Source organism: Arachis stenosperma, chromosome 9 (genome assembly GCF_014773155.1).
Source record: "Arachis stenosperma cultivar V10309 chromosome 9, arast.V10309.gnm1.PFL2, whole genome shotgun sequence".
In the NCBI taxonomy this organism is placed as follows: Eukaryota; Viridiplantae; Streptophyta; class Magnoliopsida; order Fabales; family Fabaceae; genus Arachis; species Arachis stenosperma.
The window spans coordinates 155202807-155262534 of record NC_080385.1 but is presented as its reverse complement, the minus strand read 5'-3'; the positions used below and the strand labels follow the sequence as shown (position 1 = coordinate 155262534).

Below are 59728 nucleotides of genomic sequence, written 5' to 3'. Positions count from 1 at the left end.
TGGGATATGCTCGCCAACATCAATCTCAGAGAAACCATTATAAATCTCATTATATCTATGTTTTTATATTAACAAAATAAAAAATATTATAAATATATTTATAAAATAAAAAGCACTAATCACTTAACATTTTTTTTAACTGAATATTATCGTTAATTACTTCAAATATGATCCTTGTATTTATATAAATGTTTGGCCCGATATTGTCATATTGACCTCAGCTAAATAATTTATTAATTTTCAAGTGGTACACATTCACTGGATATTCCAATAGAAAAATAGGGGAATTTACAACGAAAGAAAAACGAGAGTAAAACGAAACCTTTTTGAAAGGGAAAATAATTGTTTACTAGCTTTACCTATACGATAAATATGTCAAACAATTATAACCAAAAAAAAATGTTAAACAATAAGATGAAACGATAAGGTTGCGCCAATTTTTATTTATTTTTGATAGGGAAATTTTTTTCCTTTCGTTTCTTTACTTTCTCTTACTGGAGACTTATTTTCTTTTTAATCGAGGAGAAATTTTCTTTTAATATTTTCGCAACGTCCTTATGAAATATGAATTGCCAAATTGGTCGGTGTTACTGACTCGGACCACATGCATTGCTGCCGGTTGTGTTGACTTTCATGAGGCAGGTTAAAAAGTAGTAACAATAAATAAAAGCGCCACTTTATTAAGACCTTTTCCATTTTCGTTTACGGTCTCATTTTAGGAGTTTTTACACAGAAGTGATTAGTATTAGGTCAAATTTAAGGGGAAAAAAGTAAGCTACATTCATTTTTTTTGAGTTTATTTTTTGTTCCTTAGTGTTATCTAATAGCATATAAAATCATTTTTAGGTCATCAATTGCAACGTAAGGAAAATCTTCTTTCGGAAGCGAGAAATCCAATTTAAGACAACTCCTTTAATGTATTAAATTTGTGCAAATTCTAGAATCAAACTAGAAAAATCAATAGGAAATAGCTAGGGGAGTGCTTTTCTTGTTAAATAATAATATTCTCATTATTGTCACCAAAATATTTCACCCAAACTTTCTTTGATTCACACCCTAATGTCAACGTTTAATACAGGTAGTTGGACAAGATTACAAATGGGTAAGTCATGCAAAATTTATTATCCATTAATGTGAAATTTGTGGAGCTGAATATTAGTATTTAATAACAGATTGTTCCCCTTTGGTCAACGGGGTATTGCCTTTCAACTAGTAATATAATATTTTTGTATTAGGGTTTATTAATGAGTAATCTACTTGTTGAAAATTTAAAAGATAACACTTTTTCTTGAGTTGTAAATATATCAATGTTATGAAATTTTCAAAAGCTTGTTACTTTCATAAATATTTAATTTGGACTTTAACAAATGTTTTTAAAGTGCTAGCAAAATTCTATTTTATTTAGCACTTGATATATTTTAATTTCGCTCTAATTTGATGTAACTATTAAGAGAATGAATTTGCTTATAAACCAACTAAAAATTAGTCATAGATATCGCAGTTGCGAACCACTGAATTCTTATAATCAGTCAATGTTGATATCATAAATACCACATATATCAATCATGTAGGCTCAGGATTCATGACTCATTATGGAGTGATTGGAGTGTATGGTGAAGTATCATTATATTAAATTTCTCCACACAATAGTCCTCACATCACATGGGACTATAAACACCCACAAAATTCAAAAATATCTGTCTTCTCCCTGTGCTACTTTACTACTAAGAAACCGCAATGCTATTGATATGCGCAAAAAATTGTATCAAAATTATTATCAATTGATCTTACCCGTTGATCAGTTTTCTCTATAATATGTGATTCCTAAAATAATATTATATACTTTGAATTCAGCTCTTGTTGTATAATATTGACCAACAGGTTTAAAGACGAATACTCACAGTTAAAGAAAGCCGAGATCTGCACAACCTTCCCTGCATTTATCATTCTCTATACCCCACTTCAAATTGAGAATTTCAAGTTAGGCCCCAATAAATGAAATTAAATAGAAGTATGCTATCTAAGAAACATGTCATGTGATACAAAACTTTTAGCTTCGGTGAGAGTCAGACCATAACATGAGAGTTGATAGAAGTGCTATTGTGGCAGTTTCAACCCTTAGACGATGTGGCCCGAGACTAACACCTATGGCACCCGCTTCCATCATCATACTCTCTTCTTTCTCGGTGAAGTCTGGACAAGGCACCCAATACCAAAACAAACAAGCGTTATTTTCATTTTAAGCAACAAATTGATACCAAGAAACATGGCATTTACTAGACAATCATAATGATGAGTAGCAATTAGAAGACTTGCCATTTTTTAAGCATAATGTAACCATTCAAATAAAACAACAAAGTTAAGATTGAACAAAATTAAGCAAACTAACCGCCTTCAGGTCCAATTACGATTAAGCCACTAGTTTCCTTTTCGAATTCTGTCAACGCATTAAGAACAGGAGATGCCTTTGCTGTTGCAACAAGAGAAAGCTTTGACTGTGCAATCTGTGGCACAGAAAACAGGTAAAGTTAGCCATGAGCACTTGAGCAGAAAGGAGAAGGGAAGACTTGGAATCCCATCGGTCTATATACTACATAAATGTCACTATGTAACCATTTATAGCAAGATTAAATCCCTTGTTTAAACAAAGAATTCACAAGACCAAAAGAAAATAAGCATCCTAAAAACTATAATATTGTGACTAATAGTCTTGGCAAATAACTAAAATTGAAATGGAAAACTTACAAGATGGAGAAGGTCATTAACCTTTACAGGAGGTTTCAGGACCATTTCATGCAGCCGTTGACCTACAAAAGAGCAACAAGATTAGGTTCCTCAAACTGAAAAGCCAATTTCTAATAGGATTACAAAAACATTTAGTTTCAGAGGCAAGTAAAAATATATTTACATTGTTTTGATGCCGCTAAGATTACCCGTTCCAATCTGTCTACCCGATTTTCTGAGATTGATGGAGAACGTTCAGTAAGTAGTGGAGTTACACTATTGGCTCCAAGTTCCTAAGGCATTGTAACATGAATAAAAGAGAAACAGCCATAACATGAAGCTATAAGTCTAACCAGATAAAATCTCAACATGCTAGTGAAACATACTGTGCACTTCTCTACAAGCCAGTCAGCACGTCCACCCTTCAAAGTTCCTAAACATGCATGGTGCAACAAGTGAAAAATTGAGCGCAAAAGCTCACATCTTCAAAACACACAACACTTTGAAGTTGTTAAAGAGACAACTATAGGAACTAACCAAAACCAGCAAATACATGCAACTGCATGTTCTGTGGATGTATTAGCTTTGGATCATTCAGTGCAACAAAATCAAGTCCAGTACGATCAATGTTCTGTATGCATCCTTCTACCAGACCTCCCTTCCCGTTGAAGAGCTCTACCCTTGATGTGGATCATCAACAAATCATTGAAACCGAAGAGTTATGCTAGAGATGAATACGGAAACATAGACCACTAAATATGCACAAGAAGCGTCTCTCTTTAACTTTCAGTTCCCTGAATTAGAAATATACAAAAATAGTGGCTAACGGTACAACCGTGACATAAAATATTTGACAGACATATTGGAAATGAACTACAAGAAAGAACTCCACTTTCCACATTCAAGTCTAATGCAACTGCCTAAAATATTTCCCCCTTACTAATCAACATTAAGCATCCTAATACCCTATAACTAATTCAAATCGTTCAAAGGGTAGAATTCAGAAGAATAACCAAATTTTGCACAAGATCAATTGTCTTAAACTAAACTATCCTCTAAGTCATAGCAAGTGATCTATATGATTACCTGTCATCGGCACCCAGCCTCAATACTTTTGTCATATGCCAAAATTCATCACCTTTTACACGCACAACACTACCCTGCATTGCCACAGAAACAGAATAAACCCATCTTCAATTAAACAAGTGGCAAGGCTTTGCCAATGTGGTATCTAACACAGAACAGTAAGAATGACAAGTGCGGCGGTAATGCTAATTAGCTGAAAATCGTTGCAAAAATTGAATGTTGGAAGCAAAGCCAAACCATTATTAAAATGAAGGTGAAATAACAGAGAAATGATGTGCTGTATTAGGAAGAGTAGTTAGAAGAAGAAGGATGCCTTGGAAGAAGGAAAAGTTTCGGAGTAGAAGCGGGGGAGGCCACCGCGTGATTGGTCTCCGTAATCGTCGTCGGAGGAGGAGGAGAAAGAGAATGCACGCACTCTCGCTCTCCCTTTCAAGTTTCGTAGCCATGCCAATGATGTATTCACCATGAAACAGGGTTTTGCTGCCCTTACGGGTGCTAGGGTTTGCAACATTTGCATTTGGTTGCATTTGCCCCAATTCAATTTCGCTTTCATTTTTTGTCTCTTTCAAAACTTCTCAATTCTCATCCGCTTAATTATTTTTGGTCAGAAATATTCATTTGGGTTCTATTTTTGGTGGGTTATCCCAAATCAGCCCAATTTAAGATAGGCCCATATATGGTATGTATTTATTCACTGTTTAGCAGTTGCCTTAATTCTGAAATCTTATAGTAATATAAGGAGGATTTATTTCTCATCTGCCCATAGAAGTTAGAACACATATTAAAATTATAAAATAAGAAAATTTTTATCGAAAATATAAAAAATTTAATTTTTTAATATATTTATTTTATATTCATTAAATAAAAATATTTAAAATTTTTTTACTAGTAATAAATTTATTATGTCACATCTTAGCTAAATACTAATAATAAAACTAACTACTAATTTAGTATTCGAAAGATACACTGATAAAAAGTTTTTAAGAGATGTTATCGACAAAATAGTCTTTGAATGACTTGAAAATATGATAAAAATAATCAATAAATATTATATTTTTTATAAGTAATTATAAAACTTTCGTTTTCAGCAAATAACTTATCCATTTTATTCGAATTTTTGTGGTAATATTTGAATATATATTTAAAAAATACACAAAAAAAAATTTGAGCAAAATTTAATTCTTAAATTTTATTTTATTTTTCAAAAAAATTAGTCATTCACAATAAAAAAAATTTTAAAAAATTTTACTTGACATAAAATTGCAAAACTTTAAAGATAAAAATTATTTTTTTTAATAATACTTACAAAAAATTATATTAAAATCTAATTTCTAATTTTTAAAAAATATATATATTTAATATCTAAAGTTTTAAGTCACATGTTTAAAATATTTCGAAAATTTATTTATCATTAGCATTCTAAAGTTCTTTTTATCAACAATCTAAATTTCGGGACAACTTTTTGGTAGTTTACTCGTTAATAATATAATTTGAGGTCACAATCGAAACGTACGTGTAACGAGTAATACCAAGTTTGTAGGTCAAATTTGCAGTAATTGGTTATGGAAAATTTTCAAATTGAACAGCAAATAACTCCGTACGTAAAGAGTCACCTAGAGCCTAGAGGCATAATATAGAATTCTACATACCAAGTCCTTAAAGAAGCTTCTATATATTGTTACTTGTGAGGTCCATACGTTGTAGTTTATAGATAAAATAACAATCCAATGACTTTTTTCTGTTTAATTATGATACTCATAAATATCTTTTTATGCAAAGACGATTGTTAAGCATTATTAAATGCTTTGATAATTATTTAATGAGCAATGCTAGGAAACCAAAAATCAGTTAAATATTTTTGAGTGAATCTAAGTATTAGAATGTTTTTTTTTTCATACTAAATGGATGTTCTTTTATATATTTTTCGAATTTTTTTGTATTGCAAATGTGAATGTCTCTATTTCTTTAAAAATTTACATTTTTTTAAAATTTTATAGATATTTAATTATTTTTGCTAAATATAATTGGATGTTTCTATTGTTAAGTATTAAGATGTTTTTTTTATATTAAATGAATGTTTTTTTATAATTAATAATAAATAATAATGGTGGTTACAAAATTTAACCAACGAGTTCTTCCTCCTTGTAGGTCTCAATGACAATATCTGACTGAGGGTAAGCAACGCAAGTGAGAACGAATCCACTGTCTATTTGTTTATCATCAAGGAAGCTTTGATCAGTCTGATCCACAGTGCCACTCACAACTTTGCCAGCACAAGAAGAGCAAGAACTGGCTCTACACGAGTAGGGAAGCTCAAAGTCGAGCTCCTCGGCCTGGTCGAGAATGTAGACGTCATCGGGGCATTCAAATTCTTGTATTAGGATGTTTTTTGTTAGGTCATCGACGTGTTGGAGCTTGCAGAGGCGCGTGGTTGAGGAGGAAAGAGGAGAAGGTTTTGTCGGTGGCGAAGTCGAAGGTGGACTTCGTGTTGAAGCAGTTGTCTTGGATGCGCTTGTTGAAGGCGTCGCGGAGAACATAAAAGTCGCTAGCGCTTCTAGCAGCATTGGTGAGAGAAAGAGATCTGTGTGTGTGATTGTTGGAGGTGGATAGGTTAACGTGAGAGAGAAAATGAAGAGTTTTATAGATTTTAATTAAGTTTATTTAATTAATTTTAAATTTTTTAAATTTAAAATTAATTATTAATATAAATTAATTTGATTTTGTTTAATTTTTGATTGATAACCTTTTAATTTCATATACTTTTTCTTAATATATTTATATCTTAATTTATCGTATAACAATATTTTTAATTAATAAAAAATAAGTAAACATCAGTCTTACTATATTTAAATTTGACAAAATAAAGATTAATTTGTTACAATTTTAAATTTTATTTAAGAATTTATTATTAATTAATAAATAAAATTTAAAATCTCAACATTTATTTAAATAAACTAATAAATTATCCACTCCACGAATTCAAATTGATTTTCCTTTCGTAATTTTAATAACAATATAATGTGATGGGCCTGGAGCCGCATTATCTCGGCCGCTAAAGTTGTTGGTCGAAACATGAGTGTATGTTCAACATAATTATAGACTAGTCATTCATTCTTGCATTCATATGGCAACTCTGTAAGCCACATTAGTGGCACAAACATAATCATATACAGACAGTGCCGCCGTCATAGGGTAATTTATTTTATGTGCTTTTTGGTTAATTGTTTCATGAGGTTCAGGCATGGACACTTCATCATCATGTTCTTGTATCCTATGATGATAGAAGCTGCTCATTCACTTTTATACCGTAAAGTTAGAAAGACAAAAAAAAATGAATTTATGTTATTTAATTTTTATAAATATTAAATAAAATAAATTTTGACTAATTTTAGTCAATTTATTTTGGTTATTAAATATTTTTGATTTTTATACATATCATTAAAATTCTTTTCTCTAGCTAGCTAGCAATATTTATGTAAAACTTTACAAACCTTTCAAAAATAAATTGTAAAGTAATACGTAAGTGTTTCTCTTTCTGAGGAGGTAAACCTTGTTCTGAACTAGATTGTGATTATAAAACATGCAATTAACAATAGCTTAATTTAAATTAAACAAAGAAGAAGAAAAGTCTGGCAATCTCGTTTCTAGACGATGCTGATCGACATTGGACTGATCATGATGAGAGAACCTTCTATATAGAAAATTATTTCTCGTGAAGATGAAGTTTTCATCAGTCACCACTCACCAGAATACACGAAAGAATTTTTTATTGGTAGATTTAATTTTGAATTTAAAAGTATGGATCGGATACCTATGATAATAATATTAATAGATATAAACCAGCAAAATCATGAGGAAAACACACGTGGAATTGACCAAAACCGAGCTAATAATAATAAGCCATCAAAATTTTGGTCTTAAACCATGGTAATAATAATCGTAATTTTCAATTTATATGATGTCAAACAATAATAAATGTATTATATATATGTATAGTTCACGACAATTAAGGATTATATTACATGCATGGTTTGGCTTAGTTTAAGATTTGTGACACATACATACGCGTATGTTGGCTGACCAAACAATACAATGAACTAATTAAACATTTAAACCTATATTAATATAACTAAGATATCTGTTTTTCTTAAAAAAGGAGAGAGGGTATTTTACGAGATAGTACGTCAATTTATGGACAAATAATCTTGAATAAACTAATTTAGCTTGTCTAGAAGATCAGACAATCCAACCTGCACAATACGTAAACATGCCAACTTATTCAATAGAATAATCACATATTTGGGCAAATTTGTTGAACTAATGCAATATTATTAATTGATGAGAGGCATCAGCTATCCTTTTGTCCCAAACAAGTTTCTTTGTTACCGAGTACTTAAAGAAAAGGAAAAGAACCGGTATATTTAATTTGATGGAAAATTAGGTGCAGTCATAGGTGAAGTTGATAACTAAGAATTCTTAGATGAAAATTTAGTCAAATCATTCAAATAATTTAACAGTGGTAGAAACTCAGGTATAGTCAATTTCGCCTGAAATTGATAATTGAGAGTAATTAAATGATTTGAATGATTTGACTAAATTTTTATTTAATGACTCTCAATTATCAACTTCACATAAAGTTAATTACACCTAAATATTCACCATTTAATTTATCTTACCTTAGCTTTAAGATAGATTGCAAATTAAGAAACATTGTAAAACGTTAAAAACGATTTTTTTTTTTGTGTATCCCACTTTCCCACCCAAAAAAGTTATTGGCTATGAGAGGGAAAAAGTAAAAAGGTTGACCTTTTTGGGGTTCCATTTGAATTTTGTAGGATATATGGCAAACAAGTTGGATACTTTACAGCCCAGATTATTCTTAGCTTCATCATGCAAGGTTCCATTAAAGTGTAAAAATGAATCATGTCTGAATTCATTACACAATCTAAAATTGTTAACAAGTAATTAAAAACATTAAAAAAGTACAAACCAAAATTTATATCTACCAAACTCAATATACATCCATAGTTGGTTACAAATACTATATATTTATCAATATATCTTTCTATATCAAAACAAGAAAAGGAAAAGTGAAGTATAGTAGCTCTTCATGCATATATGATGAAAACTATAGCTTATACATAAAATTACAACAAAAGTGTGATGCAGAGATATATATCATGGATTTGCCTTCTGTGTATAGATATAATCTACGTGAGCTTCAAGTGTTCTTCTCATTAAGCATTCATCTTTATTAGCAACACCCTCACAATATTCCTCCACATTAAATGATTTCTCCACAACCTTCAATAAGAGAAGAACATGAAATTAATATTGGTTAATATTCGAAACAGAGTATATATTATATTATAAGATGTGATAGCAACTAAAAATTAAAGTAAGAGGACTACTAACCGGAGGTGGTTGGGAAGATGATTCAGGGACAGGTCTTGAAGCATATGTGAAATTGGTTAAGAATAATAAGAAGAAGAAGAACAGTGTTGCCATGCAAAGTTTGGTGCTGACCTTAGAAGACGAATGCATTTTAATTCTCTGTATGATTTGATACACAACACTCTGAGGACTCAATAATCTATTTATAGAGAGCCGGAGCAATAGGAGCCATGATCCTCTAAAAGATATTCTTTTTATATACACCATGAAAAATATTTTAAGAATAAATAAAAATTTGTATATCAAATCGCTTTACAATATTCTATTATATATATTAGATCTAGTATATATGTCTATATATTATTTTTCGGTTATTATATGAGTTGGACAAAGTCAATATTATAATAAAGAATTAGTAACAACGCATTTTAGAACACTTCTATATTTTGTATATTATTAATTTGATAAGAACAATATTCAGGTTAATATAATATAATATAATATAGTTGTTTCTATATTTAGTCTTAAAGATAAGACTTTTAATTGATAAAAACTAAAAAATGCATCTGAGCTAATTAAGCATTAATTGTTTAATAAAATAGCCCAAGTCATTCTAGTATATATTCCTTTGATATTATATAATAAGTTGAGGGTTGAAATTGGATCACGATAATATATGACTTTTGTTTGAACAAAAGCTTAGTGGTTCCGGAACTGCCTTAGAATTTAAGTTGCCTTAGACTATTCCATTATGTTCTCATTAAACCATCTAGAAGTAGGTCCTAAAGCAAAGATAAGGCATTTGTTGTGAAACGGTCCCAAAAGTAGGAGCTTTTATAATTTATAGCTTCCTATGTAAATAATAAGTCTCGGTTAATGAGTCTTTGACTTGCTTAATGTTCCTAACAATCATGAAGTGTATCAACATGCGTGAGCAAGTTCATGGTGCAAAATTGATTGCAATGTTTTCTTTGGTAGAGGGTTGCAAATGGCAATGATCTTTCATTTTCCTTTTTTCATTCATTAGATTTTATTTGTAATTGTTTTTGGATTGCAATGATTTTATGGTGCTCATGAAATATTGTTTGGCATGCTTAATGGGGAAGTTCATTGTCACAAGGTGGCTCCACCATTGGGCCTCAGGCATGGGAAGAGTTGAATATGAAACAATTGATGGGGTATGATGTTATTGTTATGTACATCATGACTATGTTTTTTCTAATAATAATAATAATAATAATCACTTAAAAAATAAGTAGTTAAATAGAATAACATTGGCAAGAAGCTAAAAGCAATGAGGAGGGCAGGAGTGGTGGACAGTTCTTTTCGCATTTAGTATATGGTTGCTGCTGGTGGGCTTTCATGACTTTAATGTGGAAATCAATGACATGTGAGATGCTTGATGACTCAAAAAATCATATATAAAGTATGCTTAATATGTGCCCTAATAATTTAAATTTTCTGTTATTATATTTTTAGCATATGTTTTTTATATTAATTAAACTCACTTTGTGTTTTCATTTTATGGTGACAATTTAGATCAAAATTAGCCTTTGATCTTTGACCATTTTAATTTTATCTTCGTGATAATTAATTTTTTTTTCATTATTGAATTGAGTTGTAAAATCTAGTTAATCCGGTCTTATACAACATCTAATTGAAAAAGAAAATGAGTCAAATTTAAGTTCCACACTATATCCAATTATATGTTAAAGAGAATAATGAATCCACTAAATATACAAAAAAGAGTGAAGAAACTACCAAAACTCTTTCTTAATAAGATCCTTTATATGTTCACCATATCTTTGATCTTTCATGTTTCTATTGTTTTCCTGTGTTATGAAGTTTCTATAAGTTTCCAGCGTTATCTTGTTGCTCAAAATGACTATACTATAGTATTTATATTAATTGTAATTGTAGAACTCATTTATTGTGACCAATTCCAATCAGTGGTACAAATCTATGAAGTATCTACTGTATGCATATTATTGCCTTTCAAATGAAATAATTGACTTCTACACATAAATAGGCGCCCAAAGCGGCTACGCCACTTTGACTTTGTGCATGTGACATGATAGTGGTGGATGATGCTAATCCTCACAACATTAAATATGCTAACAGAAGAGGATAGGGATCAGGGCCTCTTATCCTATTTGAGTGATTAATCAGTTTTTGTTAAGGAATGTGAATCAAGCAATAATGACTCTAAATAAAAAATATAATGTAAGAGGAACTCAACGAGATGTTAAAGCAATATTGAAAGTATTTTCACTGATCTTGTTTACCATGGCCTTGTGAAACATGCTTTCATGTAATTGCAATACAAAAGAAAGAATTTCATTTTTTTTTTGGGTTGAAAAACAATGATAGTGATGGAGTTATCATAAGTGCAAGTTGCCGCAAACCATGCTCCATAGTGAGAACTAAATCTTTCCTACTATTAAGTCTACATGTAATGTAAGATCTTCATTATACAAGTTACTCTTCAAAATTTATATTTCATAATTTGAATAAATGTTACATAATGACAAAAACTAAAGGTTGCTATAGGAGTCTAGATCAGCAAAATTACCATCTATCAACATCTTTACCATAGTCATCGTCTTCCGCCTCCGCATAACCACCTTCTCTGTGAGGATCACCGCGGTGGTCGCGCTTGTGTCTTTTATGCCGGCCTTCATCTGATTCATGACCAGATGAATGCTGCTCCATTTACAACACCAAAAAGGAGACAATCAATGAACAAATCAAATATTAAGCATAAGCATTTCTGTATTTGTAAAATGGTAAAGGAATGAATCCATACTCGTTTCGATTTCTTCCTGTCGCTGCTACTATGCCCATGAGATTTCTTACTCCTCTCTTTATCCAATTCATGAGAAGTGTGCTCAGGACTTTGATGCTGCCTCCGTTTGTTTTTACTATCGCCTTTCTCCGTTAAGTCGGCACTGTCACTGTCTGCTTTTTCCTTCTCTCTTTCGCGAACTCCTTCTTTTTCCCTTCTTTGCTTAGATTTTCGTCTTTCTTTTTCCTCCCTATCCTTTTCCTTCTTTGCCTGCAGAAAAAAATTGGAGTTCAGAACATATGACACAGTGAATGACAAGCACGAATCTCAAATATAGATGGCATGAACAGAATTTGTACCCTCTCCTCTTTCCGTTTCCGCTCACCCTCTTTTGCCTGTTCTTTCAGTTGTGTAATGTACTCCTCAAATATTTCCTTGCAACGGTTATCATCTCCAACAGATCTAAAAAAGGCCATGCCAAAAAAAGGGAAAACAGGGAACATTAGCCTTAAATAGTAATTTCAAGATAGGTAGGTTTATTTATCACCGAAAATTCACCATGGTCTCGGCTAACAATTTATCGAACTTAAGAAAAGGTACTCAAATATAAGCAGAAACGTTTCAAGTTTCTATTAAGAAAAAGAAATAGTTTGACAAAAAAAGGAGAGATCATTGGAGTTTCAAACACAGTTTCATCATTATCCAGACCTGAACTCTTGACTATCTTCAATAAGTGTTATACAATCTTCCCATTTTGAAGATGCAGTAATGTCCTGCAACCAGTAAGTAAAACACAAAAACAAAAATCATACTCTTATTGCCCAATCACCAAAATAGCACAGCATCTGTTAGTTTATGTCCACAATACCACACCTTAGTAGAATATAGTAAATGAAGGAAATCATCTGCTAGACGTTTCCGTTTTTTGGCCTCCTTTTCTTCCTTCTCCTTAGCCCGCTCTAGTAGCTCATCAAACACTAGCTGCAAGATATGTAAAGTATGAAGTAGAAGCAATAACATAACCAAATTGACAATTAGAACCCCGACATGTAAAGCAACTCAATATTAGGAAAAGCATTAAAGCAGAGATATGTGCCACTGCTGTATTTACCTTTAAGTTAAAATCAGATATTGGAGGAGAGTCAATAGATAAAGCTGATTTGAACTCTTCAAAAGTATAGGTTGATGACCATGTTATCTGAAAAGCACGTTTTATGCATCAGAACAGATTTGCAAAGCAGAAATCAGAAGATATTATTGATATATCATATACCTTAGCCAACTTCACTGCATCCTTAATTCGACTCTTTTCATCATGATACTGCATGAACAAGAAAGAAGATTAACATTTTGTAGGGAACACTTCCGTTAACCACAAAAACTTTGCAGGATGCACAAAAGTAAAAGTCCTCCAGCTCACTTGAGTAAATGAACAACACCATTTTAATAAAACTAAGATAATGCTTATGAAGCTCGAATGTCTGGCATTTGCAAAGCAATCTTGCTGACTAAATTAGAAGTGAAGTTCGGAATCAACCAGAAGACAATTTAGCAAACTCACTTGTTTCTCTAGCTCTTCAGCAACATCTTCAAATAAGTCTTTTGCAGTTGAACCTGATGTGTTTGATGCCACTGCTAGATATGCAGGTAAATCTTTCACCTACAACACAATGGAAAACAAAAATTAATGCAGTTGATTCAAGGCCACAAGTCACAAAAACGAAACAAGGTCCCAGGCAACATAAATATACTAAATCATATTTTAAATGTCTCACTGTAAAACAGAAAACAAAATTATAAAGAGAAGTTACAAATAATCTGGCATTTAACCTTCATGTGATAATCACGCCAATGAGTTTTTGCCGTAAGAATGCCAGCAGCAACATGCTCTTCCATCAATTTGCGGAATTCATCACGGTTTTTACGTTCTGTCTTTCTCAATTCCTCCTGTTGTGTTTGAAAACAAAGATAACCAAATGCAATAAACTATAAGAGGAAGGGGGTAGAACCTGAGAGAAACTCATAAGTAATAAACAAGACAACACCTTTAGTAACTTTTTCTGCTCTTCCTCTTCCTTCTCTAAATCACGTAAATAGTCCTGAAAGGCAACATATAAATTGGACTGAATCTAAAATTTAATTTTAATGAAGGTGCATAAAGAAACTACCTGGAATATTTCCAAGCGGTCAATTTTCTCAAGACGCGAACATCTTTCGTCAGCCTCTAAGCGGTCTTGAACTTTTCGCCACTGCGTGTTAGCCTACGGATGAAGAGTTTGCATCAATCGAATGTCTATCATATAAAATCTTTCGAAATATAATGTATAAGAGAATATATGTACTTTTATAAAGTCACAAGATTCTAAAAGCTTCCTGTACTCTGTTATATTCCTCTTCCGTTCTTCTTGAGCCTTCGCTCGTTCCTGATGAAAATGGCATGAAACAAGATTGATTAGAAGCATTTAAAAAGGTTGAACAGCATAATGAACTCATCATATTTAATGAAGATTCAACCATCATTCCATTTCCATCCATATCAGTAGGGGTGGCAAACGGGTCTAAACCCGCCGGATCGACCCACGTAACCCGTCAAAAAAGACGGGTCGGGCTGGAAAATTGGGACTTCCAAAGAGCAAAAGCCCACCTAACCCGCACTGCTTAAACCGCAGGATTTGGTGGACTTCCCCGCCGGGCTTAATTTTTTTTGGCAAGGGAGTACTTTTGCAATTTTTTTTGCCAAAATACAACTTTCCCCAACCCAACTTACAAGAGTATAAAGATGAAAATTGAGTGTTTTGGACTATATTTATATTGTTTTGGAGACAATATTTATAATTATAAAGACTTTAATGTTTGTGAATATAAAAAATATAATTTTTTTATGCCTTTAGAAATTATAAATTTATTAATATGGTTGTGAAATTATATATATATTATTTAGTAGGTAATAGTAAAAAAAAAAAAAAAGGAGTTTTGGCTGGCGCCCGCCAGCCCGCAGTTAGGCGGGGCGAGGTGGAATTCTAGGACCGCCTCATTAGGCGGGGCAGGGTGGGCTTCTGGCGGGGCGGGGCGGGCTTCCCTGCTTGCCACCCCTACATATCAGACGTGAAATGATAATGTTGTTTCAAATTTCTGCATATCAATACGTTACAACCCAGAATTGAGCAATGTGTAACCCAGCAAGTTATACAACCAAGCCATTTTCCACTGTGTGAGATCATTTTCACTATAGTCACGCTTATTTTTTAAATAAAATTTAGCAATGCTTTGGATCACCATAAAGGTTTATGGGTGTGTAAATGCTTCAGAATAGCATGATGAGTTACTGAGGTAGTAGAATCCACCTTGTTTATAAGTTCCTCCAAGAAACTATCAAACATATCCCTGCGATCTCTGTCACGCTCAACAGCCTTGAAACGTTCATCATTTTCAAATATTGTCACGGCTTTGCTGAGTGATTGTCCAAAAAACAATAAAACAAAATTATCACAAAGCAAATAGTGTCTGAATGTTTAAATTGACACTTTGAAACAAGAATAAAAACAAATCTTATTTATAAGGAAACAAATTGAAAGATAGAAAAAACCTCCATCTAGTGGATGGATTCAACTCCGTGGACTCCTGGAAATTGATTTATCGTCAGCATAAAATTGCAAGATCAAAGAAGCAAGAAATAATTATAAGGAAATGGAAGTAGCAACTACATACTTCTAACATCTTTTTAAAATCCTCTCGTGCTTTTTTATGCTTCATGCGCTTTTCTTCCGCTTCCTGTTTTTTCCTCTGACTTAAGTACTGGGAAAAAAAGAGTTATATCACTTTTCAACATACAAATTATTTATGCAGTACATTATCATCAATACATATTTGTGGCAGCAGCACTATCGAAATTCCGGTCCCATGCAACGTTTCAAGTAAACGGATTCAGAGGCCACTCTTTTTGGCATGGACAAGGAAAAAAGTAAGGGTCAAATGTAAAACGAAGTAAAAGCCCTATCCAAGCTTAGTGTCTGTGATTAACTCAAGGTTATTACATAAGAATTACCTCATTGAAAGCTTGCTTCTTTTCTCCAAGCGATTTTAATGCACCGTACCTTTTGTCATTAACTATTAATCGCATAGTCTGAAAAACATACAGATTTCAGCAAATAAATATTAAATAAAAGAGAGACATTTAAATTAATAAGTCAAAACAGTTATAAAAAAGTAAGTGCCAGCAAAGAAATCATGAAGATGAGCCTACTCGATCCCATGTCCAGTCAGATCCAACATTTACAGACTCTATCAGTGCTTTGAATGCTTCTTTAGCCTCCTAATAAGCAAAAATGTGATAATCAATCCGCGGGAACAAAACAAGAGAGACGGTTAAGATATCAATATTTCTTTCTCATACCATCTTATTTGCATAAACTAAGGGTAATGGTTCACGTGTTTTTGTTTCTGAAGATGCATCTGCCTTTGTTTCCAAAGCCACATTTGCCTGTGTTTCTGAAGCCAAATCAGCCCTTGTTTCTGAAACCGTATCTGCCTTTGTTTCTGAAGCCACATCATTTGTTTTTTCTACTAACGAATCATTTTTACCATCCTACATAATTTAAGATTAATCAGCTTTCTGACCACAAATCCACAACAAGAACTGATAGAGACTCATCAGAAGTACAAGAGAAGCATACTTCTTTATCTTCTGCTGGAACTTCATCTGCAGAGCCCAGTGTATCCTTCACCAGAAAGTTGTTGCCATCATTCCTAGAAATTTACAACAAACAAAAGGAAATAAATTACCACCAAATAATCAAAATAAAAAACTAAACAGGAAAGGTATACTAGACAGTACTGATTGGTAACAGAAGCTCTATCACTTCCTGCTGCAGCATCAGATATTGTAGCAGTATTTACTGGTAACTCTACTTCAGCCACTGTCATTCCAGTTATGGGAGCCACATGAGGAGAGGCAGATGGTCCAGACCTCATCTCAGATTGTGGATGACTTGTAGATGCACTAACAACAGGAGCAACTGAAACAGGACTTGATGGTTCCCCTTGACCAATCAAAGATGAATTAGCTGCTGCAGTTGGTGCTGTTTCAATCACAGGAGGAGTTACAGACGGTTGAGTATGAGAATTCGGTAGAGCATCAGTATGTGTTCCATTGGCAACTGCCTTTTCAACTTGCTGACGGGCCAACTTGATGGATAAAATTTGCGGAAAAGGAATCTCGGTTAAATAAGAAGCAGAAAATAGATGAAAAAGAATATTGAAAGTGGCATTGTTTTTAATGGTGTAAACCTTCAGTTCCTCAGGAATCATCCACTTTGATTCCCTAGTGACCTTGTTGTGGTAATACCTATGAAATATTGAATAACCAATATATAAAAGAAAGTCAGACATGAACATTAAAAACAGAAAAATGATGATATGATGGAACCAATACATACTTTATTCCATTAGGACTAGTATACTCCTTCCAGTTTGTTGTTGCATCCACCCTCTAACAAAAAGACAAGTGACATATGTGAACAGTCTCAAAAGCGATTTCCTCCCAAAAGAAGAATACACATTATCTCATAATAGAAATTGGAAATTGAAATTTCCCAAATCAAGAATGTGAAATAGAGAAAACAAATCAAGGCAATATAATAGTGCAAGGTAAAAGGATCAATTCTGACCAGCCAACTGATATCAGGAACAGAGAAAATTAGCCTTCTCAATTCCCTTAACTTTTTTCCAGTTAATAAGCAAGAAAAGGAAAATTCCAATCATTCGTTTGGATGAATCCCCAGTTCAGCTCTTATAAACCTCAACATATTTGAAATTAAACTGATATAATAGACCTCGGACTGAGATCTAGAAACAAGAGTAATGCACATTTATCAAGTGACGTAACTAAATATAAGCCATTGATAATCATGAGAAAATGTGACGCAAAGGATCAACAATCGAGATGTACAATGATAGAATTTACCAACATTCATCAAGCAATTAAGTAGGTAGGACAAGGAGCAAAGACCCAACGCATAGCCTACCTCTCAATATAGTAGCACAGCATGTACCTGTTACTGTAAGCATCTTAAAGCTACAAGAGTGTCACATGTAGATTTTAAAACTGAAAGATATGAGGTGCCTTGCACAATGCTAAATAGAAGACAACCATCATATGCTCAAAATCAACGCAAAAATGCTTAACTAGGATGCCTATGAGTGAGTGAAATTATATTTTTACACAGAAACACGTGACATTGGGGGGAGGGGAGTGAGAAACGGAAAGAAAAAGTAGAAAAGAGAAATCTCTCTTCTTCATGAGCAGACATAAATAAATAAGCGTAGCCATACTACAGAACGTACAGAATCAGTCATTAGTGAGAAGTCAATTAAATCTAAAATTTTTTAAGGCCCCATCAGCAGGGAAGAAACCTCAAGGAGTAAATATTTTGTCTACTGCTAAACAAAAGGATATTGAAAATAATCCAGGGACAGCACTAACCATCTTCAGTCACACTATGATTTATAGGACAGAAATTTTATTCTCATTCTATATTTAAAAAAAATAAAACACAGCACAATTACATGAAATTGAACAGTCTTCTACATTATCATCCAGAGAAAACAAACAGCTGATATCTGACAGTTGAACCAGCAATTGTCACAACACTGACCTCACAACAAGACATGAGTCAAGATCGATGGTAGCTTGCCTGAGAGAAAATCCGTCCAGTAACAAGTGAGCTGACGGAACATATTTTTTTCACCGAAGTTGACAAACAGAAAGCATACAACAAATGAAATTGAATATGTGAACCCATTTAATAATACAATAGACCAAAAGACATATGTCATGTGTTCAACCTTTCACCAGGAAACAGAACAAAAAATATTTAATAGCATGATTAACAAGTCATGGCGTCAAAGCAAAGTCAACTGTATGACTCACCTCAATTGGGGTCATCAATTCGAAAGGCCTCTCCCAGCTAGATACTTTAGTCTTCTTATTGTAGTAATATCTGTGAAATTCAAAAGTTATACACTAAGTCTTGACAATTATAACCACAAAAGCTTTCATGCCAAACAGATTTTGCCATTTACTAAGAGAGGCTATAATATTAACCTAAATCATTAGATGACATCAAGCAAGAGAAAGAAAATTACAGGATCGCATATCACTCCTAATATTACTTTCAATTGTAATTGAAATGTATATTTGGCCAATGAATAAATCTTTTACTTATGATAACCAAAATGAAGCAGGAGAAATAAGTAAAACTTCGTGATTACTAGCAACAGTAATGTCATATGAGAATCCATGGACTATATTACAAGCTAGATAGCCAGTGTAAGTAAAACTCAATCAAAAGCAAATGTTTTACCAAAAAGCAAGCACTGATGACTAACTATGGAAAATCAACAGTAATTACCCAAAATATACTAAGCCCATGATGGGTTGAACAAGACTAATCAAATACAAAGAATTAGGCTAGCAAAACAAGGATTGGGGAAAATCTAAAACGGATAATTGCAAAAACAATGTTATGTGCCAAAGAGGTAGCAAATAGGCAAGCAGTCAACCCCTAATTTAGTTCTCACCAAGTACTTTCCCTTCCACCAATCCCTTATTCATTTTTAACTACAGTTACTTGGTATGCAATACTGTAAGGTAAAGGTAATACTACATGGCACATTTTGGTTATAATAAATTGGCCTACTATTTCGATTCATGATACACTATAAGATATTAATTTGTACAGTTTCAATGTAATTTTTTCATAAATATATCTTTTATTCCAATTCAAAAAGACTTCATAATTTTGTTTTATCAATATGTAGACCTAGATGCAACTGTCTCTTTAGCCTTTTGGCTTTTAGCATGTGTGTGATCTGACTCCCGCAGTTTGGAAGGGGTGTAAATTTAGTATATTTATTCAAAATGAGATCCATGGTATAATAAGCTATATTTACTGCAGCTAGCGTCACTTAGGATCTTCTCTAATATAAAACTTTATATCAGGAGAAAGGCTCACAATGTAAGGTCAAAGCATGCCTCCAGCTCAATAAGCACTTACAGGCTTACTTATAAATGACCCATCAGTAGGGGAACCCAGAAATTGAACCCAATTCATTGATGTATGAGCAGAAAACCCACAGGGTTGGCTTACCCCAACTAGCACTAAAGTCACCTAACAAAGAACACTATTTAGAAAATATGCAAATATCAAATTACAAGCAAATATTTGAATCACTTACCTTACTCCATTAGAAGAAGTGTGCTCAATCCAATCTGTGGATCCACCATTAGCAAGTGAAGGCTGGATGCTAGTTGCCTGAAAGAAAGAAAGTAAGACCACATAAATATTGCAGTGATATAAAAGACAATATATAAAAATAGCTGTGAAATTGAAAACAAGTAAGGCTCATACTGAAGGCGTGACGGATGTAGTTGAAGGTTTCTCGTCATTGCTCAGAACAACTGTATCAGAGGTAATGCTCTGGGAAGAAGAACTAGAGGGACCTTGGATTTGAGAAGCAGGGTGGAATTGGCTAGCAGAGCTAAAATTAGTTTGCACTTGACCATAAGAAGATGGTCCAAACTGCATCCAGTCCATAAATTAGTACTTGTATATAGGAATCTTAATTTATCCACTACAAACACATGCCATCACTTTACCGTATACGATGCTGGAAGGGGCATTCCCGGGCCACCTAAGCTTGGTGCATAGCCATTTGGCACTTGAGAATCAGGCTGCGGCATCATTGATTCAGATGTCATGTGCATGTTTGGCCGAGCAACTGACAATGGAAGTGGCTGCGGCTGTGGTGGGAGTTGCAATTGTTGGCCAGGTCTTGGAGGTAACTGTTGAATGGGTTGAGGAAATTGGGGCTGTTGATTTTGAGGAGGCATTCCAACATTCATCATGGGACCACTGGGACCAACAGGAGGGTAATGTTGAGATGGCATGGGCATGAACTGTTGAGGCTGCTGAGTAGGAACTACAGGGCGATACTGCGGAAAAAATAAATGGTTTCATTTCAGATGAATGATGATTTGATACATAGTTGACGTAATCACAATCACAAATAGAGAAAATGCATTACTTGACCAGGCATGGGAGGTGGAACAAAACTGCGCTGAGGATCCAGTGAACCAGCAATGGGAGGTCCAGGAGGCCGAAGAGGCTTTCATTACAAGAAGAGCAAGGAAAATTAAGACATAGGATATAAAAAAGATAGATGAATAAACCCCTGATTTATACTTCAAGATACTCTACCTGTAAACCCGGATATTGCGGATTATTGGACATGTGACCAGACAATCAAACTCCACAAACTACTGTAATCAACAAGAGTAAAGAGATACTACATATTAGTATCTTAGCAGCACCCGGAAAACATACAGGAGAAAGGAACAACAGCCAATTACAAAGAGCAGAACAATGGGTCATGATTATAATTCCCTAGAAAAAGAGCAAATTGAATTTCATAGTAGGGCACAAATAAGTATAACTGAAATTCTCAAGTTCACCGAAATTGAGGCAGTGATCACCATAACGACTTAAACTAGAAAAGCTTACGACTTGCAACCAGCATTCAGTAAATCAAATTCTGCATACAGGTGCCCTTATATCAAAATCAAAATAATGTGCCTCAAAACAGCTCTACCATCATCTAGCTCTCGAAAAAAGGATACCCAATCATTCAAAATTAAACCCAACACAAAACAAAAAGCTCCATAAGGAAACTAGCAGGAAAGTTCAATCATTTTTTAACCCCACATAGAGAAAAAGAAAAAAACTAGGTTTTTCAACCAGAAACAAGAATGCCCATCAAGTGAATTGGTATTCGGACGTTAAAAACAAAAATTAACAGAAGAAAAATTAAAAGATTACATGTAACACGCGTACCAATGGGGTTAAGATGTTGGTATGGGGGGTAAAAGATGGAAAGAGGCAAGTTGTGAAGCTAGGCTAAAACCTGGGAACTCTGTTTGTGTGTAGTTGGTGATGTAATTTATTTGAGTGCTGGAAAACGGAAGAGGGATTTAAGTTTTAACACTGATTAAGTACAATCGAAAAGAAGGACGATATATACTTCTTGGTGAAGTGGCAACTGGCAAATCCTAACATACCCTCTTTCTTGGTTTTCCCTCTTGTATCCCCGTCCTTCCCCCTTTTGTTCGATCTATATATTTTTTTCTTTTTTACTACTAATATCCCAACTCATTCTTATAAGAATTTTTAATTGAATAATTTAATCTTCAATCAATTTTTTTTAACAATTTTTTCATTTTAATTTTTGTTAATATTGAATAGCTAAAGATAATTTAAATAATTTATTTAACCATTGATAATTAGCAAGTTACCTTTTATTATTGAAATAGCGTTTTAACCAAATATAAAGAGACCGACATATATGGTTGTGTAGTTATCCTTCTTCTCTACTGAACAGAAATCAATTTGGCCAAAAAGCAACGATGTTGAAGCTGAGAGTCAGATCCCTGGAATCCAAAGAAACCCTAAAGATCGAAGTTCCCGGTTGCTGGTCATTGCAGCAACTCAAAGACACCATTTCACATGTCATCTCGTCATCTTCATCTTCTTCTCTTCATCTATCCCTCAACAGGAGGGACGAAATCCACGCTTCCTCGCCGGACGACTCCATCAAATCTCTAGGCATCGCCTATGGAGATCTTGTCTTCTACACCCTCAACCCCACCGCCTTCTCCACCGAAACTCAAACCCTCCTTCACAAACCCACCCCACAAGAACCATTCAATTCATGCGACGTGCCCTCGATTCAACACTCTTCTGAAATCCTCATGGTTGACGCTCCCTCGATTCCCGAGGCGGAAAATATTCCGTCTTTGGAGTCTTCAGCTGCGGAAACCGTCGATATGGCTGATGGGTCTGGTGGAGAGGAAGTGGTTGTCAGGAAGACCAATTCCGAAGCTTCGTTCGTCAAAAGGGTGTTGAAAGAAGCGAATGGAAATGACGTTACCGACCTCAAGTTGTTGGTTCTCACGGTACATGCTGTTATTCTGGAATCTGGGTTCGTTCGTGCTGATAAGATTTCGCCTTTGTCGGTTGCTTCCTCTCCTGTTCTGGATGAGTGGCCTTCAGCTTCAGCTTCTTCGATATCGTTGAGGTATACTCTGCCTGAGATTCTAACTAGTGATTCTGGTGTTTCGCGTACTGTGTTATTGAAATTTCAGACATTAGGGCATCTTGTGAATGTTTATGGGTCTTTGTTTGATGATGCTGGGTCGGAGGTCCATAGGGTGTCTTTGGATAAGCGTAAATTTGCCAAGCCCTTGAAGTTGATGCTGGGAAATTTTGAATCCAAGGATAATTTTGATGATGATGCTGTTGTTGATCAACAAAGTGAGATTTTTGAGTTGTGGAAGATGGTGAAGGATAGGCTTGCATTGCCATTATTGATTGATCTTTGTGACAAAGCTGGATTGGATCCTCCACCGTGTTTTATGAGGCTCCCCACAGAACTTAAGATCATGATTTTGGAGCGTCTTCCTGGTGTTGATGTGGCAAGGATTGCTTGCTTGTGTACAGAACTGGAATACCTGTCTGGCAATAATGACCTCTGGAGGAAGAAGTTTGAGGAGGAGTTTGGAGTTGATGGGCGTAGAGCGGTGTTCTTTAAGGAGTTATTTGCTTTACACTGGGGAACAAGGAAGAGATCGATGCGACCGGTTTTTCCTATTCAAATGAGGCAACGACCTTATGCATTATTCCCAGCAAGGAGGGACCGTAATCCTTTTGGAATACCTTCAATTGTGGGTGGAGACTATGATCGGCTCCCAGGATTCGGTCAACAATTCCCTACATACTCACCAAGGCGGACTTTCCTCCCACCGTGTCACCGTGGAGGATTCCATCACTAGTATGCTGATTTGAATTTCTCTTCCAGAAATCAAATATATCTTGTTGAGTGCTGGGGCCAAATCCTTGGTAATAGTTTACCTATTTCTACTTGTTTGTTTCTTGAAGATCTTGTTAGTGTTAATGCGGCATAAGTGGCTGGTTGTAAGTACAAACATGAATGGCTACTTGTTTAGGTGGTTGTTAATATCCTTACCCTTTGGCTGTTCATTTGTTTTGGTATTTTGGATATATACATATACATTTTAGTTAGGCTCTGAATAGTTTATTTTCATAAGCCTTCATGTACTATCTTTGGTTCTACAATTCTGGGTAAGAACAATTTCTGTTTCAGAACAATCTTATCCAAGGATGTATGCAACCTTATATTTCTGAAGTGCACAGTCTACTATATTATGATTATTTTTTCAACCTTCAAATATGAAGCATGCCAAGCAATACAATTACAGCATTTAGTTTTAGTAGCCCAGTGCTCTGATAATATTCTTAAGCTTCTAGGTTTCTTCTAGTATGAATCATTGGCCTTGGTGCATCTTCGATCCTAATGCAATATTATTAATCCTGAATTGCATAGTTGGTATCAACATTATCAACAGCGAAGATTATGCTTATGCATTCCTCTAAAGAGGTAGGATGAATATTATGCTGAACCAAAACAAAAGCGAGTTAATAGGATTCTACCATGCATGGGATGCGGGAAATGCTAAATATGTTTAAAGTTAAACGTGTTAAAACTTAAATTCATTAGGGAAGTTAAATTGATATACAGATAGTAGAAGGAAAAACAGTAACTGCTTGGGCTTACGTTGTTCGTGGCTGATTACTGATAGTAGAAGTTAAATTGATATCCAGATACTAGAAGAAAAAACAGTAACTGATTAGGGTAAGCAGATATATCAACCATGTATGAATATGCTTCTCTCTCTCTTGGGTAGACTATAAATTGTTGGAAATATTGTTCTGGCAATTTCGAAAAAGAAAAGATGTAGAGTTGCTCTTTCTGTTAACAAATGTGCTTTTTTCAATATTCAATCTGCTGCCCCACATAATAATACTCATTGGATATATTAAAGCTTTCTAGTCTTCTCCTTGGATTGAAAAGCTTGCTAGCCATGAAGTATAGAAAAGGATACCCCATTGCATAAAGCCATAAACTCAATACATTCATTAACTATCCTTTAAGAAAAAGAAATGAACGCCTTGTAGTGATGCAAACTAGAAGCTCATCTCTAGACTGTGGGTGCCATATTCTATTGGGAATACCAAAGATCAAAAAACGTAATCCAGGAGTCCATTGCACCATTAGATCATATTGTCTTTGTAACACCAAAAACCATTTTAACACTCATAAGTTGAATGATCAATTGAAAAAAAAGAGAGAGAACGATCTTGTCAGTGAACAATATTTCTTTTCTCTTGTCAGTGTTGTGAAATAAATAAGAAAGATGTTCTAAATATAAATATAAAATAAAGATATATAACTAGAAAACTCTAATATTAATATAATTAACTCGATAAATAATTTATATATTTATATGCAGTAGCGTAAAGATAAATAGAGAGATATTATTAATAGTGTATAAAGAGAGAAGATAATTTTATTGTTGTAAAGAGAGAGAAAAAGGGGAATATTTGTAATTGTGTGTGTAAAATTTATTTGTCTCGTTCATGCTTTTATAGGCAAACAAATTCTACTTTTCAAACTTTATTAATTGTACTTTATCATAAGAATTTGCTCTTTTCAGCATAGGAAATCAGATCTACCCATAAATAAGCATTCATCCTTATCCATCCTTGTTGTAACACTCCCCCTTGGATGCTAATTTAGGAATATGTCTCATTAAAACCTTACTAAAGAAAAACCCAGTAGAAAAAAAACTTTAGTGAAGGAAAAAGAGTACAATATCCTTTGTGACGGGAGGTGCTCATTAAAAACCTTGTCAAGAAAAACCCAATAGGGAAAAAACCTGACCAAGGAAAAAAGAGTACAGTCACCCCCTCTTGTCGACATCAATTGATGTCTCGAAATCGGCACATCCCAATCTCATGTACCAATCTTTCAAAGGAAGATTTTGGGAGTGACTTTGTAAATAAATGTGCCAGATTGTCACTTGAGTGGATCTATTGGACATCAATTGTCCCTTGGTTTTGAAGATCATGAGTGAAGAAGAATTTGGGAGAAATATGCTTTGTTCTATCACCTTTGATGTATCCGCCTTTAAGTTGAGCAATGCATGTTGTATTATCTTCAAACAGGACAGTTGGAGCTATCTTATGATCAATCAGTCCACATGATGACAGAATATATTGAATCAGACTCCTCAGCCAAAAACATTCGCGACTAACTTCATGTATCGCTAGTATTTCGGCATGATTAGAGGATGTTGCAGCAGTCGTCTGTTTCGTGGACCTCCATGATATAGCTGTACCACCATATGTAAATAGGTATCCTATTTGAGATCTCCCTTTTATGTGGATCAGACAAGTATCCAGCATCTGCCTAACTAACTAATTGTGACTTGGATCCATAGGGATAAAACAATCACATATCAATCGTTCCATGAAGATATCGAAAGATTTGCTTGATTCCACTCCAATGTCTTCTGGTTGGAGAGGAACTATACCTTGCTAGTAAATTCACTGCGAATGATATGTCAAGTCGCTTATTATTAGCAAGATACATTAACGCTCCAATAGCACTAAAATATGGTACTTCAAGATCAAGGATATCTTCATTTTCTTCTTTAGGACGGAATTGATCCTTTTCCACATCCAAAGACCTTACGATCATTGGGGTACTTAATGGATGTGACTTATCCATATAAAATCTCTTCAAGATCTTTTCTGTGTATGTTGTTTGATGAATAAAGATCCCATTTTTTGTATGTTCGATCTGCAGGCCGAGACAAAATTTAGTCTTTCCAAGATCTTTCATCTCAAACTCTTCTTTTAGAGTTTTTATAATTGTTGGAATCTCTTCGCGAGTTCCAATGATATTTAAATCATCAACGTAAACAGCAATTATAATGAATCTAGATGCAGATTTCTTTATGAAAATACATGGACAGATATTATCATTCTTGAATCCATTTTTTGCCAGATACTCAGTAAGACAATTATACTATATACATCCAAATTGCTTTAGACCATATAAAGATCTTTGTAATTTGACTGAGTATAACCCTTGCGAATATTCATTGTATGGTTTAGATATCTTTAGTCCTTCAGAGACTTTCATATAGATATCCCAATCTAATGAGCCGTATAAATAGGCTATTACCACATCCATTAAATGCATATGTAGTTTATGATATGCAAATAAATTGACCAAATAATGCAATGTTATCGCATCCACTACAGGGGAATACGTTTCTTCATAATCTATACTGGACCTTTGTGAAAAACCTTGTGCTACAAGTCGGGCTTTATAGCGCACAACTTCATTTTTCTCATTTCGTTTTCTCACAAATACCCGTCGGTATCCAATAGGTTTTACATCTTCAGGTGTACGGACTACAGGTCTAAAGACTTCACGTTTTGCAAGTGAGTCTAATTCAGCCTTCATGGCTTCTTCCCATTTTGGCCAATCATTTCTTTGTCGACATTCTTCGACTGATCTTGGCTCAAGATCCTTATTTTCATGCATGATATTTAATGCCACATTATATGTAAATATTTCATTGACAATTGTCTTATTTCGGTCACATTTCTCTCATGTAAAGACATAATTTATCGAGATCTCATCATTTTCACAATTTTCAGGTACATGAACGTCTTCTGGCGTTAAAACTATATTAAAATTTTGGACAACTGCAGGTGTCTTTACTATGTCTTTTTCAACAGGAATATTATTTACCTCTTTTTGCTTTCGAGGATTTTTGTCTTTGGAACCGACAAGCCTGCCACGCTTCTGGCGTGTATTTGCTTCGATGGCAATTTGTCCAACTGGGACATCAATTCGAATTGAGGCATTTTCCGCTGGTATATACGACTTGGTTATCCTCTTTGTATCGGAAAATGCACCAGGCAATTCATTTGCCATTCTTTGCAAATGTATAATCTTTTGAACTTCTAGTTCACATTGCCCTGATCGAGGATCTAAATGCATCAACGATGATACATTCCAATTAAGTTCCTTTTCAGGAAACTTATTCTCTTTCCTTAATATTGAAAATTTTGATTCATCAAAAAGATAATCCGTAAATCGGGCTTTAAATATATCTCCAGTTTGTATCTCAAGATACCTCACTATAGAGGGAGAATCATATCCAACATATATTCCTAATTTTTTTGAGGTCTCATTTTGGTGCGATTAGGTGGTGCAATGAGAACATATATCGCACACCCAAATATTCTTAAATGGGAAACATTTGGCTGTTGGCCAAAAGCTAATTGCATAGGAGAGAATTGATGGTAACTCGTTGGCCTCAAACGAATAAGTGCTGCGGCATGTAAAATAGCATGCCCCCAAACCGAGGTTGGAATATTTATTCTCATACGTAAGGGTCTAGCAATCAATTGGAGGCGTTTAATAAGTGATTATGCTAACCCATTTTGTGTGTGAACATAAGCTACTGGATGTTTAACACTTATTCCATTAGCCATACAATAAGCATCAAAAGCTTGGAAAATAAATTCACCAACATTATCAAGACGAATTGCTTTGATTGGATTTTCTGAAAATTGTGCTTTCAATCGAATAATTTGAGTCAGTAATCTCGCAAACGCCAGGTTGCGAGAAGATAATAAGCACACATGTGACCATCTCGAAGATGTGTCTATTAGGACCATAAAATATCTAAAAGATCCACATGGTGGATGAATAGGTCAACATATATCACCTTGAATCATTTCTAGGAATTCAGGGGACTCAAATCCAATCTTTATTGGTGATGACCTTAAAATTAATTTCCCTTGAGAACATGCAGCACAACAAAATTCACTAGATTTAAGAATCTTCTAGTTCTTTAGTGAATGCCCATGGGAGTTTTCAATAATTCTCCACATCATGATTGTTTCCGGATGACCTAATCTATCATGCTAAGTTATGAATTCATTTGGACTAGTAAACTTCTGGTTTACAGTGGCATGTGATTCAATTGCACTAATCTTGGTATAATACAACCCAGATGAAAGTGAGGACAACTTTTCTAATATAACCTTTTTATTTAAATCATGAGTTGTGATACATAAATACTCATGACTTCCCTCATTCATAGTTTCAATATGATATCCATTTCGGCGAATATCTTTAAAACTCAACAAGTTTCTTCGAGACTTGGTAGACAACAGTGCATTATTTATTATGAATTTTGTTCCTCCGGGAAACAAAATTATAGCTCTTCCGGAGCCTTCAATCACATTGCCTGAGCCAATTATAGTATTAACACATTCTTCTTTTGGCACAAAAAGGGTAAAATATATATCACTTTTGAGAATGGTGTGCGAACTTGCACTATCCGCAAGGCAAATATCTTCACTATATGTCATTGTCATTCTCTTCAAACACAAATAATAATAAAATGAGTAATAATACATGCACAGTCAAATTGAATTCTTGATTAGAATTATTTTTCTAAGAAACAATGTACATAATATCATATACTAAAATTTTATTTTAAAACTTGACACATTTAATTATTTCAAAATTCATGAACATTAATATTTCATTATTTATATACATCATATTTGAAACTCAAATACATAGAAAATAAAACTTAACAATAAGTTTCATATAATATTTATTTACATGAATACTTAACAATCTCACATATTAAATTATTCCATCATTGATCAAATTACCAATATTTTCTTCAGGATCCTCAAAGAAATCAGATACATCATAATGAGTGGGGAAACTTTCAACATCATTTGAAATGAAATTCGACTCTTTTGCCTTGTCGTCTTTTTTTAAAGATGTCTGGTAAAGATCGACTAGGTGCCTTGGTGTACGACAGGTACGCGACCAATGACCCTTTCCACCACAACGGAAATACTTATCCTCTGTTGATTTAATTTGCCCATTATTCCTTTCTTTATCCCACTTCTGGTGAGATCCTTTTTTTTGAACATAATTTCTTTTCCTTCTATAATTTTTCTTGTTGCCAAAATCTTGCCATTTACCTCTTCTGGGGTAATGATTTGCCACATTTACTTCAGGAAATGGGGCGGCGCCAGCTGGGCGCTTCATGATTTCTTAAAAGTAATTCATTGTTGCGTTCAGCAACAAGAAGGCAAGAAATTAACTTAGAATATTTTTTAAAGCCTTTTTCTCGATACTGCTGCTGCATGAGCACATTCGAGGCATGGAAGGTCGAGAAAGTTTTCTCCAATATATCATTATCAGTTATCTTTTTCCCACACAATTTCATTCGTGAGGTGATTCGAAACATTGCAGAATTATATTAATTTATGGATTTAAAATCTTGTAGACGCAAGTGCGTCCATTCATATCGGGCTTGAGTAAGTATCACCGTCTTTTGATGATTATACCTTTCTTCAAGGTCTTTGCACATAACTGCAGGATCTTTTAATGTGAGGTATTCATTTTTCAATCCTTCGTCAAGACGACGACGAAGGAAAATCATGGCCTTGGCTTTATCCTTCTGGGATACATTATTTTCAGCCTTAATGGTATCTCCAAGATCCGTTGAATCAAGATAGATTTCAGCATCTAGTATCCATAATAAATAATTGTTTCCAGATATATCAAGAGTATTGAATTCAATATGAGAGAGTTTCGACATAATGAAAATTTGTTACCTGAGTCTTCCTAAAAATTTGATCAGAGTCTCGTGCTGATAACGTGTTGTGAAATAAATAAGGAAGATGTTCTAAATATAAAATAAAGACATGTAACTAGAAAACTCTAATATTAATATAATTAGCTCGATAAATAATTTATACATTTATATGCAGTATCGTAAAGATAGATAGAGAGATATTATTAATAGTGTATAAAGAGAGAAGATAATTTTATTGCTATAAAGAGAGAGAGAGAAAGGAGAGTATTTGTAATTGTGTGTGTAACATTTATTTGCCTCGATCATGTTTTTATAGGCAAACAAATTCTACTTTCCAAACTTTATTAATTGTACTTTGTTATGAGAAGTTGCTCTTTTCAGCATAGAAAATAAGATCAACCCATAAATGAGCATCCGTCCTTATCCATCCTTGTTGTGTAACTAGGGGTGGCAAAACGGGCTAGCCCGCCCCAACTAGCCCCGCCCCGCCTAGGCCTGCCCCATAAACGGGGCGGACCAGCCCGCCCCGCCAACTAAAATGGGTTCAAAATGCTAGCCCACCCCGCTTTATGGCGGATTGACAGGTTGGCGAGCTAGTCCACTTGACTCTTTTTTTTTGAAAAATAAAATTTATTAAAATTAACAAAAAATAATAATTAAAAAATCAAATACAAATAAAAAATAGTCGAATTATAATATTAATTTTTTTTACTTTTTTTATTTTTAACTTCAATAAAATTGTTCAAAATAATATTTGTTAATAGAATTATCTTTATTTTAAAAAATAAATCACATAATTTGAGCATATATACGAAATTGTAAAATAAAATAAATAACTAAAAGAAGAATAAAAGCAAAAAATGAAAAAAAGTGTTTAAAAAATCTATAATTATTAATTTTATAATAATAATCACTCTTTTATTTAATAAAAAAAATCATCGGCTCGACAGACCGGTCCGCCCCGTCGTGCCAAAATCCGCCAATTTGGCGTGCAGGTTTGGCGAATTTTTTTAATTTGGCGGACTCCAAATCCTAACCCAATCCGCTCTTTTTGTAAATTTTGCGGATCGGCCCAACAAACTCGACCCGATTTGCCCCCTAGTTGTAACAGTATGAGATTTTACCACATAAATTTGGTAGATGAATTTGGCAAACAACTTTCATCTTTGGCCCCACCGGAATTAAATAAACCCCTTAGATAAACCCCATTTAAAATGTTTTGGCCCGTACATGGTTTTGAATTTCAAAATTGACAATCCAGAAACGATAAACGGTAAAAAAACAAAAACGGCAGTGGCCAATTTAAGATACGCACGCCGGCCACTGAGCCACTTGGTAGTAGCTCAATTTAAACACCGGTAAAGTGGGGCGGCAAAAAATATAAAATTCAAAAACAGAGGAAAAAAAGGAAAAGAGAAAGGCTGTTTAACCATGGTTACCAGGTTAGGTTACCGTGGAGCCAATTGGAAACAGACATCTCAACCCATGCCGTCCGTCCCGCATTCCCAACTAACCATAGTTGTCTCTCTTATCTCACTCTACTATAAATAAAACCCAACTCTCAGAGAGGCGCACACATTCCATTTGTGTTATCCCATCTCCGCTTCTCAGAAGAAGGCGTCTTCATAAACGCCTTCTCTCTTCTTTGTCTTTCAACTCTCGTTCTCTATACTCTCTCTTCATTTCGTTTCTTGTGTAGTTTGATCTGCGAAGATGAGAGAGTGCATCTCCGTTCACATTGGTCAGGCCGGTATCCAGGTCGGAAATGCTTGCTGGGAGCTCTACTGTCTCGAGCACGGTATCGGCGTATGTCTCTTCCTTCCTTCCTTCCTTCCTTCTCTGCAACATTACTTCTCTTTTTGTTTCATTTATCTATAGATCTGTTTTTCAATTTTCTATTAAGCATTTTCTCTTCATTTTCCACCTTAAGTTTTGCTCTGACTTAATAGATCTAAGTGAATTTGAGCTCTTTTGTTCTCGTTTAGGTAGGATTTCTACGTTATCCGCGTTGTTGTTTCAAAGTTTGTTTGCCTGTATTGCTAGATCTGCCTTAGTTTATTCTTGCATTGCTCGATTTGTGTGTAGATCTGTAACATTTCGACTATGATCTGTCTATGAAAGCTGATATTGGCTCGGAATTTACTCTCTAATGTTAGGATCCGTAGAAAATTTAAGAGAGATTTGAATTAATCCTTGTGTATAGATCTTATCTGAGCTCGATGCACCTGATAATTTAGCTCATTTTATTCGAGGATTTGTATAGGGAATCATTTCTAGCTACTTCTAAACTTGTAATTTAGTAATTTTAATTTAATGAAACATTAATTTCTCTCTCGAGGCTTCTAAAGGTGTTCTGTATAAGATTTGTTTTGTTCCCTGACTAACTAAACACTGGAATCGAATTGCTGTGCAGCCTGATGGGCAAATGCCAAGTGACCACACCGTTGGCGGTGGTGACGATGCTTTCAACACATTCTTCAGTGAGACTGGTGCTGGAAAGCATGTTCCACGTGCTGTTTTTGTAGATCTGGAGCCCACCGTCATTGATGAGGTGAGGACTGGAACTTATCGTCAGCTCTTCCACCCTGAGCAGCTCATCAGCGGAAAAGAAGATGCTGCCAACAACTTTGCCCGTGGTCATTATACCAGTAAGTATCGATATTCAAATGCTATTAGCTTTTTCTTTTTCCTTTTTATCTTAATTTGGTTTGTGTGATTGTGATATGTCTGATATCGTATCTGTTGTGTTCTTTCTCTCTCAGTTGGTAAAGAGATCGTAGACCTGTGCTTGGATCGCATCAGGAAGCTTGCTGATAACTGTACTGGTCTTCAGGGCTTCTTGGTCTTCAACGCAGTTGGTGGTGGCACTGGATCCGGGCTTGGATCCCTTCTTCTTGAGCGCCTGTCAGTTGATTATGGCAAGAAATCAAAGCTTGGGTTCACAGTGTACCCTTCTCCTCAGGTGTCCACCTCTGTCGTTGAGCCATACAACAGTGTCCTCTCCACTCACTCCCTCTTGGAGCACACTGATGTTGCTGTTCTCTTGGACAATGAAGCCATTTATGACATCTGCAGACGCTCCCTTGATATTGAGCGTCCCACCTACACCAACCTCAACCGCCTCGTGTCGCAGGTATCAATTTTGCACCTCTGATTATTGTTGCTTTTTTAGTTGATTTTTTCTGATGTGAACTTGGATTGATGGTTCATTTTGTTTATAATTTCAGGTGATTTCTTCATTGACTGCTTCCTTGAGGTTTGATGGTGCCCTCAATGTGGATGTGACTGAATTCCAGACCAACCTGGTCCCATACCCCAGAATCCACTTTATGCTTTCTTCCTATGCACCAGTTATCTCTGCTGAGAAGGCCTATCATGAACAGCTTTCAGTGTCAGAAATCACCAACAGTGCATTTGAGCCGTCATCCATGATGGCCAAGTGTGATCCACGTCATGGAAAGTACATGGCATGTTGTCTCATGTACCGTGGTGATGTTGTACCCAAAGATGTCAATGCTGCAGTTGCCACCATCAAGACCAAGCGCACCATTCAATTTGTGGATTGGTGCCCCACTGGTTTCAAGTGTGGTATTAACTACCAGCCACCTACTGTTGTTCCGGGCGGTGATCTTGCCAAGGTGCAGAGGGCAGTGTGCATGATTTCAAACTCTACTAGTGTGGCTGAGGTGTTTGGTCGCATTGACCACAAGTTTGACCTCATGTATGCCAAGCGTGCTTTTGTTCACTGGTATGTGGGTGAGGGTATGGAAGAAGGTGAATTTTCAGAAGCTCGTGAGGACCTTGCTGCCCTCGAGAAGGATTATGAAGAAGTTGGTGCTGAGTCTGCTGAGGGTGGAGATGATGATATCGAGGACTATTAGAAGACTTGATTCTCGGCCCTTGTTTGGCATTCGTGATGATCTTTTTATCGTTTCAACCTTTGTGAACTGTTTGCGTGTGTTGTTCATCTTAGTAGCATCGTTTTGTTGCTCATAAGATTTCCCTAGTTTAGTATCCGTTATTGACCTATGTGTGTCATTCCGAAATGTATGCCATTAAAATGTTTTTCACCATCATATACTTTACTTATCGTTTATTGCAGACGTGTCTTTTTATCCTATTAATTAAACTGATATCAAAATTTAATTTCAAACTGAAATAAACTGTTACAGCAATTCCAATGATATAATTTTTTACTATCATTTTTGACTTTTTATAATAATTGAATTGATTTGAAATTAAAATTTATATTGAATGTAACCTTTAAACTTTAAAGTGTGTGAAGAGAAACTGTCCAAGCATTGAAGATTGCTCTAATAATGAGAAAGATTTTGACTTTTGCAAAATCGACATTAATTCTTAGGATTTTACTGTATATTTTTGTCACAGTATGCATTTAGTTGCTAACTATCTTCCAATAAACAAGGACAACTCACATGGTGCATGTGTGCTTTATTTTCACAGTATCTCTTTGATTGTACCGGAAAAAATATACTTTCAATGCCATCAGTGTTGTAGCATATATGAGAATTAAAAATTTAGACCTGTATTGGTCTATTGGACAATGATAATGCATTCAATAGTTACATTCCAATTTCACTATAGAGAGTAATCCACTTTTACTTAATGTTAGTAGTTGTGTACATACATTATTATTTTTATTTTGGTAATACTATAGAAAAATTAGACATGGTGAATTAATTTTTTTATTAATCAGTAATAACGTTGTTATTTTTTTATAATATACTTTCTATATATGCCAATTATTTTTATTGTTTTTTATATATATAGATAACATTATCAAAATAGAAATAATTCACTGTTTAAGAGTTAAAAATACAATGATAAACATTAAGAATTTATTTAAGTTCATGATGCTCTCTTTCTAGCTAAAGAATTTGGATTCTTTGAAAAAAGGAAGTTAAAGCATTATTAAAGCCTGAAACGTTAGTGTTAGTGTGTTACCATTGTCCTAGCTAGAAAGAACATATATATTCTCTACTATGTAACCATTTCAAGCATACATTTATTATTATTATTATTATTATTATTATTATTATTATTATTATTATTATTATTATTATTATTAAATCTACATATCCAACAAAGTAACATAACAGCAAGAAAAAAGTGAAGTTTATTCTTGGGGACAAAGTAGTCCATGACATCAAAGGACAAATTATTTAATAATTCCAACCACAATGAACATATATACATCTTTTATTTCAAATAAGAAAGCAATTTATAGGAATCTTAAACAAACAACCAGTGAGGTACCAGTTGATGATTCACTTCTTCGGATCCCAAAATAAACCAAACAAATAATAATAAAACAATGAAATGCAAGATCATGATCGTTCCTATATACTCATTTTTGGAAAGAGAATTTTCAAAGATAACCATGACGAAAACCCATGTAATAGGCATTGTTATTAGGAGGAGGCAGTGTAGGAGCAACATTGAAGGCAGCAGCATCAGATTTGTTGTTATCAAATGCATGATCATAACGATTAAGTAATCCATTATTACTATTAACCCCAATAATTCGTGAATCCATGTTGGTTTGGTCCATCATGATGATTTTGCTAACATGTTTTGCCAAGTTCTTCTTGAGCTCCTCAATTGAGGCCTTTAGTTGGATCAATTCATGAAAACCAAGATCATCAGTAGAGCTTTCCCACCAAAACTGCCTCTGCCTCACTTTCCTCACATGATCAAGCTCCTCCCCACGCTTCTTCTCCATCTCCAAATGGTTAAGCAGTTGTGTAAGTTGCATATTGAGATCCCGGACATTGGCGTTTCTATGCGCCTCCACCAGTTGTTGAGTACTCGATATAGACTCGTGAGGAGCGTTCAGGACGAGATAACGATCGATTATAGATTCTACCTCCGGATGGCCAAAGGAGAAGGCCTTATCCGCCGGAGAGAAAACCACGATCGTTATCTCGACCCCACAAAGGGTGCAAAGTTCGCTTGCTTTCTTGAATAGCCCTGACCGCCTCTTAGAGAATGTAACTTGCAAGTGACTCTTTTTTGGAATTTTCTCAATAGGGATCTTTTGGCGACCTAAGCTGGATTTTTTCTTAGACATTCTTCAAAAGCTATGAACACAACCAAGAGAGAAAGAACAAGAGAAAAGAGAAACCCAAATGATTCTACTTCTCTTTGGTTTTTTGGGTTCCTTGAGTGGAAACTAACAAGAGAGATATATATACATATATAGTCCATCTTTGGTTCTTAGAAACAAAGTCAATTAATTTTCCATTTTATTGTTTTATGAATTTTTATTGTCACCCCAAAACGAGCAAGTTACATAATCTTTGATCTTAATACATGATTGAATGATGAAATAAACCTCCTCCTTGGAATTATTGGTAGCCATAGGAAAAATGGATTTTTACTTCTACAATATCTTAACCACATTCAATTCCTGGTTTAAAACTGCACTCTTAATGCTTATCAAAAACTACACTCAACGCGTTAATTTTCTTTATTGCTATTTAGCATAATCTTAGTTGGACTCTCGTAAATTATAATGGTTTGTCTTTAAGGTTACCGCCACATAAAAATGGATAGTAACTATCGAGTAAATTTTGTTGCCTCACGTAAACATTTGTATGACATTGGTTTTTCAACATATATCATCAACATAAAATTATTTCCTAAAAGACATTTTCTGATAAGATATTTTCATAGGAATTATTTTTCAATCAACACAATGTTTATACATGATTGGTCCTTTTAATGTTTGATTTATTTGCAAAAATGGAAATTCTCTCGATCCTTTAAAAGATTGTAATAGTAATTGGCTAACCAAATATGTTTTTCTTCTGTGGAGGCATATCTATTTTCATTAAAACAAACACAAACCTTAATGTATTAAAGTGTTTCATTCCATTTTCGCTTTTTTTTTTTTTCAACGGAGGGAATTTTTTATTAATGATTAATAACAAAATACGGTACATATACGATATATTTAATTTTGGAATAAATGAATTCATACATACATCATGATAAGCAATTCTTATCGAATTAATGGTTAAAATTATCTCTAAAAAATGACTCATTCTTTAAATTTATATTTAAAAAATTTATCAATTAATTAATTTTTTAAAATTATAAATTAAGAATTTTTGTTCTTTCATCACTCAATTAATAATTTATATCAACGATTGATAATATAAAAGATAAACTGACAATACACATGACATCTAACATGTCTAATTGGACGCTGAACAAATATATTTATGAAAATCTATCAATTTAGTTTATTTTTTAATTATATAAAGCATAATCTTAATATAATCTAACAATACTAAATTGATAAATTTCTATAAATATATTTGTCTAGTGTCTAATTAAACATACTATGTGTCATGTATGATGTAAGTTAACATTACATATCATCCATCGTTGTTAAAAACTATGAATTGATGAATGACTGAAGGATAAAAATAATTAATTTATAATTTTTATAGGATTAATTTGATTGATAAAATCTTTTAAGAATGAGTTTAAAAATCTAATTATCTTAAACACTAATTTCACTATTAATCTAATTCTTATTGGTTTATATTTTGGCTATTTTCAGTTTTATTAAATTACTATACACAATATTCGCACACAGAATTGATTAATTTAATTTAGGACTTGTGGTTGTCCTTTTTTTTTGGTATGATTCTTTAATCAAGTTTTTAGTGCTATATATTTCATTGGATTTAGTGGCAAATCCAAAAACCTTATGAAGGGTCAAAAATAAAAAACTGTATAAATTAAATATTGTGTTATATATTTAGTGATATTGGCTTTTTATTATTTTTAATTAAAAATTTTCAAGTATCATATTAAAATCGAAAGTTTTACCAAAAAAATAAGAATTTCATATTTTAATATCATTCATAAATAAATAAATTTTAAAAAACTCATTTATATCAAAGTTTTTTCGCATAAAACTCTCATTTTTGTCCTTTATTATTATAAAGATATAGCATGAATAGTATTGACCAGTTTCACTAATACTTTTAATATATGCATTTAAAATAAATTAATAAATACAATATGTAATTTATTTAGCATGTTCTGATTTTAATATTATAAAAAAAATAAATATTAATATAATTTAATTTTATGTATACATTTTCTTATTATATTCAGTTAGGAGTTGTTATAAAAATTACAGTATTTTTTATATGATAAATTGATAATAGATGTAAAAATTAAGGTAAAAAATAGAAAGAACAACAAAAAAATTTTAGATTCATTGGTGAATAAAATAATGAATATAAAGTGTAAGAAGTGGAGTTTGAACCGTACCCATATATATTTGTAGTATAATAATATCATCAATCAACCACTAGAATGTAATATACATTGTCAAATACTAAGACATCATATAATATATAATCAAGTTTGAAAATACTGGAAGGTCATGACCCACATTAGCTTTTTTTTTTTTTTTATAGTATCTCTTAGTCTAGTCGTAAGATAAAAATTAATCCATCGTAAATTAAAGTTCTATTTAAGAGTTTATTATCGATTAATGAATTGTTGATCAATAAATTACTACATACATAAAACAAAATTTAAATTTTTGAAACTCGCTTAACCAAATTAATAAATTAACTATTAAACTAATCCAACTTGATTGAGTCGCACCCTTTTTCCCTCTTTCTTTCCCCCAGTTGAAGCCCATATAATATGTAGCCCCGGCCCCATAAGAAAGGTATTGAAACTGAAATGATTATTGATAAAATATGTTTGCCTCCTAAAAAATTACACCAACTCCGATCTTTAGCGGTTGAAAAAGAGCTTTTAATATACTGTGTGCGAATATTGTGTATAGTAATTTAAAAAAAATTTGTTAAGTCTGTCAAATTGATGGGTTATAATATGATTTTATCTAATTTATCTTATTTTCCCAATTGAAGGATTACTTTTTAATGGTAATTTGGTAATTTAAATTTATTTATGAGTTTTATCATTTGAAACTAAAAAATTTTAAATATTTCATCAATTCCACAAAACTCTTATTTTCTAATTCTCTCATCATACATTGAGGACTTCTGATGGACTTAAAACTTATTGCAAAATTAAAGGATATGGAAAATATTATTAATAAAAGATGACCTTTAATTTATTTTAACCACAACAAGAATAGTATACATATAGAGCAACACTATCGCAACTGAAAATTAAAATAGAAATGATAGCCACAATCAACAATACATGAAGATATATGGTTCAAGACCAATTAGCTAGCTAGCTTGCTAAGATGAGATGAATCCTAAACCCTAATAATAGGTCCTATATCCATGTAACAACATGAAACTAATTAGACTTATTTTCTACATAAGCTAAAAAAATTAACATAAACTAGAATAGAGATTAACATAAACTAGAACAAAGAAATGATATTTGTAATACTTTTTTGTATATCTTCTATTCATATTATAAAGGATAAGTTTTATACTAATCACTTTTAATACAAAAAAAAGAAGGTATACAAAAAATATAAGTAAAAGTAGTACTTATAATATTTATTGTTATGAATAATAGAAATTCAAAACAATCCACCCATATTTCCAAATCCTCCCATACCAGTGTTGATGTTAAAACCATGTTGGTGCAACATGCTCCAATCAGCAAACATGGGATTATGCATCAAACGGTTCTCGCCGTTAAGCATCAGAGGTTGACGAATATGAGAAGCAAATAGTTGAGACACATGATGAGTTGTTGGTGGTGGGAAAGGAGGTTGGTGATGCACCACATCACTTGAAGATGGCAAACCAAGGAGTGGCTGAGGAGGGTTAGCAACAATGCCTTGAATATGGAGCTTTTCAGCATAGTACATAACACTCTTCTTGAGTTTTTCTAAAGCCGCCTTCAGTTGGTTAAGTTGGGTCTTGTCCATATTTTCAATGGACAAAGCCCACCAGAACTGTGTCATGACAGTTTTCTGAAGGCGGCTCAATTCATCGCTACGTTTTTTTTCGACGTCCAGCTGATTGCTAATTCGTGTGAGCTGTTCGTTCAGCTCACACACACTAGCACTTCGCTGGGCCTCGATGAACTGCATGGTGCCAGAGCTATGCATGGACGCATGCATGAGGTAACGATCTATGATTGTTTGAACGCTTGGGTGGCCAAAGGAGAAGACCTTCTGTCCTGGGGAAAACACGATGATTGCCACTTCAGCACCACAGAGTGTGCAAAGTTCACTAGCTTTGTTAAACAACCCACCACGGCGCTTGGAAAATGTGACTTGGAGGTTGCTCTCATTGCTCATCTTCTTCATCTCAATCTTTTGGCGACCACGGCTTTTCCTAGCAGTAGACATGGTCAAGAGAATGAATGATCTAGCTTACTAGAGAAGAAAAAAAAATATGATATATGACTAATTAAGTGTATTTGGCAATGTATGTAATAAGATAATTATAAATGAGGGTGAGGGCTTTAATTTATAGGTGTTTTTGCATAGATATCCTTCCATTTGATAACACACAGTTGGCAAAAGGCAGGACGCCTTTAGAGTTAGCATTAAAATTACTTCTGAATTAAGAGATTCTGAAAATCTCAATTGTGTGGAGTATATAGTAGGGAGTTAATGTAAAGGGAAAAAGTAGGATTGTGTGCACTTCATATTCTAGCTTAGCCTATTCAACAGTTTCTGGATAAAATATTTAACAAGCAAATTCAGAATTTTGACATGAACAATTTTCGTCTTTTTACATTAATTTTACTAGTTTTTTACTTACAATTAGTTAATATTTTATTCTATTATTGTATTTACTTTAATATATTTTAACTATAATAGATATTTTTTTGTTGTCTTCATATAGTTTTTTGAAATCTTAATTCATGTTTCAAATGCAATTTTTTATGAAAAAGTCTAAAGAGCCAGCAACTTTATTAAATTCTGGTCAACATGTAATCATTCACACTATTGGATGAAATCTCACACCATTAAAAACATCGTTTATTGATGCTTGATGGCTACAAATCACAAAAGTTGTTGAACCCCTAGTACTCTTCCTTTTTTATTTTGATATTATAAAATAGCGTGAAACACGCACATATTGAATAAAAGAGTGTTTATCGAATAGAAAAGTATAGGTAAACAATAAAAATACTAAACAATGTGAACAATGGATATATTAGATGATCAATTCACTAGGTATGAAAATAGTTATTTTAATATTAAGATTTAGGTGGATAATTTGAGAATGTAGTGTGTTTTTACTTTCCTGAGTCAATTTAAAGCCCATTATTCAAATTATTCACAAAAATTATTATCTACTTAACAAAATCCGAATTATACTTTTATAAATAAATAAAAAAATTCTTCTCCTACAATACGCTCTCAAAAATTATTTATGTCACAAACATCCCCATAAATTTATTAAACACTAAATTATCTACTATTTAAGTGATTCACCAACCCTAAATCAATTTAAAAAAATTTGGCCTGAAAAACAATTAAGATTGGAAGAATATCACCTTGCAACTGTCGTGTTGCACCGCCGCCAATTTAGACTTCTGTAAGTAATTTTAATGAGAATAATTACAGAAAATAAAAAATAATTTAAATTTTTTTTAAATAGTTGTTACAGATTTAAAGTTTGAGAGAAAGAATTCAATTTGTGAATTATCTCTTTTAACAATGTTATCAAAGATAAACACAAATTAAATAAAATACACATCATACTAAAATATTTAAAAAAAAGTAACAACTAATAAGCCATAATAATAGACCCTCAAATAAATAAATTAAAATTACATGACAAAACATAAATAAATTTTTATTCATACGTTATTGAGCACTCTAAAAATTATATTTGCCTTGTTTTGATTTTCTCCCAAATGATTTTACCATACTAACTATTTATATCATTCTAATTTGAGTTAAATACTTTTTTCGTCTTTAAATTTTGGGTCAAAATTAAAATCGTCTCCAACATTTTTTTTATTAAAATCATATTCAATATTACAAAACATTATAAGATCATTCTTTTATCCATGAATAATAATATTTTTCGAACCATTTTGATCTTAAACAAAAAAAACCTCCATTCACCACTAACACCTGCATCACGATCACAATCACTACCATGGTTCTGAAAATCGAACCGGATTGCCCAGTTCAACTGGATTAACCAAAAACCGATCACCTAACCGATCCGAATAAGGTCAGAAATCGCTTGACAAAAAACCGGTAAAAAATCGATCGAACTGGCAATTAATCGGTGAACCGATAGAATCGTCCGATTTTTTAGCGGATTTTTGGTTTGCAAGTATAACCCCTAAACGGCGTCGTTTTGCCTCTATAAAAAAAAAGAAAAGAAAGGAAAGGATAAACAAACGTAAACAAGCTGAACCCTAATCAGTAATCACCCCAACACCCACAGCAACAATCTCTCCTCTCTTCGCAGCCCACCGCCGTCGCCACTAATCAAGCAGCCCGTCACCATCGCCACTGCATCCCGCCATCGAGCAGAGACGGCAAAGGCACCGCAACCACCACCGCGTCCTCTTTCGTCACCGAGCTCGCCTCTCTTCGCAGCCCACCGCCATCGCCACCAATCGAGCAGCCCATCGCCATCGCCACCGCATCCCGCCATCGAGCAGCGATGGCAAAGGCACCGCAACCACCACCGCGTCCTCTTTCGTCGCCGAGCTCGCCTATTCTTTCATTGCCGTTACTCACCGCCGGTAAGTAATCTTCTGTTATTCACTTATTCCTCCTCGCTGCCCTCTGATTTTCTGATTTATTTGTTTGCTAGATTCAAGATTTTGATTTATTTGTTATCTGTTCATGATTTATTTGTTTACTGCTTCATGATTTTGGTTGCTGAATTATTTATTTGTTTATGGTTTTATGAGGTGATAGAGCAAATTGGTATTGAGATAATAGTATGCCCAAGATCCAATCTATCATGATTGGCTCTCGTGCAAGTGGGAGATTGTTGGGAATAAGTAGTATGACCATAATCTAATCAATCATGTGTCAAATAATTTGTTATTGTTATTATATTAAAATATTAATATAATAAGGTCCTTGATTAAATTTAGAGATTTATCATTGTGATAGTGATCATAATATTGAGAGATAAATCTTTTATAATTTAATCTAAATTGTTCTTGGTCATAGGATTATTAAAAAGGACATTAATAATCCAGAAAGATCAATATATATATAATGGTCTTCATTGGATGAAGATTAATAGATCACATTTATTAAATTATATATATAGATGGTGCATATAGAGATATAACCATTGAACTGACTCACTTTGAGAATTCCTAATGGTTATAATTACCGTATATTTGTCAATAGGATATTCTCAAGATGAACATAGTAATAGAGTTTCCTTTGACCTGCGACTGTCATAGTAATCAAAGTATAATAAATACATTGTTAATTACTATGACAGTCGCAGGTCAAAGGAATCATTCAAATTTTATGATTCATATCATAACTCAATTTGAAAACAGAATCAGTTAGGATCTCATCCAAATTTAGAAATAGAATAACTAATTATTCTCAAATCTCATTTAATATTCTCAATTATCATACTATTATTATATTTTTGGTGCTAGCAAAAAATATAATAATATTCCATCTGAATAATATAATTATTTATTTGATCAAACCAAAATAATAATTAAATAATTCTATAGCAAAGATTAGAACACTCACGAGTGTGTGACCCCATAGGTTCAATACTAAGCGGGTAGTAAATTAGTCATACTAAATTTACTAATCAAGGTTGGCGTCTAGCAACACTCCTCAACGACCCGATAGTATGAAGTAATATATTTTTACTAAGAACCTTAGAAGAACAAAGTATAATTCATTCCATCTTTCCAGCTCTTGGTTAACCCTTAGAGTATGGTTTAATTGTCAAACTCTAACTTGTTACCATTATTATAATGAATTGTGAATGACCTAAGAAACTCATTTCTTCATTCATTCAATCTCCTTGGCCAATGTTTTATTCATCTCAGTCACTATAATCATAGAACTCAAACTCTCTACCGAGAGTTGATGGATTCCTTATTGACTAATCATTAATTCTACAAGTATCTAAATCATACCCAATATTCATTCAACTAGCACCCTAGGGTATTAGGTGTCCGAAATCAAAGTATAATAAATACATTGTTAATTACTATGACAGTCGCAGGTCAAAGGAAACTCTATTACTATGTTCATCTTGAGAATATCCTATTGACAAATATACGGTAATTATAACCATTAGGAATTCTCAAAGTGAGTCAGTTCAATGGTTATATCTCTATATGCACAATCTATATATATATAATTTAATAAATGAGATCTATTAATCTTCATCCAATGAAGACCATTATATATATATTGATCTTTCTGGATTATTAATGTTCTTTTTAATAATCCTATGACCAAGAACAATTTAGATTAAATTATAAAAGATTTATCTCTCAATATTATGATCACTATCACAATGATAAATCTCTAAATTTAATCAAGGACCTTATTATATTAATATTTTAATATAATAACAATAACAAATTATTTGACACATGATTAATTAGATTATGGTCATACTACTTATTCCCAACAATTGGAAGAGGAGCATTTGGTTCTGCTTTTCTGGTTCTTCACAAGTCTGAGAAGAAGAAGTGAGAACACACAAAAGCCACTGTTTATCTTTTTGTTTTTCTTCAAACAATGCAGTATGAACACTTAGAGAAGGATGAAGATCGTTTTCTCAGTGAAAAATTGGACAACTCCATGAACAAAAATTCAATCTTTTTTTCGAGTTCGGTTGTTTTATTCCTGTAGCTATGATGTGAACTGCCAAACCATGCAACATGAAGAGAAGGAGATTGATTTTTATTTATATAATGGACAATCCAACAAATAAAGTTTCATTTTTTTAACTCCTTATTTCTGTTTTTAGATTTTGGTGTTTTTAATTGTTAGAATTATGTGAGAAACTGTACCAATTCAGTAGCAGTTAGGCTGTGAAGTCCAATTTGTTCTTCATTTTTTTTCATGGTTTCTTCAATGGCTGGTAGATATGTGCTGAGAAAGATTCGCTTGGCAAATCAAACTGAGAAGTTCAAACATACAGCACACCAAGAGGTTGGTCTAACAGATATTTTTCACCTGATACATACATGTAATTGTTTTTGTTATAATTTTATTTTAATATGAATTCTAAACTTAATTTGCCTAATTGATTGCACATACAATTCTTTTTCTCCAAATATACCTTTATTTTAAATAGTATCATTCAATCTATTTATACTTTACAGCCACAATTGAAGTGTTGCTAGATGATATGTACACAAGCCATGCCAATTTAAATATTCTTTTGGTTTCTTAGTATCACTATATTTCTCTTCCTTAATGATCTATGAAGTTGTTTAGTTATAAACTTTTGTGTTTGAAGTTGTTTGTGAACCTCTAATATTAAGTTATGAATAATTTATTATGTGAAATTTTAAATTTTATTAAGTTAGAAATTATTGAATTTATATATTTAAAATTATTTTTTGGTTTTTTAATAATTTTATTTAATATTTAATTAAATCAGTTGAACCCCGGTCGAACCAGTAAATTATTGAACCAGTGACCTCACCGGTTTATTGACCGATCCGGTTCTCGCAACCTTGATCACTACACACACCCTTCTCTTTCTCTCTCATATTGCAAAGAAGGCAACCACGGGCATGGCCTCTTCACTGCCGTCCACCACGGTGACCTTCTCACTGCCCACCATGACCCTTCTCTCCTCTCCTACACCATTGTCTACGATCGCCATTGTCAAAGGCCACATCCACATTATTTTCAACCTTCTAGATCAATCTCTTAACCCTGATGTTCTCGATTACTAGAAGTAAAACCCCACTAATATCTGTAAATCAATCTTTTCATTTTCTACTCTCATTTATTTGTTTTTTTCAAAGCTATTAGGAATGAGTAGCACATCACATACTTGAGAAGGAAGATGGTGATCAAAGATGAACGAGTAATTTCGAATCAAAGGAGGAAATACGAGTCAAAGAGGATCTAGTGGCAAAAAAAATTTGACTGACTTCTGCCATTGATGATGCTGTCAAAGTCGCCATCTCCTGTGGATGATCGGTTTGGTTTTGTCGAGAGAGATTCAACCTGATCCATCAAAATCGGGCAAAAAAGGTTCTATGACACAGCATCGTTGCCTTCTGCGGAAAGGGTTAAAGTTGTAAAGACAAAAAATGACGGAGATTCAAGTAGCAAAAAGAGTGGATAGCAGTGACTGACGGCAGAACTTCAAACGGCATCACAGTGAAGCATCAACTATGGATCATCGCCAAAGATAGAGAGAGCGCGTCGTTCAGGTCGAGTGCATCTCAGACAGCTTCTTCGGGTTGGGCTTGTATCAGCCTTAACCCACGACAAAAAAAAGGGTAGTGGGGGTGGGGGTGGCGGCGAGAAGGAGATGTATAGCGACGGTGATAATGATACAAAGGGTTAGTGGTGAGGGAAGGTTTTTTTTTTGTTTAAGGACAAAATGGTTCGAAAAATGTCGTTTATGGACAAAAGAATGAATTTATAACATTTTGTAACGTTAAGGATGATTTTAATAAAAAAGAAATGTTGAAAACGATTTTAATTTTGACTCAAGACATGAACAAAAAAATACTTAACCCTTCTAATTTCATAGTCTCACCTCATTCATATCACCTTTGTTATCATGCAATTATATCTATGTGATTCACTTCACACAATAGATGTTATTTGTTATAGCCACACTCTTCCACTTTCTTTTATTCAAAAATATTATTTGTACATTAGAATCAACCACTAAAAATAGTTACCAATGTATTTGTGCATATATATATATATATATATATATATATATAGTTTAATTTATGTTCAATGTATATTTATATTCCAATATATATTTTATACTGATTATTAATTTTGATAACTAATTTTAGTGTACACGTAATATATATATATAATCTATTTTACCTAATAATTTGAAATTTATTATACATATATAACTATTACCATAAAAAATCACATTTTATCTATAATAATAAGTGAATAAATATATGAATGAGTCATTTAATCTGTTTTTAAATTTTTATATAACTCTAATCTCTAATAATTTTGATAACAACTTACTATTTGAAGAGTGATCATTAGAAGTCCTAAACGATAAGGGAAAAAAAAAAGAATAAAAGACACAGCGAAAATAAAAAGACAAAAATAGAAAGTGAATAGATAATTTTTTTAATTAAATTTTTAAGAAATTTATTTTTAACAACTTAAGTTATGGAAAGAATTTTTTTTATTAGAATTTTAAAGAATATGTACTTAACAACCTAGATAAAAAAAAGACAAAACTAAAAGAATTAATATTAAGAGTTACTATAGACTAGATCTTTCAATTTTTTGTACAATAATCAAAACAAATTACTCACTTTGTAACACTCTCACTATCAGAATGTCACGCTTTTTTACTGTGCCATTCTGATAGCAAGAAGTATTACGACGACTTCATATACTTAATAATAAAATAGAAGCATTTGACTCAAAATCGTATCGCTGTTTTCTTTGAAAAAACTGGAAAAATACTTTATCTTGCAAACCAACAAACACGCACATATATACAACACTTTATACATAAGTAGCTTATGAATTTAGTATACATACAAAACATACAATTCAGATTCCTCTTACAAAAATATAATATTGATGGTGAAGGATAAATAAATAATAACTAAAACAACAATATCGAATAAGCAAAACATAATACAACTATTCGTGAGCCTCGTCATCCATCTCCTAAAAAGATAAAACTGTAAGGGGGTAAGAACTTAACCACACGGTCTCACCATGGAGTTTTAGAATTGTCATAAGAAGATATTTAAAGAGAAATATATTTTCAAGCTCAGTGATTATCGATGTTTTGTGAATCTTTTAAAAACCGACGGTTTAACTACTCAAAAATTCAAAACCTTTTTTTAAAAAAAATTAGTTAAGTATCCTGAAATTCAAAACTCACTTTTTCTTATAAAAAAATCTTAAAATTTTTCTAACAGTATGAATGACCAACCTGTTCCAAACATAGGTTCATTAAGCCTATGCTGAACCAGCTTGATATTTCATACTTTACTAAACCTCAATCAGAAATCAATCACGCAATCAACCAACACTATCATCAATTCAGCACCAATGTTGAGTTAAGAAATTAACTAAATTAATTAGTGATGAAAAATATTATTTTTGGGCAAAATAAATAATTAATGTTGAGTGTTAATAATTACATGTTGCTAATTATTTATGATGATATGTTGAAGGCCAAAAATAAATATAATACAACAGCAGCCCAAGTGAATGAGAGAAACATATAAACAAGGCTGGTGGGCTAAAATGCAAACAAAGCCCAAAAGAAACAAAGAATACAAGGCAACGGGCTGAATGAAAAAGATCCGATCCAAGCCCGGTTGCCTCTCTCATTCAAACTCTTTCATCTTGCTCTCACCCAAAAGCAACGTTAACTTGTCCCCTCTAGGTTAGAACTCGGAAAAAGAAAGAGAGAGCTTCTTCCCTAAGCTATTCACCAAAGAAGCAAGAAAGAGAAGATTAAGCAAATGATAGAAGTCTAATCACCCATCATCAATCTATATCAAGAAGAGGTCAGAAGCTAAAGGTGATTTTCATTTCCTTCTACATGCATCTTATTTTCTTCTCTTCTTCCCAACACTCAGCCATTCCAAAAATGGGTTACAAGGGAAAGTTAATTTCTGCTCTAATCTGCTGTGTATCTACGGTCTCAAACGAATCTTGGAGACCAAGTTGGTTTTCAAGGGCTGAGATCTGATTTACCATTGGAAGACTTGTTGTGGTTGCTTTATTGAGGCTTTCGGTCAAGATGAAAAAGTCAGAAGCAAAGTCCCATTTTGAGGATTACAGGAAAAAAGTGAACGGTTGGGTTGGTGAAGCTCAAGGCTCAAGAAGTTGACCTAGGGAGAGCAACCAAGCAACATGCAAGGAGATAAAAGAAAACTTGCTGCTCATTCAGAAGCAAGGAGAGATAACCAGAGTTTGGCGAGTTGTGTTATGTGAAGAAGTTCCTCTACTTAGATAATGCTTTCTTTCAAAGAAGCATTCGGCCAATACTGAAGAACTTAATATGAGGTTTACAAATCTGGTTTTGCACATAGCAAAGAGACTACTGATGAAGTCAATCTCCTTCATGTTTTACAGATTGTGATGTACTTTTCTATGTTTATCTTTCTGTAATTTCTTGTGAGAAAAGGCATAGTGAGAGAGCTCAAGTAAAAGCCATGAGTGGAAAAAGGCTGAGTGATACACTTGAGAAAAAAGCCTAGAGTTATTTTCTGATTTCTTTAGGTATGTCTATGTCTTGTATCTTGTACCTGTAAGGTATCCCTTTCTTAGTTGGGTTAGCACTAAGAGTGAAGAGTTAGGTATTAGCATAGCCAATGTCAAGTTAGGTTAGAACTTGAGTGTTAAATTGGTGTATGTAATACTTTTAACTATAGTGGAAATTCCTCCATTGTTGTGGAGGAGACTGGACGTAGGTTGCATAGCACAAGGTAACCGAACCAGGATACATGCTGGAGTTAGCTTTTCTCTTCTCTGCTGTGTTCTGTTTTCTGATATTCATGAGACAAAAATAAATTATCTCATAAATTTTTGCTACTGAGTACAAACAGAATCAGAATTAAAAGTTTGTTTTAAAAGGTCATAACAGCAATTTAAAAGGAAGGCACAGATTCAACCCTCCTTCTCTAAGCCTACCAAAACCTTCAACCAAAACTCAATCTCAAAAGTATCACACCAGAATAAACACAGACAAAATAGACAAGAAAAAATGGGTATAGATAGCAGTTACAGCAAGTAACTCAGATAGCAGTTAAAGACAGTTAAGCAGTTAGGCAAACCAAAACGAATTCAAACCCAGACAAAGCATCCAAATGCATATGATGCATATCTGCCCTATGGCTAATGAGATCATTTGTCGGTTATATAGTCAAATCTGACATGTCCAGTAGCTAACCCGGACACTGTCTCTGTGTTGCGCATTAATATCATTAGAGGAAATACGTATCCTGTCACCATTAGAGGGATTATGTGTCCTGTCACCATTAGAGAGAATAGGTGCCCTGTCACCCTTACAACCAGAAAGAAAATACAGATATACTTGATAAAGTATTCTTCCAGTTTAAAAAAAAATAGCGATACAGTTTCGAGTCAAAGGCTCCTATTTAATTTTATTATTAAATATATGATGTCGTCGTAATACTTCTTGCTATCAGAATTACGCAACCGAAAGTGTGACATTCTGATAGTGAGAGTGTTACACACCTCACTTGAATATACATAGAAAAACGTGTATAAGATACTCATAAAATTATTCACGAAAAATTGTACAAATTATCTTACAAAAATATTTAAATAGTTTCCTAATATATTATTCTCAGTGATGAAGACCAAATCTTCTCATAAAATTTGAAACTAAATAAAAGATATGATTCTAAAATTTATTTTAATTAATTTAAATAATATTTAATCTTATTAGATTTGATCATATTTGATTTAAATATTAAATACATAAAGATATAATTATTAATTTAAATCAGATTAGATTTTATTAGATTAGAGCAAATTTAATTTAAACTTTTAAAAATACTACTAAATAAATTAAACCAAATCAAATTTTTTGATAAATTCTAACAACAAATCTAATTTAATTTAAATATAGCTAAATAAATTCGAATTTTGATAATCATTGGACTTTTTTTGTCCTTACTTATCACATTGAGATTTGTCTTCTCTTTTTTGATTAATAATTGATGATTTTTTTAATATATGAATGTGTCAAGTCAACACTATTATTCATTTTATGAATTCTTAGTATGCTTGATTTTTAATATTGGTACAATATAATTATTTTAGTAATTAAATCTTTAAAAGTGATAAAATTATCATTATGTCCTTTAATTTTAAAACAATAAAAATATACTTTCTTAAACACATATCACTAAAAGATAAAAAATTTTTTTTTATTAAAGATAGAGGGACTTAAACTCACAATTTCTTAGATGAGTATAAAAAGACTATGTTATTTGAGTTATAACTCATTAACAAAAACTTTAAAAAATAATTAGAAGGATAAATTATAATTCTAAATTATTTTTCATAAATGAAATCTATAGGCATGGAATAATCAAATGAATTGGCATGTCAGTGGAGGTAGGTAGTAGGACGTCGTGAGATTTGCAATGCCCATGCAATGCATTTGGACACAATCATTGCTTTCACAACCTTAACCCAAATTAATGCTAATATATTTTAATGTGTTTTCCTGTTTTTTAATCAAAAAGGCAAATTAATGTGTTAATTGTGGGAATGAATCCTTTAATATATTTTTTTCAGTTATTTTATAAATGGTAATTTCTCATCTTATACTCCTTTTCCGAAACTAAATAATAAAAGATTACATTTTACAAAATAATTAAAAAATAAATTGAAAATATTCATTTTTGTTAATTACCACGGATGATTAGCTAATACAACTTATGTTCTTATATTCTTATTCTTTTAATTACTGATTATAATTAGATTAAATATAATTACTAATAGGTTCTTGATAATAAAATAAAATGGGCAATAATAAGATATAATTAAAAAATAAACTTACAAGAATAAACTTTATAACTAAACTTAATTAATGTATTTTCATTCATTCCTTAACGTTTCATAAATTTTTTAACTTTTAGGATCTTCAATCAATGTTCTCTAGATTAGCATTTATAATTTAATAACTTAATAAATAAATAAATATATGAAAGTAGTAACAAATACTGCAGAATGTAGTTCACAATAATAAATAGTATATTATTTTAAAGTTATTTGTCATTACATAACATCTTTTTGTCACTAAAAATTTAAAATAAAAACATGAAGTACATCAGCACATATTCTTTTGAAATTTAGTAATCAATTACTAGAGCTAAATAATTTTTAAAATATGACTTTAAGTTATAAAGTCCAATTTTGGTGGAATTAGTAATTTTTTAGTCTGCAAATATTTTATCAATAGTTAACTTTATAAAACTATTAAAGTGTGCAATATTCACTTAACTAAATAATATTTGGGTTTATTTCAGAAGTCATTCAACAGTTGCAAGGTAATGTGATTATTGCTAATTTTAATGCAATAATTAGCCAGTAAGAGAAGATGGGCGGAGGCCTAAAATCCTGGTCATCAATTTCTGAATTTATTAATTTCATTGATGAAAATGGTCTCATGGACTTGTGAATGGAAGGAAGGGGTTACACACATGGTCTAATAAAAAAGGCGGTTCGGACCTTATCATAGAGAGATTGGACTGGACTTTGGCTAATGAAAAATGAATGAATATTTAACAGTTTTGTGATCAGAATGTTACGTTTTCGACTGCCTATTTTAATAACGAGAACATTCTACTACTTTAAACATATATTTATATAATATAAATTTGAGAGAATTTTATTCTCTTTTTTTAGGAGAGGTTAAAATGACATTTTTTTATTTTATAAATATATATTTTTTTCTTTTAACTTTTAAAATTTTTTTTTTAACTCATTTTAAACATTTTGTGTTAATTAATGTTAACTTTATTCATTTTTTAAGAAAAAATAAATTATTTTTATAAAAATATCCATTAACAAAAGTTTTATTTTTTATAGTTAAATTTTGTTTACCAAATATCCTTTAATAAATTATTCTTTTATTGATTAAATTATATTTTTTTAAAAATTAATAATTATATTATTTTTTTCTAAAATTTTCTTTAATAATTTTTTAATTATTAAAATATAATTTTACCAAAATTTTCGTTAACAATTTTTTTATATTTTACTATTAATTTTTCGATATCTATATATATTATTTTAATATTAAATAAAAAATTTTAGTAAGATTATTTTTCAATATCAATATGTATTAATTGTTATACATATTAACAGTAGTAATATTTTTTTAATGTTAAAATAATATATATTGATATAAAAAATTTAATAGTAAAATATAAAAATATTTGTTAACAAAAAATTTTATAAAATCACAATTTAATAATTAAAAAATTATTGAAGGGTAGGTATCTTAGAAAAAAATAATTTAATTATTAATTTTTTTAAAAGTATTTTAGTAAAAATACAATTTAATCAATAAAAAATAATTTATTAAACGATATTTTAGTAAGCAAAATTTAATGATAAAAAATAAAATTTTTGCTAATGGGTATTTTTTTCAAAAATAATTTATTTTTTCTTAAAAAATATATAAAGTTAATATTAGTTAACACAAAAAATTTAAAATAGATTAAATAGGAGGTTTTTTAAGAGTTAGAAGGGAAGAAAATATACATTAATAAAATAGAGGAGAAGAAAGTGTCATTTTAACATCTCGAAGGAGAGGGAAGTAAAATTTTCTCTATAATTTTTTTTACTGAAAATTACGTCGACTTTTTTTTTGAAAATCAAAGATATATTTTTTCTTTATACAAACATACATACAGAATATATATATATATATATATATATAAACAAATAGATCTATTTTGTCAATTTTTAGTAAATCGATGGTGGTTCAATATCTAATGATCTGGGAGCGAAACCTATTCCTCTTTGCAGGTACCAGTTTTCTAAAAGTGCATCAAAGTGCCTTCGATTAGACGGATATTGAAAATAAAAATAAATTAAAGTTTGTAAAAGGATAAAGGAAGTTTAAAACCATAAATTCGAAAAAGAATATGAATGAATCGAAAGTGTTTGCGTTGAAATTAAAAGAAAGTAGTAAAGTGCCTTCGACTGAGTCAAAGGGCTTTGACATGAAACTTAAAGATGCTGAAATGTAAATTGAACATTGAAATTAAAGAAATGCTTGAAAGATAAAGTTACTTGAAAAATAAAGTTTACAGGAAGATAAATTGAAAAAGTGCAGAAAAGAGACTCGATCGCAGACTCAGGAATTCGCTGGGGATGTGAGTGTGCTTGAGTGTTTTCTGAGTTAAAGTTCCAACCCTTATTCTATAAAAATTTCTAGTATTTATAATCTACTTCTGTACCTAACAATTAATTACAAGGTATAGTCTTCTATGCGCACTCCTTGCTAACCGTTCCCGCCCTTTTGGCTAATAAATGTTCACTCATAAATTTCTCACGTGGTAAAAGCCTTCAACTCCTCCACTACTATAACTGCTTGATCTGCTTATTCGAATATCTTGTTCGATTACTTGTCTCGAATACTTACCCACCTGGACCTGTCCGATTTAATAAAGTATTTTGAAATCGAACCTCTATTGGATATCTCCAACCGATACTTGCATGTGCATCTTATTACTTATATCTTTGACTTCTTCACTACTTCGAATTAACTTTCCTTAATCGAAAATATTTTTCGATTAACAAATTGCCCCCATTAGATTAATGTGTTTACTTTTGATAACATTATTGGAAGATGAAACACTTAATCCAAATTCAAATTTCATTCTCTTAAATTAGCAATAATTACAATTTAACATCCCATTCATACTGATCCACTCGACACGTTTTCCGAGACTTATGCTTTCTCTTTCCACCACTTTGCCTTCTTCGCAAAGTTACCTCTTTTCACATTCCTTCTGCAATAACGGCTACAATATTTCCTTTAAATTTGAATTTTCGCCCTTATTCAATTTTTCTTAAACCCTTGATCTCTGAATTCTTCTTGCATCAATCTCTCTTGTGTAACCTTAACCTTTCAAAACTTCCTTTCTCTCTGTTCCGCAATGACCGCTTCTTCTTCTCATGCTGCTATTCAAGACAAGGGTAAAGGTACCATGGTAGCACCACCATCCCTTCATATACTGAATCAAGTCAATGATGAAGTCATTGACGACCCACAGTGTCATGGCCGAAAATGAACCATGACCGGCGCTCAAGAAAATAGTTCCATAGCAAGCCTATCAAACTCAAATATAAATTAAATAAGAAAATTACATATATTTTAAAATAAATTTACAGTTTCTAAAATGAATAATTACATATTTTTAATAAAAGGTAAAATAAGTAAATATGGATGGATCCTGCCTGTGACATATGGAGTATATGATGTCTAAGAACTCAACAAAAATGAAGTAACCATTGCAGATCATTACTCTTGAATAGAAGGCTCACACATTCAAGTATTTGTTCCTGAAAAATTTTTAGAAAATGGAATGAGTTTTGCAACTCAGTGACTAGACAATACATCTATAATCCACATGAGACCATATAAACATTATCATAAAAATAATTTTAGTTAGAAAATAATAATTTGTACGAATATGTGAATCAATAAGGGAGTTCTCATACAGAAATTAAATCAAATAATCCACACTTGGGCGGCTCCACCTCTAAGGGTAGCCCTTTCCTCTCGTGTGTCCTAACAGAATAACAGATCTAACGTGTGGCCTACACGTTAGGCTAGCAACACCCCTGCTAGCTGGAGTCTAAGTTAGATGCATCTAAGTTAACGTCATAACCGCCGTTAACTACGATTTTCTAATACGAGCCTCCCAAACCAATTCAAAACATATAATTTCAAATACAACAAATCTTTGATCTCTCAAATATATAAGGTATCGAATCATATCATACTTTCTCATCAGAATCCTTTCCAATCATACTTTTTCAATCAAAACACATTTCAAATATATTTCACAGTCTTTAAACTAAGTGAATACGAACAAATACTTCAATGCTTAAAAAACAGATATTCAAGTAAACTCAAACATTTTAGAATAATACAAAACTTTATCAAAAATATATATGGTATCAAAAACAGATATTCAAATAAGATCAAACAATTTAAAATAATGCAAAACTTCATAAAAAATATACATGGTCTCATGTATAGTTCCGAAAGTATAAACTTCATAACAATGAATTATTTAATTTTAATAAATCAATTATTCTAATCAATTTAAAACCGTTCTAGACAAATATAGTGAGTATAATTCAAAGATCATAATAGATATATGTCAAAATAATTATAGATGCACAGTCAAATAATTATAAATGTAAAGTCTACTCACAACATGGTCCTAAGGGACCGAAGAGGCCAAACTCGGGTGCCAAATTAAAAGGGTACGAAAGAGCGCGGAACTTGAATTGGGACAGTGCTGCAACTTCAATTCTTACGATAGCAACAATGGCCACGACACCAGCCAAAGGCAGTAGATTCAAATTGAATGAAAGACAAATACAAATATAGTTCTGAAAATCCAAAACAGAATAGAGGCAAAAAATAAATCAGAATAAGAGCAAGACAGAGAAACGAAATGGCGGCAGAGATAAGGTGAAATTGGAACAGATCAAGGGAAGAAACTAGACCAGAACAATGGCAAGACAGTGTTGCTGGCAAGTTTGGAAGTTGTAGCATGTTTTCCGGCAACAGTAAGAGCTACACTGGTGAAGCAACATAGCAGTGGCATTAGATCCTCTCCTCCAACAGTGGCATCAGTAACTCCGACGAAAATAGGGAGGCCAGGGGTCAGCCACGGTGGAGCAAGTTAGGGGATGAAGTAGCTCCAGGTGCACCAGCGGTGAGCTCCAGCGACGACAACAGCAAAAACCTCCATCGTCACCTCCTCTCACGACTGCCACCTTCCTTCCCTCCATCTGGTAGTTCTCTCACCCTCTCTTCATTCTCTATGCTTTCCACTGTAATGACAAGGTCTCCCTCCAACGGCAATTTCTTCGGCGGCGATGATGGCAAGGCGGCGCGACAGCGAGCTGAATGCGGCTGGGCGAGACAGGTGCGGTGGTGGCGCGACGGCAAGTTAGACTACGGTTAGGCGCGACACCGATGCAGTAGCCCTCTCCCTCCTCTTCTTCCTTCTCTCCTCTTCTCCTTCACTCTCTCGATCTCCATCCTTCTTTTTTTTTCTTTTCTCAGCTCGTGAGTGTGTGCTGTGAGGAAGAGGGTGCGAGGGGAGTGTGTGTGTGGCAGTGAAAGGTGAGTGAGTATGTTAGAAGAGGGTTAGGGTTTGGTTTGGAAAAAGAAAGGGAATAAGGGTATTGTAGGAATTTTACACACAGCTTCAAATTAATACCAAAATCTTATTCCCTTTCACAGTAGGGGAAGATACCCACTGTTTCCTTGTGCCTGTCGAATCCCTCGAAAGGACGAACAAGAAATTACCTTTCTTTCCTAGTGCTCAAGGGGAAGATTTGTTGATTAACTAAGCCCTCGATATCTCGTTCTTCATTAATCAGAAACCTTTCAGAAATAATCCAAAGATTAATCCTCGAGGATCCGATTTTACGGCCTGGTATCAACGCCTTGCCCCTACAAAGAACGCTGACTGGGGGCTCTGGGGATTCAGGAACCACTGAGCCTTTCCCAAGTTTCACCTTCAACACTCGCGTGGATGATCGGAGCCATCACTTGTTTCTAGAATAGGACTACCAACAATTTCCACCTTTCTTGTGGCATGATTGGTATGTCTCTTTTGGATGTAGCCGCTATTACAAGGCTTCCGATAAATCTTCCAGACTGTACTTCCAACATGCAACCTAGGCAACAATATGACATTACCGCTACCACTTCTTACAGTGATTTCATTGCATATCACATGGATGTCGAAGGCACTGCTGTTACAGACGAAGAACATGTAACCTTTCTGTTTTATTGGTTAAATGCCATCGTTTTCTGCTCTCAAAGTGTTCAAATGTCAAAGCTTTACCTTCCCCTTGCTGCTCTACTTCATGAAGGGAATAATCTTAACTTGGCCAAACTTCTTCTAGGGCACGTTTTCGAAGAGCTTGGCCAGTTTATGAATTGCCTTCGCAATAATTATCTAATCAGTACAGGTGACCCACTCTGGCTTCTCCAACTATGGTTCAATGCCGTTTTTGAAAAATATATGACAAAGCCTGGAGGTGGCGCTATTGATAAACAGCACATCAAAGGCTTCCGACTGGCTGATTACAAACCCAATTTCCCAAATACACAATCGGATGAAGACCGATTTTGGGATATTTTTTCTCTCTTCCATTCCTGTAAAGATTTTTACAATGACAACCTCAATTTCACTCCTTTCATGCGTCGAAATTGTGGTCCTGCATGGCTTGATCATTTACTCTTCCCAAATGACACTGAGGAAAATAAACTTACAAATCAGAATTGGGCGAACTTGCTAGCTATCCAAATAATTCCTACAGGGCTGCCCCAACACAAGAAGGAAAAGTTCAAAGTGACCTTGTACACCCTTCATTTTACAACCAGGCAACTGGAGTTTTCTCAAGCCATTCCAACTCTACTGCCTCGAAACAGTGACCCATTCTGCCACATCACTCTGACTTCCCAAGAATGGATTTTCTGTTATACGAAAGAATTTTTTGTTGGTTTAGAAACTATACTTACAACGCGATTATATTTGTGAATTTCTTTACCGATAGAAATCCAACCGTCAAAATGGCGTCGTTGCCAGAAAATTACAAACGTGTGCCTTATTATTGGTTATTGTAAATATTTTTCTTGTTTGTTTTCTTTGCTTTAATCTAAAAATTCTAAGTTTTGTGTCATTTTATTGTTTTTCTCTTTCCTCATTAATTTAAAAAATATCTTTTCTCTTTATTTTAATTAATTTTTTCGAAAATTACAAAAAAATTCATATTTTTATTTTAAAATTTTTATCTTATCTTATCTTAGTTTTAAATTTCAAAATTCAAATCTTTTTCAAAAATCATATCTTTTTTCAAAATCTTATCTTATCTTATTTCAAAATCAAATTTCAAATTTCAATATTTAAATTTCAAAATTCAAAATTTAAATTCCAAAATTTAAATTTAAAATTTTAAAAATCAAACCTTTTCAAAATTTAATCCTTTTTCACATTTTTATCTTATATTGTTGTTAGTATTTCTAGTTTTAGGAGTTTATTTTCATTAATTTTTATTACCATGAACTCTCACAACTTTGGCTATGAGTCTGGTTACAATTATGTTGCAGGGAGAGGAGATTACAATGAGAACATGCATCAAGGAGAGACAATCAAAGATGGGAGGAGCCACAAGGATTTGATCAACCCTCTTG

At 33.0% G+C, this 59728-nt stretch overlaps 7 protein-coding genes and 1 long non-coding RNA gene across 10 annotated transcripts; 2 read left to right on the top strand and 6 right to left on the bottom strand.

The window, feature by feature from the left end:
* Nucleotides 1-1511: 1511 nt before the first annotated feature.
* On the bottom strand, nucleotides 1512-4338 carry LOC130951748 (uncharacterized). 2 transcript variants are annotated; one of them, XM_057880458.1, is made up of 9 exons: nucleotides 4124-4338; nucleotides 3811-3884; nucleotides 3262-3404; nucleotides 3111-3157; nucleotides 2909-3017; nucleotides 2746-2807; nucleotides 2390-2504; nucleotides 2073-2193; nucleotides 1512-1960 (listed from the first exon to the last, which is right to left on the bottom strand). In XM_057880458.1, exons 1-9 carry the CDS (start codon nucleotides 4325-4327, stop codon nucleotides 1951-1953), a joined length of 885 nt encoding a protein of 294 aa, XP_057736441.1. In that variant the 5' UTR covers nucleotides 4328-4338; the 3' UTR covers nucleotides 1512-1950. The 2 variants fall into 2 exon arrangements, with proteins under 2 accessions (XP_057736441.1, XP_057736440.1); XM_057880457.1 differs by having other exon boundaries at nucleotides 1530-2193.
* A 1592-nt stretch (nucleotides 4339-5930) lies between these two features.
* LOC130950202 (ferredoxin-like) lies at nucleotides 5931-6374 on the bottom strand. The gene has a single exon (XM_057878731.1). The coding sequence runs from the start codon at nucleotides 6372-6374 to the stop codon at nucleotides 5931-5933; it is 444 nt and encodes a 147-aa protein (XP_057734714.1).
* A 2309-nt stretch (nucleotides 6375-8683) lies between these two features.
* On the bottom strand, nucleotides 8684-9628 carry LOC130951458 (uncharacterized). Its single transcript, XR_009073979.1, has 2 exons — nucleotides 9226-9628; nucleotides 8684-9114 (listed from the first exon to the last, which is right to left on the bottom strand). It is a non-coding gene; the product is annotated as an uncharacterized LOC130951458 (long non-coding RNA).
* A 1463-nt stretch (nucleotides 9629-11091) lies between these two features.
* LOC130948546 (pre-mRNA-processing protein 40A-like) lies at nucleotides 11092-22160 on the bottom strand. 2 transcript variants are annotated; one of them, XM_057877306.1, is made up of 29 exons: nucleotides 21865-22160; nucleotides 21247-21308; nucleotides 21074-21154; nucleotides 20646-20981; nucleotides 20398-20568; nucleotides 20225-20301; nucleotides 18918-18987; nucleotides 17425-17477; nucleotides 17276-17333; nucleotides 16824-17173; nucleotides 16663-16735; nucleotides 16383-16574; nucleotides 16233-16301; nucleotides 16035-16112; nucleotides 15698-15784; nucleotides 15576-15610; nucleotides 15334-15439; nucleotides 14332-14412; nucleotides 14158-14250; nucleotides 14035-14088; nucleotides 13820-13936; nucleotides 13551-13649; nucleotides 13263-13310; nucleotides 13101-13187; nucleotides 12863-12970; nucleotides 12698-12762; nucleotides 12349-12451; nucleotides 12011-12259; nucleotides 11092-11907 (listed from the first exon to the last, which is right to left on the bottom strand). In XM_057877306.1, the coding sequence occupies exons 2-29, from the start codon at nucleotides 21277-21279 to the stop codon at nucleotides 11773-11775; spliced, it is 3108 nt and encodes a 1035-aa protein (XP_057733289.1). In that variant the 5' UTR covers nucleotides 21280-21308; nucleotides 21865-22160; the 3' UTR covers nucleotides 11092-11772. The 2 variants fall into 2 exon arrangements, with proteins under 2 accessions (XP_057733289.1, XP_057733288.1); XM_057877305.1 differs by having other exon boundaries at nucleotides 21880-22160.
* A 231-nt stretch (nucleotides 22161-22391) lies between these two features.
* On the top strand, nucleotides 22392-24332 carry LOC130951368 (F-box protein SKIP22-like). The gene has a single exon (XM_057880018.1). The coding sequence runs from the start codon at nucleotides 22449-22451 to the stop codon at nucleotides 23871-23873; it is 1425 nt and encodes a 474-aa protein (XP_057736001.1). The 5' UTR covers nucleotides 22392-22448; the 3' UTR covers nucleotides 23874-24332.
* Nucleotides 24333-32188: 7856 nt separating this feature from the next.
* LOC130948425 (tubulin alpha chain) lies at nucleotides 32189-34710 on the top strand. Its single transcript, XM_057877143.1, has 4 exons — nucleotides 32189-32420; nucleotides 33028-33262; nucleotides 33377-33747; nucleotides 33842-34710. The coding sequence occupies exons 1-4, from the start codon at nucleotides 32328-32330 to the stop codon at nucleotides 34493-34495; spliced, it is 1353 nt and encodes a 450-aa protein (XP_057733126.1). The 5' UTR covers nucleotides 32189-32327; the 3' UTR covers nucleotides 34496-34710.
* Nucleotides 34711-35924: 1214 nt separating this feature from the next.
* LOC130947285 (agamous-like MADS-box protein AGL62) lies at nucleotides 35925-36705 on the bottom strand. The gene has a single exon (XM_057875944.1). The coding sequence runs from the start codon at nucleotides 36703-36705 to the stop codon at nucleotides 36004-36006; it is 702 nt and encodes a 233-aa protein (XP_057731927.1). The 3' UTR covers nucleotides 35925-36003.
* Nucleotides 36706-40173: 3468 nt separating this feature from the next.
* Nucleotides 40174-40953, bottom strand: LOC130950201 (agamous-like MADS-box protein AGL62). The gene has a single exon (XM_057878730.1). It carries the CDS (start codon nucleotides 40951-40953, stop codon nucleotides 40174-40176), a length of 780 nt encoding a protein of 259 aa, XP_057734713.1.
* Nucleotides 40954-59728: the final 18775 nt, after the last annotated feature.

Coding starts and splice junctions, on each gene's coding strand:
- LOC130951748 (XM_057880457.1), bottom strand. CDS start 4,327: ATGCAAATGTTGCAAACCCTAGCACCCGTAAGGGCAGCAAAACCCTGT. Junction 3,405..3,810: donor AGGCTGGGTGCCGATGACAG/GTAATCATATAG, acceptor ATCCACATCAAG/GGTAGAGCTCTTCAACGGGA. Junction 2,505..2,745: donor TTAATGACCTTCTCCATCTT/GTAAGTTTTCCA, acceptor TCTGTGCCACAG/ATTGCACAGTCAAAGCTTTC.
- LOC130950202 (XM_057878731.1), bottom strand. CDS start 6,374: ATGCTGCTAGAAGCGCTAGCGACTTTTATGTTCTCCGCGACGCCTTCA.
- LOC130948546 (XM_057877306.1), bottom strand. CDS start 21,279: ATGTCCAATAATCCGCAATATCCGGGTTTACAG. Junction 16,575..16,662: donor TTCCAGCAGAAGATAAAGAA/GTATGCTTCTCT, acceptor TAAATTATGTAG/GATGGTAAAAATGATTCGTT. Junction 16,302..16,382: donor TAGTTTATGCAAATAAGATG/GTATGAGAAAGA, acceptor TTTGCTTATTAG/GAGGCTAAAGAAGCATTCAA.
- LOC130951368 (XM_057880018.1), top strand. CDS start 22,449: ATGTTGAAGCTGAGAGTCAGATCCCTGGAATCCAAAGAAACCCTAAAG.
- LOC130948425 (XM_057877143.1), top strand. CDS start 32,328: ATGAGAGAGTGCATCTCCGTTCACATTGGTCAGGCCGGTATCCAGGTC. Junction 33,263..33,376: donor TGCCCGTGGTCATTATACCA/GTAAGTATCGAT, acceptor TTTCTCTCTCAG/TTGGTAAAGAGATCGTAGAC. Junction 33,748..33,841: donor TCAACCGCCTCGTGTCGCAG/GTATCAATTTTG, acceptor TTATAATTTCAG/GTGATTTCTTCATTGACTGC.
- LOC130947285 (XM_057875944.1), bottom strand. CDS start 36,705: ATGTCTAAGAAAAAATCCAGCTTAGGTCGCCAAAAGATCCCTATTGAG.
- LOC130950201 (XM_057878730.1), bottom strand. CDS start 40,953: ATGTCTACTGCTAGGAAAAGCCGTGGTCGCCAAAAGATTGAGATGAAG.